The sequence below is a fragment of the Amphiprion ocellaris genome, chromosome 8, assembly GCF_022539595.1.
Source record: "Amphiprion ocellaris isolate individual 3 ecotype Okinawa chromosome 8, ASM2253959v1, whole genome shotgun sequence".
Lineage (NCBI taxonomy): Eukaryota > Metazoa > Chordata > Actinopteri > Pomacentridae > Amphiprion > Amphiprion ocellaris.
Genome location: NC_072773.1, coordinates 18,721,267 through 18,793,355, shown reverse-complemented (window position 1 = coordinate 18,793,355; position 72,089 = coordinate 18,721,267). Strand labels below are relative to the sequence as shown.

Sequence of the window (72,089 nt, the reverse complement as noted above, 5' to 3'; positions counted from 1 at the left end):
TTGCATAAACTGACCTGAATGAGTTAAATTTCTAATGAAGTTCAAAAAAACAAAAGTCAATAGTTATGAAAAACCTTCCTTCATTTGTAAATGTGTTTATTTTTTCTACTCTTACCATGACTAGAATTGATTTCCTTTTTTTAAAATCACATTTTATCAATAAAACAAACAAAAAACAAGTAGCACTTTGATTCATAAATGTGATCTAACAAAGGTAAAGAGCAAATATTTACCATTTATGTTGTTTATATTGCTCGTGATTGGAATGAGGAAAACATCTGTTGAGTATTTTAACATAAAATTATTTGATTGTGTTGAACTGAAAACCCCAAAATGCAACGGGACCACCAGACCCGTGAACACTGGCTGAGTAACAAAAATATGAACACCACATGATGGTTAAACAGTATGTACTTTGTGAGAGCAGCTGCAGCATATACTGAAACAAACATTTTTTGATCTGGAATGCAACCAAAGACTTCTGTGATGGTTAGGAGCTTCTGTATCCAAGATGGTAGAGAACTGTTTGTACAACGCTCCTTTAACTGAGTGGCTGATGTGTAGAAGCCACTCATGACAAACGCCGCACATTTGATGAATCACAATTACTTTGGTATGATTGTTTTGACCACAGCACAAGACTACCCTGGTACTGAGGTGTTCAAGTCACCACACAACGTTTACCTTTAAGTGGTATTAGGGCCCTAGAAAGTGTATATACAGTATATGGATTATACGCATTACCTGCTAAAAATTCAGTCTTTGGTTGGCATTTCAACAATTTTTGAGGATTCTAACATCAGTAGAATTTGATGTGTGGCAAGTACTGCAGGACAAGGCTCCCGTTTCTTGCTATTTTGATGTGAAAGTGGTGCTATGGAGTCATTAGTAGGACAATAAAAACTTTAAAAATTCCCAGGTCTGAAAACATATGAAATTCTCCAAATTCCGCCCAAATATTTCACAGAGAATAGATTGGGGTCCCAAAAAACAAATATGTAAACTACTCTGAACAAAATCTGAGATGAAGGAGCAACACTACCATCTGAAATGGCAGTAAGTAATGAGGCAAAAAAGAAAAAAAAAACCTCTCTGGTAAAAACATGCAAGCAGTGAAAGACTCAGCTTCAGTCTTGACATTTGAACCAAAGACCGACCATTACAAAAAGCACAAGTACCATGATAATTCACTCCTTACTGAGGTTATCTAAAGCTTCAGATGAGTGCAATCATCAGACTAACTGTGAGCGTATGACCTTGTGAAGTCCGCACTGTAAACCTGAATGAATATGATTAGATGTTACATGTGTGATCATTGTAATCATTCCCAGCCAACTTCACTGCTCCTCCTAAAATAAAACTATGCTTCATTTATACAACAGGAATGTCCAGTGACAATGTGTGCACCCAGTGCATACTTACAACCAAGTTTACACAGTTTTATAGAGAAAGCTCCAGATGGTCAGCGCTGTCAGTCATTAATGCTTCAGATCTTTCAAGAATCAACAAGAAGAGTCCAGCTACTTTTTTTTAGTGAAGCTCTTAGGGAGTGCAGTTATAGGTGTAATGAGGAGGAGATTATTATATGAAGAGAGACAGACATACACTACAAGTTAAAAGTTTGGACACACCTTCTCATTCAATGCTTTTTATTTATTTGTATTATTTTCTACATTGTAGATTAATCCTGAAGATTCACACTTTTTTGTTTACAACATGATTCCATATATATTCTTTTATAGTTTTGATGTCTTCAGTATTAATCTACAATGTAGAAAATAATGAGATGAAAACCATTAAATGAGAAGGTGTGTCCAAACTTTTGACTGGTAGTGTATATATTGTAAAACATTTTAAATGTATTTTTAACACCTTGTAATGTTACTTTACAGATTTCCTTGTGTTAAATTACAGATAATATCCAGTAAAATAACAGAATATTTATTTACATGTTGACTGGAAAGACAACAACAGGAAAAGGAAAAGTTGTATATAATATCCACATCAAATATCTGTAATTTACAAATAGTAATTCATTCTTTTATGATTACCATAAAATTGCATTGTTTAACTGTTTTTAAATCCACTCAATATATCATTATTTTACAAATATGTGTGGTTATTTTCACATTTTTAAAAAACTTTACAGTATTTTAACATTTTTAATGCATATTTATGGCATCTTTACTGCCAGATAGATTTACACCATGTTTTTTATGGGATGGTTTATTTTGTAAAACATTTAGGAGACTATCCAGTGTCACTGGCTGTGTAACCTCTAGGTATTTTTCATTGTATCCTTCACACATCAAAGGGGTATTCATCAATCTAATTTGAAGTTATTTATGATTCATTTGACACATAATTTTCACTTCACTATAGACCTGTTAATTTTATCCTGATTTGTAAACCTTTTTTTTAAAAATCTGTTTCAATGTGAGCTCTATCAATGAATAATTGATCATCCTTGTAATGTTTAATAATGACAGTTTCACAGCAGTGATGGCTTCCAGGTGGACGACCTGTCATGCATTAGTGTTATCAGTACTATAAATATAAATGCTATAAATGTGGAGGTTGCTGTTGAAGAACGCTGTTGATGAGACTGTGGGGCATCACAATTCTCCTTTACCGTACTCTGACAAGTCTATAAGCAAGCAAAGTATCCATATGGAAATGGCTGTTTAAAGGCTTTTCTGTCCATTTATGGAAAGTTGAAATGAGGCTGGCACTTATGTGCAGCTGTATTAATCTGACCAAAAGACTGCATATGCATATTTCTTTATGCATATAGACTTTTAATCAACTGGAGCATCGTTTATAAAACGCCGCGTAGGAATCACATTAAAAGTTAACTTGCTTTCTGCAAAGGACGGAATTGGTGTGAGCCAGAAAATAATCAGATTTATAAAAATGTGTACATGCACTTCTGCATACAATTCCCCCTTTATAAATCACAATTATTTAAACTTAAAAATGTGCACACATGGACGAGCCTTGTATTCCGCCCACTACACTCCCACAATTAACCAAAAAATGCAAAACCCTCATGAATACTGGTTAACGCACCGTTCTGTGGGGAGGATGACAGCAGTGTTAGAAACAATAGATAGTTTTCTCTGACTGATGGTTGCAGCAGCTGTTCATGTGGTCAGTGTAGATCAACGCACAGAGGCATCGCTGCAGCCTAATAAGTAAAAATAATTGCAAATGTAAATGCTTATTAATTGTATTGGTCTGAATATTTCAAAATTTAGATCTGCCTGTAGAAAAACTGGTGTCTTACTAAAGAATAATATATCACAGCAACCTGAACATTTATGAGTTTGGTATAAAGTGAAATTCTTGACAAAACAAAATCTGGATGGGTAAGAGTTTCTTTAAACATGTGCATACTGTCTCATCAAGAAGCACATACAGCTTGTTTCACTTGTCCCTGGTGTTATATTGTTCATCACAACTTAATCTGAATACCTAAAGATGCTTATTTAAGTCTACCTTCAAGAGTAATTATATTTAATTTTAATTATAAATAATTAAAAGACACTTCAAGTTAATTTAATATGAAAGTAAAATCAGGAAAGGCTTTCAGATAAAAATATGTTTTAAGAAGGACTTAGAGGAGATCACTGACTCAGCTGACCTTTTTTACTCAGGGAGATTGTTCCAGAGCCTTGTGGCCATGACTGCAAATGTTCTGTCCCCTTTAGTTTTCAGGCAGGCCTGAAACAAGCAAAACACTCTCCAAGTGCGTACCTGTGCACAGGTACTAAGGGGTTAACAATATAGCTTGGAGAGAGGCCACAAACGGCTGCAAAAGCAACCAGCAAAATTTTAAAATCTATTCTGAAATATTCTGGAAGCCAATATTAACTGGATGAATCAGGAATGATGTGATCACACCTCTTCTTTTTGAGTAGAAGTCCATCAGCTGAGTTCTGTACAATCTGCAGTCGATCATAGTGTGTTGGTCCGGGCAGGTAGACACACTGCTGCAGTAACCAACGATGTGTGTTATCTAACATCAAAAATATAAATCCCTGTTCAGCATCATTAATGCCTCGTCTCCAAAAATGCACCGAATCCTCTACAAGATCTGTAACATTCTCAGAAGTTTCAAATGTGTAGCTTTGGGTAGAATTAACCAGTGCATCAGTTATGCCGTTCCCTCGCTCATCCAATCTGCACACACAGTTCTACATAAGGTTCCTTATCCCTGCCTTACCTGTGGGTACATTATGTTGATAAATAAAGCTCACTATGCACAATAACATCCTCAAAGCATCATTAAAAGCAACCCGGGTGTCTCCTCTTTCTGCTCCAAAGATTTGCACATTAGGGCTTCGGTAGGGCCAGAGGAGACCTTCACATCAGTTCAGTTTATATAGGAGTGTTGCAATGTGAAAGACACACACACACACACGCATGCACGCACGCACGCACGCATGCATATTTTCCACTTGCAAGGCGACCCATTGAGAGAAATACATGATCTAACCTGTGTACTGTTTGTTCCAAGGATATCTTTTCCTATATCCAATGAATAACACTTGATGGCATTTCTATATAAAATACTGCACTTTACAGACCTGCAGTGAAACATTGTTGTTTATTCAGTATTTATGTTTTTTTTGTTTGTTTTCCGTCTTTTGTGGGCTCGAAAGAAACAAGACCTAGAGGATGTTGAGGGGTCACGGTTAGTTCACATATCTCTAAAAACAGTGGGGAAAAGGTGCCTGAACACTAGATGTTTTTAGACAGCAGAGATTATAACCAGAAGCACCTTTATAAGATAACTTTTTATGGGTGATGCACTTGAAGTTTGGGCTTTCAGTTCTTTCTTTTTTTTGAATTACTAAGGTTTCAGTTTCTTAAAGCAGCTCCTGTAATGGATACTGATTTGATTGGTTGAGGTGAAAGTAAAGGGGAGACCAATAAACACCTATTGTCATTATTACATTACCATGTTTCAGGTGTGATCTCATGTTTAAAGGAGGTGTGACAGCTGTTGAAGACCAACACTGCTGGGAGAAAATGGGAATAAGCCAGTGTACACAAAATTAATCTAAAACAAAGAAGAAGAAGCATTTACCTGTTTAGAAAAGATCTATCTGACGTATATCAATCTGTGCAATCCTGCCTAATCTCATACTGACTGAGCAGCATAGTCAGGTAGATTAGCATCAACTAGAAGGCAGTACAGTTGTTTCTAGTGTATTCCTGTCTGTTGTAGCTTATGGTTTTATGATAATGACGCCACAAATCTCCCCTCAGTAAAATCAGCACCATCAGTGCCATAAGTCAGACTTTTTTCCAAAGTTCTTTATGTTTTCTGCCCTCACTGTATTCTCGTTTCATTTACCGCAGTCAAGAGAATATTTAAATCTTGCACTGGCCTCATTTTTTAAGCCCACTAAAGAGCCCTTGCTTAACTTCTCCAGCCCCAACCCACACCATAAAGGCCTCTCATGTTGTTCATTCCAGCCAGGATTAATATTACATGGTTTTGTTTTTGCATTCATAAATGGGCTCAACTGCTGGATAATTCACAATGGTGTCAAAGATAAAGCCCTTGTAGCTCGTGCTACACATTTTTATGCATCTCCGGAGAGAGTAGAATCTGCCAGAAAGTCTATACGATTCAAAAGTAGTTCAGCTTTCCTGGCCCTCTGTAGATAATACAGCCGGGGCTCAACATTTACAATCACAGCAGCTGGTGTGGTTTGGAATTGCTATCTTGAAATGGATCTCCACCCAAGGAAGCATGTGAACCTGATCCATAGACAGTGATAAACAGCTCACAGTCAGACAGTAAAAATCATTTTTCTTTTGCACACGACAACTTTCATAAGACAAGGTAGCATTATTCCTACAAAAATAAAACAACTAAATATCAAACAGAAAGTTCCTGCACGGTTTATAGTGTTGAATGTACTCATGACAAAAACAAAGGCTGGATAATTATCCACAGCGAATGAGCCTTTAATCTATGTCTTTCCACTCTTACTCGAGATTATATTCTTTGTGAAATGTGCATGTATTCTGCCTTCTGATCGAAACAACTGCAACACAGCAAAATACAAATAGAGGACAGAAAATAAAACAAAGAAGCAACTGCAGTATCCTGATCTATTCCCCATCTGAGTCCTGTCAGAGACATACAGCACTGAAATCAGGAGTTGACAGACAGCCCACATAGCTATGTTTTAATACATACTGTAGTCAAGGCACTATTTATCTGACATCCTTGAGATCAATTAATCAGCATGATCTCTCAGGTTCCCTCCTTTTTAGTTACTCTGAAGTGCAAGGACAAAACTTTTAGTGGAGAAGCTTTTAGTTTTGGTGTTGTGGGATCTGAAAGCACCTGAAAGTGTTCATATCTTTAAACACAAATGTACAACCTTTCTTTATGTGTCTATGAACCGAGACAAATTCCTTCTATGTTTGATAAACTTGATGAAAAAAAAGTGATTCTGATTTTCAACCTGTTCCATGGCTATTATTGTTTTTATTCTGTTCTGTTTATGTTTTGAGATGTATGTCATTTTATATATATATATATATATGTATATATATATATATATATGTATATATATATATATATATATATATATATATATATATATATATATATATATATATATATATATATATATATATATATATATATATATATATATATATATATATATATATATGCTATGAAATCCTTCATTAATGCTGTCGGTGTCTTTAAATACTTTTATTGGTTTTAATATCACATACTATATAGTAAGACTTAGAATAGTCATGTGAGCCACCTGCAAAGACCTTTGAATAGCAGTAACTTGTATGAAAGGTGCTATACAAATAAAGCTTCATTGATTGATGACATCCCTGTTTTACCATTTATGGGGAAACAACAGGTGTTCCTGATTTCTGGCTGTTCTCTTTTCCAAGAAACCTCTACGGGCCAAGTGTCCTCTTACTTCTGAGTCTCTAAACTTGGGATACTGTGTGTTAATAGGACCACACAGTTCTTTCTACACAGATTTAAGCCAACTCAGATTCAAGCTGAAATTTAGTACTTTCAATTGAATGTGCTCAAGCACAGAAGCTTATGTACAACAAATGTGCAACTGTTCAAATACTCATAGGAACAGGACAGTACAGTGCCTGTACAAAGTATTAGCACCGCCTTTTATTGCTACTAAACATTGAATCGTGGTCATTACATAAGTATTCACCTCCTTCATGTTTAAGAGGTGCACCTCTGGCCACAGTGACAACTTTGGGCCTGTGTGGACAGATCCTCATCAGCCTTGCACATCTGGACATCATATTCTTCTTTGCAAAACTGCTCAAGCTCTGTAAGGCTGCACGAAGATCATAAGTGAACAATCCTTTTCAATTCTAGTCACAAATTCTCCATTGGATTGAAGTCTGGGCTCTGAACACTCCAGAACATTCTCCTTGTTGTCTTTAAAGTATTTATGTGTGGCATTGGTTGTTTGCTTCAGGTGATTGTCTTGCTGGAAAACAAATCTTCTCTTCAGTCACAGTTCTCTTGCAGACCGCATCAAGTTTTCCTTCTGGGTTTCTGAATACTTTGCTGCATTCATGTTATCCACTAGCTTTAAAAACCTTGTCGGCCTGTTGCCAAGAAGCATCCCCACATCATGATGTTGCCACCACCATGCTTCACGGTGGGGATGGTGTGTTTTTTGCCAAACATAGGGTCTAATCTGAAGCTTGTAACTGCAGAGGAGTGGTAAGTGTCTTGGTGGACTCAGTCAATTGTCTGTTTTTTGCATGATCACTCAGTTTTTGAGGACAGCATGTGACATATTCCTTCTATTTCTTAATGAAGGATGTAACTGCACCATATGGAACATTTAGTGACTCTTTTACTGCCTCTATCCTCTGAGTTATGCTTTTCAATAACCTTTTCACAAATTTGCTTTCAGCAGTCTTGTTTTCATGGGGTAGTTATAACCAGGAGTACTTATTTACCAGTAATGGGATCTTTCTAGATACAAGTGTCTCCATACTGCAATCACTTGAGACACATTCACTGCACTCAGATTATCTCCATTTCATTAACTGTGTGACTTCTAGCCCCATTTGGCTACAACTGTGTTGAACTAGGTGAATCACTTATAAAAAGGTGAATACTTACTTATTTTACATTTTGTGTTTTTAATTAATTGACATTACATGAAAGAGTCATTTTTGTAAATTTCTGTCAAAAAAGCTCAATTAAATTGATTAGTGATCAATGTTGAAATGTGGTTCCTATGGAATGAATACTTTTTGTAGGCACTTTATATACTGTGTATGCATTCTTGTGCAGGGGATTCACTCAGAGAAAAATAGCTCCACAGCACTACAAGAATTCCAAAATCCCACTTTAAACCTTCATGCAGTATTTCAGTCTTGTTTGTTTGAGTGCTAAACGGTTAAAATTAACAGCTAATGTTATGTTGTTCATCACAGTGGCAAACCACACTCAGTGTTCCAGGGTAACAAAACTCATTCAAGCACTTGACAAATGTTAAACTAAGATCAACTCCTTCCAGGCTTTTTTCAGTGGAATTAATTCAGTGTTACATGATTTTCCTTTACTAACTCTGTTTAATACAACAGACGTCGCAGGATACCACCCCGTCCCCAGAAACCTCTTCACCCAGAACTGCCCTACATGCAGGACATCTGTGCGGTGAAATGACACAATCCAGATTGTTTCTGTTTTTAGCCACTGAGCTCTTTCCAATTAAACCACTTACGGTTGGGCTAGACTTAATTGTGCCGCAATATTATGCATCCCTTTTTGATGGTATTCTCCTCTGAGCTGGTCGAGTGGCCTAATTGAAAGTATTCAATAGACAATTTATTGGCAGGATGACATTAGCTGACTGGCACACATCAAAGTTCTATTTGCCAGTTGGAGCTAACTGAAGCATTGAAACCAAAACTGAAGTGAAAATACAGTGCAGCACCTACTGAGGTGTTAATAGAAGAGTTTCGGCTGCAGGATCACAGAGAACAACACCCACAGACATCACAGTGTCAGGTTTTATAATGGATTTTATGAAACACATGAATGAGGATTTATAATGGAATTCACTAACACAGATAAATGCAAGGCTGTGCTTGGCCACAGTGCAGATGTTGATTTTGTTTGTGCAGAAATTTGGACCTCTGTTGATCATTTAGATTTGATTGGATGAATAACCGACAGGTTCTAATTCATCCTTGGTTTCCTCCCTCTGTTTTACCCCATTAATTAAGCTGTGTGTGTCTCAAAGAAGCGGAGAAAATATGAATACTGGAGCGATTACAGAAATCACAGAGAAATGTCACCCTAAAGGACGGCAATATGAAACTTCTTTTGTGCTGTTGTTGCACCATAAATTGAAACTAATTAGGTGACAGCAGAGCTGAGTCGGCGTAACACTAATATGACTGAAGGATCATTGGTTTAAATTTCTACTTGGGGAAAATCCTGCCAGAGTGAATGGGAAGCATTCATCCTTCTTCAGTAAATGCCATTAGAGTAACATGCAACACACCGAGCCTTGGATTGGTTTGCTGAAGCTGTTCAGTGGCCATCAGCTCGGCATACAGTGGGACCACCAAGACTGTGGTACCCTGCGGTGTGTGCACTTATAAATGACACTTTCTTGCTGCAGAATCAAAATATGACTAACACCTTATTAGCAAGACTTCTGTAGAAACACTGGCAGCTCTGGGAGGCTGCAATTAGGCACAGTAAGGTCACTCTTTAAAAAAATCAACCAAATCTGACAAAAGTTCCTACCTGACTCCCTTAGAATCAGATGGGGCTTTTTTAATGCACAATAAATTAAGTATATGGAATAAAGTCATGCAAAATTGTTCTGACAGAAGAAACTGTGGAAAAAAGTTTAGCTTGGTATCATAATGTTTGGTATAATGTTTTTCTCTTCATAGACATTTAATTGATGCAATATTGCTACTGGAACTGTGATATAATCTTTGATACTGATGCTCAAAGTTGGCAATAGAAAAAACTGTGCCAAACAGAAAAGAGATTCTGCCTTTAGACTGTGACACCTGGAGTGGTTGTAAAATTGATATGGCTGCAGTTTGTTAACAGAGCTGGAATGTGTTTTTTACTCCTGAAAATTTCATGTGACTATCTTTTGTGACTATCTGAAGTTATTAGGGTTCAAAAATACTGAAAAAGCAACATGAGTTGAAAAGCGTGAAATTTTGACCCATCTATGTGATTCAAGAGCCTGCAACTCGGAAAATATTCAAAGAATGAAGGTAAAATTGTGCATGGCTTCATTAAATACACCAAAGGTATTATACATAAAAAAAATCTGCTGATTCTGAGGGAGTGAGATTGGAGGCACCAACTGATTTTTCATAGAAATGATCCAGTAGTGCTTTGAGCTCCATTCTAAAATAACAGTAGCAGGAATAATGATTCCCTCGTTCATGGTACTTTAACATAGGCCTTAGCTCAGTGTTTGCATGATGCTGTTTGAAAACGATCACTTCACTTTAATTTATCGTTTTGACCCAGGAGCAGCTGATAAGTCCAGTGTGTAGGATTTAGTGGCATCCAGCAGTGAGACTGGAGACCCCAAGCAGCTGGATACCCCTATATCAGGGGTCACCAACCTTTCTGAACCTGAGAGCAACTTCAAGGGTACTGAGTAGTACGAAGGGCACCTTGTTTCATACAAACTTCCTCAATAGCAAACGTGCACCATCATCTTTAAACAATAATAATAATAATGAAAATCATATGTAAAAAGACTGTCTGATCACATTTCTTGCAATAATTATTAACAACAATTTCCACAACAATGACGGTAGGAAACAAACAAACACACACACACACACACACACACACACACACACACACACACACACACACACACACACACATATATGGAAATCTGTTCCAATATTTAAAAGTCAGAGGTATCCCATCTCTGAAACTTTTGTAAATATCTTTCTGGGCAGTTTTGTATGAATCAGCATATTTGCAGCATTTTGTTCAAAATCACACCAGTTACATTTCTGTGCAAATTGTCACTTCTAACATTTTAGGAAATCATTAACTGTCATCAAATCATGCTTCATTTGTGCAAACCACTGCCTTTGTAACATTTTTGAACAATTCATGAACTCTGTCCCATGTTTGTACAAATTAGCAGTTATGTAAAAAAAAAATCAACTCTTTCACATTTTGAAATGAATCCTATCACATTAGTACCAATCACCAGCATTTTTCACCAGCATTGCAACATTTTTAACAGATCATAACAACAAATCATTACATGTTTTCAACAAATTATTTTTCACGTTTTTATGTAATGGCACGGTGTTTTGAATGACAACATGTTACCTCTTTCTCTGTCTGTAAATGTGTGTTAGTGGGAAGCCTGGCATTGCAGAGCTTATCATGTCTTACCTTTACCTTGCAGCTCACGGTTCAGATGGTTCAGTTTCCCAGTGATGTCCTATAAAAATCCAAGAATCCACTCAGTGTCCTCAAGCAGCAAGGTGTCTTCCCCTTTGGATTGCATCAACTCTTTGATTTCGGCCAACAGTGACAAAAAACGCTGCAAAACTGGTCCCTGCTGATCCATGGGGTTTCTGTGTGTAGTAACAGGTCACCATGTTCAGCTGTAAGCTCCTCCAGCAGCACCTTCAATGTCCTGGTTGTTTGGTTTTGGAGCCATTTATGATCTTCATGACACGAGTCATCACATGATCATATCCGGCCACTTTTGTACATACATATGGCCTGCTGGTGAATGATGCAGTGGTAATGTAGGAATGTTGGGAAGTCTGGATCACCTCTGCATCGCCGGTGTTCCAGTTTGACTGGTGATCAGGTTAACTGGTGATAGTTTCTGTCTCCAGATGTTTTGTCCGCAGATTCGTCACGATCAGACCTGGATTTACGTGAAATAAAGATACCAGATAAAGAAGACCTCGCCGAAAAACGCCGGCTTTACTACTTAAGAAAGTCTGTATCCATGTAAATATCATCTACAGACAGTAAAAAGAAACGTGCGGGCCGAAATAAAAAAGAACACGTATTTTGGTGAGAGGATTCGAAACCACGTAATCCAGCGATAAAATTATGAGACCACCGTTTTACTCATCAGCTCGACAAACATTCTGCTTCATCCATATAGAGCACTGACATCCTGCCAGGTGTTTAACACCTGGTGATCGTTCAGGAATCACGTCCATGTCAACTGGGGATAGTCACAACTTAACACAGGCTTCCTGGTTAACAACGAGTCAGAAAACTATTTATTGTCTCACCAAGAAAACCCACAACATAGAAGCACGTCCACTGCTGTGTTGTGTGTTAGTTTGTGTGTTCAGTGGAACAGATCCAGAGCAGAACTTCAGGTTTAACTCGGGTTTGTTCTCAGAAACACTCAGACTCTCAGCAGCCTCCCATCAGAACAACACGCAGAACATTAGCTTGATTTGCTAAAATACATCGGAACAAACTGAGACCACGTTGTTTAAACTAGTCACTCAGAAAACAATAAAAACTCGTTCAGCCATCCACGTTCTAACCGTCATTTCAGAGCACTTTATCTGCTGACAATATTTTTTAAAAATTAAATTAAAAACACCTCGATATTCTTGAGATCATACTGGTAAATCTTTGCTATCACTGAGACCGAAATGGCTACAATAAAGTCAGCAGAGTTTTCAGAAGTAATGCTTACATAAAATCCCTGTAGGATCACAAATCACAGGCAAATATTTAGTAAGATTTAAGCAGTCCATCCCTTCTTAACAAAAGCTTTTTGTGTGCTTTAAAGTGTCTCCAAACAGCTTGGATGGTTCAATTTTGTCAAGGTCTTTGCAATGTACCTGACAAAAAAAGTCTTTGGTAATGATATTCATTGAAATATTTGGAGGCATTCCACTGTCTTTCATATGGTAAGTTATTTGGCATATTGTTCCATGGTGGATATGGAAATACTTTTCAGAAGTAATATTCTCTGCATATTAGAGGCCTCTGATTAAAGCAGATAACTGATAGAAACTTACGAGCTGAGACTCCCACACATTTTCAGCATTCTGGATGTTGACTTGATGATAAACGGGTGAAAGTTTTAATTTCCAATTCAGCAATTCATAAATGAAAGATAAACAAATCTTTAAATAAACCACTGGATGTTGGCTCTGGGACACCAATTTGTTTTTAAAGCACTTACAAGTCCTGATAGCTGCACTGATGCCACACACACACACACACACACACACACACACACAGATGCTCACACATCATGCTCACAGAGGGATCAGTCCACACACAGACTCATCATTCAGATGATTCATACGCTGCCGCAGTGGAATTGTGCCTTTATTGTCTTGGCTGATCAACTTGACAGACAGTAATGAAATGAATGACAGAATAGTGCTCAGCCTCCACACATCACAGCTATCCAGAGTCCCTGTCCACGGTAAGCGAAGGAAAGGAATTCATTATCTACAAATTAATTAGTCGTAAAAGTCTCATTCAGAACTTCTCAGGCGTCTGGTCCATCCACACTTTGAGCTGCGTGCTTTTTGCTGTTTCCTAAACGATCTGTGACATTTGTTCACGCAGGTGCATCTCTTTGTCGTTCCTCTGACACATGGTCTCTTCACTGCACTCAATCTTGCCTTGTGCTTTTTAGGCTTCTCTCCCCTAATCCCCATGATACAGCTGACTTGACATTCTCTCATAATGCGCTGCGCTACAGCTGTCAAGGCTAAGGACCCTCATCTCCTGTCCGATCACTCAGAAACTCAGTGGGGTTTTCACATCTAGTTGAGGGGAACAGGCTGGTGGCCCAGAGGTGGAACACTGACACTGCAACTAATTATTACTTTTCATTTTGATTCATTTGCTTTCTATATTTTTTTTAACAAAACAATTAACTGTTGTCTATAAAATGTCAATCATCATCGTCACAGGAATGTCTTCAAATGTTCCGTTTGGACCAACTAACAGTCCAGAATCCAAAGATACTTCATTAGGCATGCAATAATAGAAACACTCACATTTGACATCTTTGCTTGAAAATTCCTTCAATCATTAAGAATGAATTCATCTTTCTCAGATCCCTAAATTGAGAAACCATTTCAGCTCTAACTAAGACACAAACTACATACACCGATCAGCTGTAACATGAAAACAGCTGGCAGGTGAAGTGAAAAACACTGATCATCTCGTTAGAGTGCAATGTTCTGTCTGGCGGAAAACCTCGGCCTGTCATTCATGTGGATGTTACTTTGACATGCAGGGGAGAGAACCCATTTTTATTTTGACAAATCATAATAAAAATTAATCATGTTTTTCAGTAAACAACATACACATCTTTGTTACACAGGAACGTTAAGAGTTTGTTTCTAGGACATATGGTTTTTGTACAATTCCAGGCTAAGTGGAGGAAGTGAAATGTTACCCTGTGGGCAAGGTTAATTCTAACAGACAGAAGGTTAGTTGCTGCAGCTTGTAGAAAAGTCAAATAATTCACTACAATTCTACATAAATACTATAGGTGGATGCTATGTGTTGATCTATTTACATATCTACCTATTTGTTGTCTAAAAGATTGATACATAGATGGACAGTTCTACATGGATATTACCTATCCATGTCTTTCTATCCATGGTAGATGATGGATAAATAGGTGCTTGTGGAGATCTATTTGTCTTTTCATCCATATCATGGATAGATGGATCCATACAGTTTTATCTACCCATCATTTATTGGTCTATCATTAATGGACTTGAAAATTGATGGACTGATTGAGATAGACTGATGGAGTACATTTACAATACATTCTAGATCCAAACATCAAAATAAATGCTACATACAAATATTGACAAGAGACTTCTCAAACATCGACAAGGTAGACAGGAAACCTGACATCTGATGGACGGATGTATCATGTTGTATATAAAAAAAGAAAGTTACGAGAATCTGCTGTTTGTATTTTATTGTAAAGTTGTTACACCATGTTGCAATTAAACCTGCTGTGTGGAGTTTTTCTCAAGCCTAACTAACACTTTCTATAAGTTGCTAACATGTTTCAGAACAGTACTATGTTTTAGGTAACAAAACGGTTATTAGGAGAATAAGGCTTGATTTGGTACTGAGCAGCCATAGCTCATTAATCAAAAAAAACAAAACAAAAACATAAATTTAAGCCACCAAAAGACTCGCATAGAAACACAAAAAATATGCTTTTGAGATACAGAAAGCATGTCATAACTTTCTCCAAAAATTAGAGGCACTGTCTTATGGCAATACAGTGAACTAACCAGGGGAACACACTGTCCATGTTATATTTAATTACGTTAAGGCATCCCATACATCCCAATCACTTACCTGAACATTGTTCCACACTGACCAGTACTCTCACATGGATATGGCACTCCCCAGGCTGGACAATGCACCGTCACACTGCACAAAATGCTCAGGAACAGCCTGAGGAACATGACCAAGAGCTCAAGTGGTTGACTTGGCCTCCAAATGCCCCAGATACCAAACTGTTTGAGTATGGAACACGGAAGACCCGCCCTGCAACCCACAGGGCCCAAAAGGATCCATTGCCATCGTCCCAGTGCCAGATACAACAAGATGCTCCCAGAGGTCTGTGTTGACAGTCTGGCTGGTGCAGCTTTTATTCCATGCCATCTTCCTCTCTTTCCTCATGTTACCTCTCACTCTCTATCTCTTCAATAAAGAAACAAAATAACAAGAAAACGAAAAAACCCTACACCTTAATGCTGAAGGCAACAAAACAATCCACTATTTTGCCGGGTTTTGAATTTTGCAAATGCATTTATTACTGGCCATAAACTATGTGCCATCTGACAAGTAGCACGGTGCATTGTGCTTTTGAGCAGTGGTGGATTGTTAATCCACTGTCCTGAATAAAAGTTGGCTGAGACAGAGCAGCTGTAAGTGATGAAGGATGGCTGTAGCTGCTATGGATTTTTCAAACCGTCTGGGTTGACTCTCCTGACATTTAGGCTAACATGCAGAGACAGTGAGCAAACACAATTTTTCACTGTAGCACCAGTGCAGAAATGATAAAGTGTGCACAATCTCTGGGAAGAGCAGGAGACACCGACTGAACCTGCACAGTCTACTGGACTGTTTTTAATTTCAACAGTTAAGAGGGATGTAATTAAAGTCTAGTTGTTGCATATCACATTTTGAACCTCAAGCCCAAACAATTAGACTCTTTATTTGAAAAGCATCTTCCAGTCGTCTATTTCTGTAATTTGTCTTGCATCTCATTCATAATTCTTGTTTGCTGTATTTCTTCAATAGCAGAAATGTGCAGCCCTATCCAATGAACTCATCGTCATGCAGGTTAAAGGTATTTCATTTTTGAGTGAAATTATTGGGGAGACAGAGACACCCACTGGTCTGTTTGTGCTGTTACTGAAAGCTTAAATAAATCAGTGGATATCACATAATTGGACCTAATTTTCTGACACAACCTCAGATTGTGGTTCTTCAAAATACCTGGATATCTGAATAAGGAGAATTGTCCTAGTAGCTCTCTACAAATAACACATCACATTTTAGCCTAATAATTAACATGTCTACTGTTGTAATTGTAGGAGAACACTAATCAGATTCCAGCAGATTACTCTCTGCTTTAACTGACAATGAAGTGCTATGGGGGTGCTTCGGTGGAAACCATACTGATGTAAAAGCTGTCAAAGTGCAATGTGACCGTGCAGTCCAGTAGCACAGCTGATAAATATTAACATACATGTCATTATGGAGAAAGCAGGGGAGCGAACAGACAGAAATGAACAGATAAAGGGAGAGAGAGGGGACAGGAACGGAGAATAAACAAGGCCATCGGGGAAATAAGCCCAGTCATTTCCATGTGTGTTCCTCTGAGCCGGAGGTTTAACAAGCTGTGCATAACGACAAGCCTGTGTGGGTGGAGTTCCTCTTAATCATAGCTATGAATGTTCAGCAGCAAAGCTACTGGGAGGAGAAACTTGTTAATTGAGATCTTGATCCTCCAGAGGTGTCTGCTATAACTTCAAGCTCTCCATTTCTTTCTCTTTATTTTTTCCCAGATATTTTACTAGCCCATGCAGGCCACACTTGAGGGCACAATTTAATGAGGTTTGTGCATTGTTGATATTTGTGGGAGCCGCAGACCATCCAGTATGCTGCATACGGAGAATTAACATGGAGCAAAAAATATTACAGACAGCGAAATCTACACCTGAAATCATTGAGGGTTAGATTCCAAAAACTACTGTAATCACTGCTTTGATTCCGACACTAATTTGCTGAAAAAAATACTTCAATAATGATACAATTTTTTAAATACAAATGTGTTTTTCTGTGTGAACTGGCCACTAACCAAATATATTAGTAATTTGGCCAGATGTGGAAATGATTTGCATCTTACAAGGTCATGACTGTTCATCTTCTGTGAAGCGATGCACAGTGGATCTCATTTGACATGTTTTTCCCCCCCCCACCAAATGTAAATGAAGCCGTTTTACCCCAAGATTCATTCTCTTGACTTCTCACCTCATCTCACAACAGCAATATTCTTTATCCAAACCTGAAAATGTTATATATGTGTAAACAAGTAGTCATTTTCCTCTCTTTGTATCACAAGTTTAACCGTGCAGGTACCTTTGATCTCCCTTACTAATTGGTTTAAGCCATATCCGACTTATGAAGAGTCTGTGACAACAACAGAAAAAGCAACAGTGAGGGAATTCAGGCCAAAAGTACAGCATTTATTATCGCTAGCTAAATCGCATACATGAAGGCAGTAATCAATACTGAGCAAATTCAGAAAGTGTAATGTCTATATTGTGTCTATAAGCATTAAAACAAATGCTGAAAAATAAATTTAAACTAAATTCCTCATTTAATGACATGAGCTCTTTGTAGCACAGATATTAGTGCACTCACTGTTTTCTTCCTCAAAACACTGCACACCACACAGTCAAGGCTCTGCATCACCCACATTTGGTCAGGTAGTCTTGAAAAAGTCTATTTCTTTTACTTTTCTAATTATAATACCTCTTTCTGAATTCCAGTGAGTTATGTGGATTTCATGGCTGATTTCTACTTTTTCGTTTATCCGTTTCTCTAAACTGAAACTAATCAGAGAGTATGGACACAGATTAAGCAAAGATACCTCGATTTGCATGCATGTTAGCTCGGTCTGTGATTGCAATTCTGACAGATTTGTTGGCTGCAAACATTTCAGCTTTTTGTTGTTTTTTGTAAAAGATGAATCTAAAAAAAAGTTGAGCAGTTAGTTTTTGTCAGGTCTTTCATTTCAGTTGTCAATTCCAAAGTACACTGATGTGTCACAGGGGGATATGTTGTTAATATTTGTCCTGCTTTTAGTTTCGTGAATCAAAGTGAAATTTCAAATCAAACACATTCCTCTGCAGTGTTTCAGACGGTTAAATTTGCTAGAAGTTAAAATATTACAGTGTTTTTATTACTCTTTTTTACTTCAGTTTGATCAACAGAGTACAAAAAAAAGCACATGAACATTAAACAAGGGGCCACTTAGAATACATAAGAAACGAAGTGCATTTATTTAATCCAATAATCTTTACCTTTGTTGTTCTTGTGAATTTGCTTCCCAGAACTACACTGAAGACATCGACCAGAAGGTACAAACCTACGCCATACATGTTGCTCTTCTGTTTGGCAAACATCCTGTGGATCTGATACAAGAGCTGCATGTAAAAGTCCATGGTGGAGCAGCTGTCAAAGTCCATTTCACTGCTCAGCTTTCATCTGCCTCCAAGTTAATATTGTTACCAAACTTGGCATAGAGCTGGATCTTCAGATCGCCCAGCACTTGCTGTATCGCTGACACTCGTTCCTCAAGGCCTTTGACCTCCTGCTCCAGTGTTTCCTGATTACAAAACACAAAAACTCCAATTACAAGACAACCGCCACGATCTCCCCACAGAAGAAGGCAAACAGCATATAAGCATTTCTTACTATTTGTGTTGTCAAAGGCACATTCTGAAGGCTGGAAGAGAGCATTTTATACAGAAAAATGACGACGGATTGAAATGTGTACTAAATTATAATCAGCGAACATAACGAGCAAGCTGTTTTCGACACATTTGTCATTCAAGATGTGAAGCAGACTACTCACAATCAATCAGTTCAGGTTTGTGCGGTATGTATTATTGTGTTATGAAGAGGCAGCAGCAACTCAAGGGCAAACAGAGAGATCATCGAAGTGGCAGAAAGGAGGACAAGGTCTGATGTGAATCCCTTCTGGTCAATGCTTCTATGGTATGAATCATAAGTGCTGCTCAGCTTTTCTCCCAAAGGTGCATCGAGGAGGATCTCAAGTACCTTTATGTGGAAACTGCCATTTGGCTAAACAAATCCTTCTGAGAGAGAGGCCTCGGCTGTGGCTGCCCCCATTGCCCTGTCCTGATGAACTGCTTTGGACTGTCCCTCTGCTCTGGTCAGATTATCAATCTCACAAATACACATTAAGGAAGAGCTTGATATTTCAGGGAACGCTTATCAGTTTACTTGCTGAGGGTTAGATAAAAAGATCGATACCACTTCCGTATCTAGCGTCTGATTGTCGTCAGTGAGAGGTTGCCAGGCAACAAGCATAGACTCGAGAACGTCAGCAGCCAGGGAATAGCCTGGCACAGTACCACCTGCAAAACCACACTTTTTGTTTTTTTTAATAAAACCAACGAGGTATAACACATTAAATAATGAGCTGGTATGTAGACTTTGCCACCTGTGAGCAGAACCAGGCTGCCGTTTCCCCCTATTTCCAGTCCTGACACTAGGCTAAGCTAACTGGCTGCAGCTTCATATTTATCATACAGACATGAAAGTGGTATTGATCTCTCAGCATGGCACGAACAAGTCTACTTCCCAAGATATCAAAGTATATTTTTAACCATATTTTTGTGTTAAAATGGGTTCAAGGGCACAGCGACACCTTTCTCTAAGGGGTTATTTTTCTCCATTAATTTAAAAATGTCTCTCCACATGACCATCATTTTCTAAAATATCTACACTTGGATTTTAAAGTGCAGATACTGTAGACTGAGTAATATCGGGCCCAGCAGACACAGAGTATTTTGGATCTGGTCAGTAAAGGATAACCCGTTTACCTATCAAATACCAAAAACAAACAAACAAAAAAAGAGAGAGAAGCAGGCCAATTTTTGTTTTTGGTTTATAATAGAAAAAATAAATACTGGATTACATCAAACCGAAATAAGGAGCTGCTGTCCACTTTATTTCATTTGATTTCAATTTAAATAGACATTGGCAAAACTGAACCATTTTCTTTTTTTTTTTGGTGTTTAAAATGGAAAAAAATATACATGTTATTACCATACTTTACTACGGCGAACCATTTGCATACCAGTGCAGTGGTACAGCAATGCCAAGTTAAATTGTAAACTTGTAATTACCAGGGCTAACCAAAAAATAAAAAACCTGGCATATATCTGCCATTGTTGTTGCTGTTGTTTCAGGTCCATGCTCATCACACTAAGCAACAAATTGATGTGTGACACTGAATCCAAAATTTCCATTTCCACACAGATACACATAAACCAGACCTTTTTAAAAAAAATCTGCACTTTCAAATGTGTTTGAAAAAATCTTTATTTGTGTGACCCAAAATTATATTTGCGTGTGGATGACACATGAACCAAATGTAGAGAAAAATGTTTGTTCAGCAAAATATCCATATTAATTAGGACAAAGCCTTATGTTACAGTCACATTACGAGTGTGTGATCATTTTACACAGTTACAAAACGGCCAAGCATGGCCAGCGACACTGCTGCTAAGTCCACCTGGAAGTGCTGCCCCAGGGCTTGTTGATGTTACTGTTCAGGCAGGGTAAAACAGCCATGGGAACTAGATAATGAAAAGGAAAAGGTTTTCTTCTCTTTTTCAGACAGAACAGAAAAGGAGATTGTGGAGAGAAAGAAATAAAAAGGGCCTGGTAGAACAAATGTGCTGATAAAACTTTTGCAACTGGTAGTCTGAACACACTATTTTAGTATAGACGGTTTGCTTTTATCTGCAAAATGTACGACTACCAAAGACTTGCAAAGTTGTTGATTGCTCCCTTTTAAATTTACTTCTATAGCCTGTGAAGGAATTTTCCACCTTTGGGTAGCATTTCCGAAAGCTCACACACAGGCCACTTAAGAGACAGGCATTAATTCATCAGCTGCTTCAGTCAAGGTTGTACAGATATGAGGGGCCTCTGTTCTTGTGCTATACCTAAATAATGTCCTTGTTGGACATGTGGTGGGCTCTGAGAAAGGTGGTGATATAAGGTCCTGTTAAACAGGATAAAGTCAGAATTAGGGAGATTCCACACTGTCTCTGTTCTCTTGGGTATCGTGTTTCAGTAAACACCATTTGCTGCATGTCATTTCCCTACACTCTCTACTGCCACTCGATAATAAAGACATCAAAATGTTTGATAAATTATTTATTTATTTTTTTAAATATCTGCGACTCATCATATACCAAATGGAGAGCCAATTTGGACTCAAAATGTTGTAATTTTTCTAATGCAACAAATGAGAAGTTATAAGGAAGTGTGTTGTAAACCCTCTGAAAGCTGGCATGATAATGTTTTGTACTGAACACTAGGATGAAAAACATTGCTCACATAATTTGTCTGCTATAATAAAAAAAACTAATAAAATAGGTTTCATTTCACATAGAAGCATATATATTAGTCTCAGGATTTTTTTTTTACAGAAATACAAAAATAAAGATGAAAAACTGTGTGCAGAAGTATTTTCTGATTAGTGTGTTTTCATATAAACAGGAATTTTGAAATGTGAGAGCATTTTTAGTGGTAATATATACGGCTTAAGTGACACAATTTTTAATTTCCTTTTTTACTTTGGTAACAAATTACTAACAAATACAAAATATGCAACAAATTTTTAAGTTTCTTTTCAAACTGCATCACTCATGAACACACTGTCAGATTTACTGACTTTTCTTTCCATTCGGGATTTACAACGTGCCAGCAGTAGACATTAAGTGACTGGGAAATTTAGTAGTAAGTGTCAAAGCACTAATCAAAGTTATCATCAACTATGAAACAACATCTGTCAAAGTGTGTGCTCAGTGTAAGTTCTGAATATTGTGAATATGATACTTGTACTTCTTTGAACCACTGTGACAGCTCCAAAATACAGGACACTGTAGTACAATGACTGAACAGAAGTACAAAGCATGTGAAATATGTTTTTCCAGAACCTTTTATGGCTGTGTTGTCCATCACTTCCAGCGTGATTTGTCTGAGCAAACTTATTTTCAAAGGAATCCGGTTCTTAAGCGTAAAACCTGCATGTGACAAGAGACTTTTTTTTGCATTTAAAAAGATTCTATTGCAAGAACATGAATACTTATCAGTAACACTTCAGGCAGTTCAATGGGGTAATCATGAGGGCTTTCGAAAACATTGGTAAATTCCATTTTTGAGAAGAGAATGTTCACAGGATCAGAGATATCTCTCTGTTTAACAGATAAATCAGAGCCAGGAACCAGGTTTTCTATCAGGTTTTACTGGCTTTATGCTGCTAAGCAATCCTCTGCCAGAAGGTTTTTGTGCCAAAATACGACTGCATAGAAACAATGTATTTTAAGTCTTCTTCGCAATTCAACTAGGTTAAGAAAAGAGCCTCTAATATTTGTATTCAGGACAACTTGATGTGAGAAATCGATGAGCTTAAATCAAACACTTCTAAAACAATTGCCACAAAGAAATGCCTCACTGTCTTTTGCTTCAAAGGATCATGATGGAATTTTGCTTTAAGGCTAGAGTGCTGAACTTTTACAAATAAATGAAAGTCCCGTTATTTTCAAGCTCTTATCAAACAACGCTGATTGAGCCTATGAGCGCCAGGTGAATCTCTCTGCATTTCACAGCAAACCTGAGTTTTTATAGCTGGTGTTTCTGGCAACATTCTCACGCTGGCACACCAGTAGTGGTGCATTTTACATCAGCCAGCAATGACTAGTGTGCCACAGCTGAACAGAGGAGCATATTTAGTAACAGGAACAGACTAGGTTCCAGTAGCTCACTGCATGGTGGAGCCTCTGGTAGAAAAACTTAGAGAGCGTCCAACAAAAGTTTCTGAGACTCCAGTAACTTGGTGTTCAGAGAAAGGATCACAGTCTTTGAAAAGGGAAAACATCACAAACATGTCAACAGTATCTGTGAAATGTCACTGCCAGACCACAGAGACAAAAGTTCTGTATTGCAGCTTTAAAGTAAAGAAATAAAATAAATCATGATCAAGAAAATGTTGTGAGAGATATCCAAACGGCTCAGACTTTCCTTGCTGGGATGGGACAGAATCCAGGTTTGACCTGACATGGTGTACAAAACACGTGGGTGTACTCTTCGTGGTTATAAAAAAAAAAACAAACAAACAAAAAAACCCCAAATGTGATTGTCTTTTTGCTGTATTTGCTGTTATAAACATGTAAACATCACTAAATAGCAAGTCTGAAGATTGTGAAAAGGTACTGAGATATCCTGTGTGATACACTTACCTTGGCAGCCTCTAACATCTCTTGTGTTTCCTCCTGGGTGTGACTGATAAAGACATCGCCGATTTGATAAGGGATCAATAGAGAGTCGTCGTCTGACATCATTAGGTCATCACTGGCATCCTGGAGGTTCTGCAGCAATTTCTGTGTAGAGACATTAACGGACCTTTACAGAGCCTCAGTAAAAGCTGTCAACAAATTAGTATTAGCAGCTCAGCAGCTGCGTGGCCCTCAGGCAACATTTAACCGTGACACATCTGAACAAACTGTGTTCGGTGGAATCAGTATGTGTGGATTCGACTTTATGGTAATTTTAGAGGCTGTGCTTTGTGGCTCTGATGAATTGTGCCATGTTAAACAAAAAATGTTACGGGTACACTAAATATTCAAAACACCTCACAGTGTACTGCAGAGCACAGGATATTCAGATAGCATTATTTCATTAGACAATCACCACAAGCTTTAGTTTCCAAAATGACATTTAAGTTTTCTAAACTACTCATTAAAGCAGTTTGAACAATACAAACCTTGTGAAAGTGACAGTGGTGTGATAGACTCCCTTTACATTAGCTAATAAAAACTGCAAATCAAACCTAGAAAGGTATCACATATACTCTGCCATTAAAAATGGTACTATACTCCATTTTGCTAATGCTAATGCTTTCAGAATGACAGTTCTAATAAAACACTTCATCATAAGCTCTCCACTTTGTTTGGCTTTATCTTTTAAGCCAACATAGCAATTCAGCAGACACATCTATATAACAACTAAATTTGCTCATATGGTGTCCAGGGAATCCTTGGTTTTGTTGGATTTTTACTTTGTCAGGGAATGCGGCAGAGTTATGAGATGACTGACGTTTGTTTGTCTGTCTGTCTGTTCACAACATTACTCAAAAATGAACTAACGGATTTGAATGAAATTTTCAGGAAAGGTCAGAAATGACAAAAGAACCAAATGATTAGATTTTGGCAGTGATGCAGTTTATATTCTGGATCCACGGATTTGTTAAAGATTTCTGTATCATTGCGAGATAGCAGCACAGCATCACTGTAACTATGACAACAAGAGAACACTACATCAGCTGCCTGCTGATGATCACATAATTAAAATCGCCCGCTGCTGACTTATCTGTCGGAAAAGATATGAGTAACAACTGATTAAATTGTGGGGGTGTTTTCAAGTCCTATCAATTCCTGCCGTCCGCTACATATTTAGGTGACGTGATTCCGTATCCGTACATAACACACACATGCATAACACACGCCTGTGTTCAACCCAAGGTCATTTTGTTTGTGGGTACATCTATATGAAATGGCCACTTTCAATACTGCCATGATTTATCATCATTGATAACTAATAAACAAATGCTGCATTTCTGACAATGCCATATGGGGAAACGAACAGCCTTGGTGGAGTACTGTGCTCTCTGAGTGCTTTTCTTGTTCATCTATATTTTCTCAATCTCAATAATTAACAGTGCTGTAGGGTCTTGGTCACAATATTTATATCAGTTAGGTAAATATCTGAAATTTATCATACATTAGGGTCTTAACTTTATTATTACATTACTTAGGTTATAGTGAATAACATTGCATGGCTTCAGTCTTAATATGTATTGTAGCGAGGTAAAGTAGTATTTCATGCAAATTTTGTAGACTTTAATCCCTAATTTGTAAATTACTTGGGTAAAAATCACACCATCAAAGACAATGCAGTACTTAAACTCAACAGGCTTCTTTCATAATGTCAATCATAATTCTTGTACCAGAGGGCACAACTATTTTTGAGCATATTTTATTAAAAAAAAAAAAAAAAAACCTGTCTTAATTATTTTATCTTGTTATATTGTGTTTCATTGCTTGAATTTACTTTTATTATATGTTTACATTATTTGTCTAATTTGACAAGTATTTTATAGTAAAGCAGTTTGGAACCGTTTTGTGAAAGGTGCTTTACAAATCATACATACATGTTTTACTGAATTCCTGCAGAAAGCGAAAGTGGGTGAGTAAAATGTGCAGTGAAGTACTGCTCCCACTTATCTCTGCAAGGATTTATCTTTTCATAAGCAGCAGTGTGACATGTGAAGGTAAACAGATGTGATCTTACTGTAGAGGTTCTGCAGTTCCAACTAGATACAAAAATGTATGAACACGCTGTGGTACAATAACTCACTCATGTTATTTGATAGCTTCTTTTCACATCTTCCATTGCTTTGCATTGACATTTTCTTTTTTTTTTCTTTTGCTTAAAATAATTAAAAGGGGAAATTGATTGTAAAATACTGTGCTCATTCATTTGTCCTCATGACCGGCCAGAATTGGACGAACTTACATGGTCATGTCTTCCCACCTTCAAATGTCACAATGCAGCGTAAAACTTTGCAGAGATGAGAGCAGTAGGACTTCAGTTCTCTTTACTTCTCTTTCTGCAGGAATGCTGTTGATCACGTGTAACTGATGTTGTTGGTCTGCAGACTTGTGAATGCCTGATTTTAAGCAGCTTGTTAATGTTTACAGTCTGATCAATGCATTTGCATACAGAGAAATCACATTAGTCTGTTAGCTAAAGAGATATAACCCAAATAAATGGTTGCGATCACCCTTGACTGCCCCGTGAAACACCAATGGTGAAAAACAACACACCCTTGTTTAACTTTTGCTGACCTATTTGAGGGCATAAAGTAATTTTGTTATCTCTCACATTAGCTAACCTGTTGCTCTGCGAAGATGGCGTGTCTGAGATGTACTGCCAAGTCGAACATTTTGGGACCCTCGCTCTAGGTTTAAAACATCCTTTACAGACAAGCGTTGCAATGTTTGCAAAAAAAAAACAGTTGATACACCTACTATGAATGCAATGAACTGCCCACACATACTGCACAAATCAAAACAAATCACAGACAAAAAAAAATTCTATCACAACACTGTCATTATTTAAGTACTGATAATAAATAAAATAAAATGCAGAAAGTATCATTTTTAGCAGGAGAGCACTGCAGTAATTTTATTTTGAAAGCTCTAGTTTGTATCCATCGCACTCATATGGATTAGGTTAGCTCACTAACTTCAGCATCGCTCTGTATCACACAGAGGGACGCATCCTCCAAATCGATAATACCTTTGAATCAACCCTCCTAACAAACAGTTGCAATAAAACGGAACCTTATAACCTTCAGAATGGTTGGGGTTATTGCAGATCTGCCGTATTAGACTGCATGATTTTAGCTAGATGTAACAATGAATTTCAACCGATAACACAGTAAACCCAAACTAAACATGTTCACCACCCATTTATACTCACTTTCTTTGCTTCTATCTCATTTTTGAGCTCCGTCATCCGACTCGTGTTCCTGGCGAACTTATTGATCTTCTGCTGGTCTTCAAAAGTCACATTCACATCCTCAACAGCCTGCAAACAAAGGGAAAAAAATTATGGAAATGTATGGTTGACGTTTGGACAGTGACACCTGCCTTAGCAAACCTAGCAGGTTGGCTAGCGCTAACGATGAATGGAATGAGTTGATTAATGTTTGCTAGCAAGCTATAGGTTATACAGCAGCTTGTGTGATGTCCTGTCACCTGTCAACAAACACAACCCTCCTTATTATTGTTACCAATTCACCTGGAGAAGCCTCGGGAAAATAAAAAAAAAGAGAGCAAACTTAGCAGGCTAAATGTAGCTGGTAGTCGCTAGCTAGCTAGCTCCATGAACAGCACGAGGGCGTGACCACGGTTTGAACTCTCACTGGTACGACTAGTTATGGCTTCTTTTCCACACAAACCTCTACTGTTTTTGTTTGTACCTCCAGACAAAACAGCAGGATAACGCACATGTAACAAAACTGAACATTTCTTTAAATTTCCACTTACTACAGGTCCCTTCATGGTGGCTGCCATTTTGTCTTCTTCGACTGTTTACAGACAGCGGTGTTCCGCTGAAAAACCCATCTACACCGCCACCTAGCGGGACCCGGAGCCTGACGGTACAAGCTGACATTAAAATTGCTTATTTGTCGAACTAACAGCATTTCTTGACTGTTCTTCGATTGCACAGCTGATTTTAGGTAAACATAATGTAATGTGGCAACGAACGTGGCCTTTAACAGTCAGTTAAACACTAAGTTTCATCAATTTCACCCTAAGTGATAATGCAGACAGTTTAGTGTACTAGTATATTTAATTATCTTAAGAAACATGCTTACAATATGTCAAACTAGTTTTTATATTAACCGGAACTGCTGTTGTGCACATATTTGTACAGCAAACAGAGCAAGCTACACCCAAGTTCAAATATTTACTGAATACATCTGGAAGGCAGGAGCTCTATTAATTTAATTCACCACATCAAACTGCTGCTCAGTGTCTGCATCCAGGCAGCAATCATGAGAAAACATATGAATTTGATCTGAAATTCTAAAGTGTAGGCTGCTATGCGTTGGTTCATCATGAAGAGGTTGCTTGAGGTCCTTCAGCTGCATGAAGTCGTAAATGTACAGTCCAAACAGGAGAATCCAACTCCCACCTCAGTGTGCAGGCTATAGGCCACAATTGGCACATTGTGTTCATGGATTACCAGTCTTGTCATAGTAAATTCAATAAATACTGTGCATTTTAAAGTTAAAAAAAATAACTTTCATTGCCCTCTTGTTTATAGTAAAACCCAGTCAGATGATTTGTGTCATTTGCATAAAGAGAACTAGATTTTTGAAAGGAATCAAACACACTGAGGAGCATTTATCAGTATGATAATGGAACATTTACTCACAATGCAACAATGAAACACAATAAAGAGAGGAAGAAATCAGTTTCCTTTGTTCAGTGTGTCTTTGATCCCCAAACAGCCCTGCACTGACAGGTACTCAGGGGTATCTAAACATGACCATGTGAAAGTCTTTAAAGACATGATTTCAATACAGAGCTCTTTGTTTGTCTTGATTAACAGCAATATTAAAGCAGACACTTGGTCTTTGCAACTTAAAAAGCATGTTTTAATGAAATAATATCTACATAATACAAAAGATATTTTAGGATACGTGATATTTTGATTCCTTTTTAGTTGCCTTAGCGTCAACTATCTCTGAATCTTTAAAAACCTGAATATAATGACCTAAAGTTAAAATGAGCACTAGGGTTGTAAGTGCAAACACACTTATTATTGTTTTGGCAGCGTGGAAGTGTGCCAGCATGATATCCTTACTTTATATCCTGCTACTTACCGGCTACATTTGTCAACAACGCTGTGCTCCACTGCTTTATCACAGTATGCTGATTGGAAGTATAACGTCAATTTGATCTTGTCAGGGTATTTTCAGACAATTAACAGATTATCTTGAATTAATCAAGGGCTTTTTGACTAAAGAGCACCGATACCATGTTGGGTGGACTGTGGGCTTTTCACCGGAGGAGATGTGATTGCTTCAAAACAGATCCGCCCATTTTAAGGCACACATAAAAGAGTCCGCTAACCACAGACTATATACACAGTTGGGCAGGAGGAGCAAGTTCAGCTTTCTTACTGATTTTTTCCTCAAGGATCAGTTGCTTGATTGCAGAGTTGTAACAAGGTAAGATGTTAAAATGAAGAGAAGAACAAGAACCAAGAGCTTTGCAAAAACCATAATTACTTAAAGGATCAATTCCAGTATATCTTTTCTTGTCAGTGCAACATAACAAAACTGTTTTTCTCTGTTTAATTAGTTTCAGAGCTGAATGCTGTGAGTCTCGACTGAGAAAAATATGGGAAATGAGCAATCCATGAACACAGAGCCAGTTGAGGTAAAATCATTTAAACTACACAACAGACCTGTGCGACTTTACCTGCAGTACTTAAATGTTTGCTAACCATCTCAATGTTTGTTGCTTTCCAAAATGCTGCAACATTTAGATGCCTTTTTTTAGTGAAAATAAGATTTATAGTCAATGAACTCCCGAATCGACATAGATCAATATTTATTTATTTATTTATTTATTATTATTTTGTTCATAGAATGGGAAAATATCTGAGAAGCATGAAAATGGATCAGTAAATGGCCTTTCTGCAAAAATCACATCTAATGGATTGGAGACTGATGGTGAGTAATATATATTTAAAAATGTATTTGTTCTTGTTAAAATAAGGCAAGTTATACTTAATAAAGCATTAAGTACAACATTGGCAAAATGTAATTTATACATGCAGACACAAATTAAGGTGTCACAATGAAGTAAGCAACATAATGCTCAAAACAAATGAATTACAGTAATAAGGATGATGGATTAGGTTTATCTTGTGTTATTATCCTCTGCTGTGTTTCGCCACTTCATGGGAAAACACTGTACATCAGGGTTGACAAGTGACATCAGCTGATCTGTCCGTGTTCACATTAGACTGCTCCTTTGGATACCCATAATACTCTGTAAACACAGTGACTCCCAGATGGACTGTGACTTCAGTCTTCCAAAGTAAACTATAGGCGTAGTCTCAGACATTGACAAGAAGCAACTGTTTGACCTGTCATGGTGTGGTTTATGTCCCTGCAGTAATAACAATGCTGTGGGATTCCCACTGGCACTTGAGTTTGTGTAAGAGTTAATGTTGACGCTGGAGACAGCCACGATGTCACTTCATGTTTACTTCATGGAGAGTTGCACAAGTGGATATACGTTCAATGTTGCATGCAAGGGGCTTAACATTCAACTCTATATTAATGTGTAAACGTAGTGACAGCTGTGTGATTATTAAATGACTTATTGCAGCAAAGACTTTAACACCTTTTATCCTGGAGATCCCTGAACCAGGACCAGCTATATCCGTTATAAAAACACACCTGACACTGTTTTTTTAAAAGGTTTATGAGTGTAACACATTCAAGGACGCCACCCAAGTTCTACGGAAATGGGTGTAGCGTTTGTTGTGCTTCATTTATGTCCAATCACATTTGGTAGATTTGCAGCTGATAGTTTTAGAACTGGTTCATTAACATATTTTCTGAATATTTTGTGCCCTCGTGTATGCTAATGATGTGGACAAGTATAAGGAGCAGTTTTAAATAATGAAATAATTCAGAGCAGAACAACACCACCACCCACTGTGATCTCAGTGACAAACATAAAATAGAGTCATCACCTTTTAGACAACATCAACCAAATATTAAAATGCTGAAGTTTTGTAAAAGGAGAATTTCAAGCAGCGCTGTTTTAGATTGGTTGGTGAGTTTATGTTTTTGTTTTTTTTATTCTCACAAGTGTTTCTTTCCTATTTGTTTGGTCGTATAGTTTTGTTGCTGACTAAATTTGGGGATTTTTTTTTCCAAGAGGAATTTCTAACAGAAAGGGAATAACTTTGACAAATCAGAACCTCCATAAAGTCCTTATCGGTCACATTTTAACTGCAGAAAGAACATTTTTATGTATATAATATGAATTAAAGACAATTAGATGCAATTAAAATGTTTTATGTGTTGTTTTGTGTATTAAAAGTTTAGGAGTGATAATAGCATCAGTCCTATATTTTCAAACTACATGGACTCCACCATTTATTTACATTTTAATCACGTGTTTTCTGCTTTGCAGATAAGAGTGAGACTATACTCCACCAAAATGGCGAGCCCCACTCCTTGACCTTTGCCACAGAATCATCTGAATATGTGATAATTGAATCAGAATGCCAAGCTGCCAGTGCCCAGGTTATTTCTGACATCCCTGACACCACCACCCAGAAGGAAGAGGTCAAGAAAAGCAAAGAAGAAAAAATTAATCTTTTTAACAGAATGTTCCGAAAGAAGGCAGAACCTCCTCGTGGTGTTGAGAGTGCTGAAGAAAAGAGAACCTCTGGTGAAGATCAGACAGATGTAAGTCTTCCTTCCACTGATCCACAGCAGGTGGGTGCACAGGTGGCTTTTATTTTGATGAGTAAGGTAGATCTAAACTAATGATGAATTGATGCTATTAAGTTTTCTCTGCTGCTAAAGCCTGATATATCTTGCACTGTATAGCTCCATTGTGTCTAAAAACAGCAACTAAACATAATGAGATATAATCCTTTATTAAAATGAGCATAGACACTGTAGCGTTTTTGGAGTTAAAGCACCAAACCTACAACTGAAAATCATCCTCAGCAAATGCACTATTTAATTTCACTAGAGTAACTTTTTATAAAAATAAATACAGTGTACAATACTACTTAAAAATATTATTTTTATAATATTTACTGTGTCTTAGACATAAAATCACTTAGATTTTGACCGATTGATTTGATTTCCTTGATGTCACTTTAAGCAATGCATTAACCATTTAAAAATATATAACATATGTTTCAATATATCTCTGCAAATGCAGTCAGTTGTGGAGGAAATATTCACATCCTTTTCTTAAATTAAAGTATTATGTTACAAGTAAAATCCCTGCAACAAAACTAGGACTTCAGTAAAAGTATGCAAGTATTTTCACAAAAATGCACTTAATATTAACAGTTAAAGGAATCAATGCAGCAATATGTTCCCTGTGACTGCTCTCCTATTATATCACTGGATAATTACTACTCCTAAATTTGCATAAAAGCAGAACTTTACTAATGTAGCTAGTTGACGTGGCGCTTATTTTGAACTTTCTTGTATTCAGCTGCAGCTAATAACTATCATAATTACGGATAATTCTATTGATTACTTTCCTTGTTATTCAATTGATTGTTTAGTTTGTAAAAATCCAGAAAAAAGTGAGAAATACCATCATAAGTGGTCTAAACGTTTAACAAAATACTCAGTTGACTAACTGATTACTCACAAATCATTTCAGCTGTAGTTATATAAACTGCTGAGTAGTTTAATTTACAATGAAATGTCATAATTTAAAAGTTCTTCATATGTTTTATGTGCAAAAGTATGAATTTTCTGGGTCATTAAAGTTTTCAGGTAGTGAAGTAAAAAAAATACATTGGGTATATATTGGGTAATGTGTAAAGAAACAACAATAACAAAAACAACTCAATCAAGACACCTTACATTATATTACAACTCAAAACAAGAACATCACAAGCGAGACCCTCCACAGAGTTTAACTAACATCAGCTGAAACTTTTATTCTTAAGTATTTACTATAAGACTGTTTCCGGTGACTCAGTGTGATGGTGTGATGGCAAACACAAACTGTATTTTACCTTAACATTCATGTTTATTCTTACAATGAAGGATTTGAGCAGAGACGAAGCTGACACCATGGTTATCATTGAGTATCCACGTGAAACCGCCGAAGTATCAACACAGACTGACAGAAAACTGGAAGCAGATATTTCAACGCAAACTGGTGATGATGAGGATGTTGAAGAACCCTTAAATGATGAACCCTCAGAGAACCGGACAGCTCGGATCTTCAGTGAAAAATACGACGTCATGGAGAATAACACGTCTGAGAATACAGTGTCCGGACTGGGGCAGGTGGAGTTTTCACACAGTTCTGGGTCTGAGGAATCCAAGCCAGGAATGGCTGCAGAACCAGAATCTGACCCAAATGAATCCTTCACAGAAGACGACAAAAACACGACTGAGGAAGCCCTGCCATCGGAACTCACTAAAGGTCTTCCAAAAGTGGTGGCAGATTGCCTTAAAGCAGTTTTCTCTGCTGATGCCGAAACCACTGCCTACCTCACTGTAAACACGTCAGAGCCAGGAGTAGATGAGGTAATTACTGAAGACATCAGTGCAGAAGCTGTAGACAAGTCAGCAAATGTAATGCTGATTGAAAGCACTGAACCCAAGCCCAATGCTGTCACTCCTGAAATAAAGGAACCAAGCAGCCGAGGCATTCCCTCCCAAGACAATGAACCAGTGGCTAAAGTGACAGAAACAATCTCTGAGGTAGTTCATGAGGAGCCAGATCTTACACCTGCATACAAAAATACGCCTCTAGAAGAGTCTGCTCTCCCCTTTGAGACTGAAATTCTAGATACGATGGAATCTGCCCATGAGGAGGTCGCTGCTGATGATGCTGAAAAACTCAACCCTCTAATTCCTGACAACCCTTCAGAGAACTGTAATAGTTGCAGAGAGGCAGAATGTGTTAGTTTGCCTTCAGAAATGCTGGAAGATGCTTTAAATAGCCCTGATTTTAACATTAAGCCCAAGTCCATTCCAAGATTTGAAACTACAGATGACACCCCTCAGGTTTTAGAAGCTATGATAGCTGAGGCAGAACCAGAAAAAGTTCAAGGATCACAACCCGGTTCTGCCATTGCTAAAAACAATACAGAGGAAATACCAGAGGCAGCAATTGACTTCCTCTCTCAGCGACTGGAACCTCAAGCCACCACTCCCCTGGAGCCTGCAACAGATAATGGCAGAGCTCAAGTAGAAGAAGTTATCACTGCAACAACTTTTGTGCCTCTCTCTAGAGAACAAGAAGCAAGTCTTTCTTTCCCAGAGGAGCCAGCTGAGACAGTCACTGAGGAAATAAACCAAGAAGCTACAGAGGCTCTACCAAATGAAACTGAAACAGTGCCAGACAGAGTTGAGAAAGATATCGCTGTTCAACAACCATCTATCGAAGGTAACATCGCAAAAGGAGCCACAGAGGAAACCAGTTTTGATGAACCTGTGGAAGAAAATGAAGCATCAGAAGACACTTTGGTGAATGCTGAAAGCCCTCAAAAACAAGAGCAAACCCCTATAATCTTACCAGAAGAGAATTCAAGCTCCTGTGAGGAGTATGCAACCACTGAGCTAGTGGAGAACATGGCTAAAGTTATTCTAGAGAACCTTGAAGTAGCTGAAAACATAGATAAAAAACAAGACAATGAACAAGCAGATATGCCACCTATGGATGCCACAGAACAGTCTGAGCCCCCGTGTTTCAGTCCAAGATGAAGCTCCATTGGAAGATGCTGATAAAGAGACAGATGCTGCATCTATGACTGATAAAGTCTTGGAATCTCTCGAAGCTACTGATATCAGCCATGTCGTTTCTGAAGAGGAGAGGCAGCTTACAAGCAGTTGCAATCCTCAAGACAGCTGATGATGTTACAGACACATGAAACTTAAAATTCTGGTGATGTTTTGAAGTGAACACTGAAGATCTGCAAATTTACACTTCAGCAGAGTGTGTTGAAGTCGTTCTTAATGCCATTGTAGAAAAAATCATTAGCGAAGAATTGGAACGTAATCTTGTGTCTTCAGAGGAAGTAGCAGCAGAGAGTGACTCTGAAGAGAAAGCTGAGAATGACTCAATTGTGAAATAAACAGAATTTGCTGAAGAAAACTCTGTCACAAGTTCATATGTGGAAGCTTTAGTTTAGGCTGCACTCAGCTCGTATATCAGCTGCTGAAGAATGCGTACATATTTGCTTGATGGTTTAAAGGTATCTTCACTGGGCCACTGTGTTACTGTTTGCATTGATGTGTCCCCAAAGGAAGAACAGCACTACTTACATTATCCCTTTTCACCTACCTCATCATGTGTTAAATGTACCAGTCAAACGTTTGGACACTCCTTCTCAATCAGTGGTTTTTATTTAATTATTTTCTACTCTGTAGATTAATGCTGAAGACATCAAAACTATAAAGAAATACATATGGAATTATTTTGTAAACAAAAAAGTGTTAATCTTCAGTATTAATCTACAATCTTGAAAATAATACAAATAAATAAAATGCACTGAATGAGAAGGTGTGTCCAAACTTTTGACTGGTAGTGTATGTGTATTTATAGTGTGTGATAGTAAATGCAACTGGACTGTAAAATGATTAGCATCAAAACAAAGGTCACACTGTAACATACTCAAATATTGTCCAATAAAATGAAAACATTGAAATTCTTCATCTTCATTCATAATTTTGATCATAAGTTACGCGCATTATATGGTGTTTAGTGAAAAATAATACTTGCTTAAAGTTGCCTCAGAATATAAGATCAAGTCAAAACAATGAATGAATTGAATTGAGCAAACAGATTCACTTAAAAAGGTCTGAAAATCAGGATTGGTCAGCTCCGATATTTTAAAGACCCTCACCCTAAGGACACAGCAAGGTATTTGACTTTTCTGACATTTCTCAGGGCATAACTCTCACACATTGTTGAATATCAATGAGTGAGGGGTGGGACACACACATTAATAAAAGGGTGATTGTTGACAATGCCCTGAGTAGGCAGAGGCATGGTTGGAATTGTGCTCCCATCTCAATGCTGCGATTAAGACACTCACTGCTTGCATATCAGCTCCGCTGCTCTAACATAACTCTCAAAGGCTAATTCTTTCTGATGGTGTATAGGAGACGACTAACCAAAAGCAAGAATCTGAACCATTAACGTTACCAGAGAGTGTGACTCCAGACTGTGGTCCAGAGGAAGAGAACGTTCCTGAAACTGACAACGGAAACAGTGAGCCTGTGGAAAGCCAAGAGGAGAGCAACCCAGAAGAGAATCCAGTTATGAACTTCTTCAAAACCCTGGTAAGTGGCACAACTTCAGAAGTTAAGTGGAGCTTTTGTACTTTTAATATTTTAATTACCTGTCTAGTGAAATTAGGCTGATTGAAAAAAAGATTTAAAAAATTCAGGAATTTCGGTAATCAGATGTGAAAAACAAATCCACCCTTGTGTCTGTAAGCATTTCTGAAGGCTGCACAGCCAACAAAAATCAAGTTAATGTGTGTTCTGATTACTGCAGACTGCCTCACTGAAGCTGAAATGTTGAGTAATTTGCTTGATAAGGTAGCAATCAGTGATAATAAATTCATCAGTGAAGAGATGTTATGTTATTTGTAAATCATCTTTTTCTATGTAGATTTATGTAAAAGAATGTTACTCTATAAGGCGGTAAAGGTATCCATGACAAAATCTGCCTGGATGGCAGCGCCTGACGGAAAACCTACAACAAGCAGCTATTGTATTTCCTCTTCATCATGCTGTCTTTGGGATTCATGCCGTTTTAAAGAGTTACCATTGCCCTAGCCCCATGCTAATCAAGTCTTTGAACATGCGGGAATGTGGTGGCCTATTGTTCATCCCATAGTGTGAGCTCACAAGGGAGGCCTGTGCTGTTGGAAGTTGAGATTTGTGAAGATAGAGCGAGGGCAGGCCTACGCCATCTCCGGAGCACAATGGCTGTCACAATGACAGCGCATGTACTGTATGTGCCCTGTCAGGGACCTCAGTGTGCACTCTGTGGGCCTCAGTTAGCTTACCATAAAGGCCTATGTCTGCATTTATGAATGGCTTCTGTTTCATCCAAATAATTATTTTTCTGTTCCTGTTGCATCAACTATATCCTCTGACTGAGTTTTTTACACTGCGGCTTTGCTGGCACAACCATAAAATAACACAGTGCTCCATGATGCTTACACTTTCAGCATTTGAGGGATTAGGATTTGGTTTTTCTTAGTATTTCTGCGCAAAAAATAATTGAAGACAGTTCATTTTCATTTCCCTGCTGCACAGGTGACTACCACTAAAACATCCAAAAAGGAAACCGCTACTCCTGATGCCACAAAAGAGCAGGTGACCAGATGTTCATAAAGTATTACACATCTAAGGTTGCTCTTCATTTTATTTTGTTACATTGTTTATACCTTAATTCTACTTTCAAAGCTGTGAATTCAATAATTACTAAATGCAGGCTGCTAGTAGTTAACGAAATGTAGTTACAAGTTGCTGTTATATCCATTGCTGTTTCTAAGTTTTCCAGACTTTAAAAAAGTACATTTTGCTTTTAAAGGACCATTAGATTTTTTTCTAATGTGTTCACAGGACATGTATACAAGCTTTTTGCTGATCTTTGTTTGCTTCGGTTTAACTCTAACTCTTTTAACTGCTTCCTTTTTCTGTTGCAAAATAGTCCCAGAAGGAGACCCAACCAGCAGCAACCACTACTGTGAGCATGCAGCCCATGAAGTGTTTTGATTTGCATTTTTGCCGGTCACATGAAATGCATATAATTTCTGCACATTGCTTATTTTACACAATGATTCACTTTTAATAGTTGAAGTTGGAACAAAATGTAACTGCTAACCACATCTGATGTTATACCCTGTATACTGATATTAAATTAAATATTCTTGCTGTTAAAAGTTAAAGAGTAGAGGTTTCATATGTTTTTTCCATTATCAGTCTTCTAATAGTCCGTCTCTATCTCTCAAATAGGTTGCACAAATATCTGAACCGCCTGCAGCACCCAAAGGAATGTCAATCCCACCACCACCTCCTCCAGAGCCACCAAAAATGGAAATCAAAGGAGAACCAAGTGCCAAACCTGTAAAGCCAGTGCCAAAGGAAGAACCCAAAGCTGCTGCGAAGCAACCTGAGTCCTCAAAAGGAAAATCAGCCAAAGATACTCTGAGCAAATTCTTCCGCCCCAAGGTAACCAAACAGCTGTGACTGCAGATTGCAGATTCAATCACTATTTTCAGGGAGTCCTGTTAACTGGATGTTCTACAGCGTGCCAGATTGTAACATAGTGTGAAACATACTGTATGTGAATTTGAGGTACTGCTAGGAGTCCAGATATCCAGAGGCAAGGGTGCTTCAGCAAGTGGAGCCAAGACTGCAGCAGTGGTACAGTAGATTATCATACTCTCAAACTGACCAAGGCTCATCCTCTTACTAACTGACCAAGAGCTGATTTGTCTGGAGGTGGCAGAAACCTGTGATTTTCCTTATAGGAGCAGCAGTTCTGTTCTTTAAAAATAGGACTCTTTAGTTAAACATACAAAAATAATGTGACTGGTAAATATTTTTCACTGGAAAAACATCTCAAATCAGCATTAGTTTTTCTACTACAGTCCATAATTAGTTGGATTTTTTTAGTGAGTGATAAAGTATTTAGTGAATAGTGTAATCAAAATTGCAAATGACATTTTGTGAAACATGGTTATTGGCTTACTTGCTAAGAATTAGATGAGAGGATTGACGTCACTCTCAAGTCTGTGCACAACGTATGAAGTCAAAACAAAAGGCAGTTAGCTTAGATTTAACATTAAGAGTGAAGGCAGTTAATGGGTCTCACAAATTCACAAATACGAGCACCTCCACAGCTCCCTGATAAACACATTACATCTTGTTCCTTTCAACTGCCTGCTAATTCATCATGTCATGTGGGCTTGCCAAAAGTGCACCCGGTGGCTCATCACCAAGAAAAGTTACAGCACATTATCACAATTTGTCATTTTTTTCATTTCAACTTTTAAATGAGTCAAACAATCACGATAAAGTGTTTTAATTACTGAGCTTCAGGCCCCAAACATGGTCCAAGTATGTGAACACAGATGATTTGGGTTATGCAAGATCAATTTCATGTGTTAGCCAGAAAATCTTAAAGGACCCCTCTGGTGAAAATGAAGTTTTCTTTTTTAACCTGGTAACATGTCCTATGTTGTGTTTATATGGTAGGAATAGATTTTGAGCTAAATAAGCAGCCATGACTGAGCATTTCTGTCTTGAAACTACAGTGTCTGGACAACAGTCTTCAGACCTCCAGGGTTTCATACATAACATTTAAGGAACCAATCGTGTCAGCTTGCAGGGTGGGACTTTCTGTATCATTATTCTTTTTTAGAATCGATTTCTGGTTCAAACACATATGGCTGAACTACTCCAATACTGCAACTTGTCCATGTGTAGCATAGAGTAGTTTCACAGTGTTTGAGCAGAGTCATAGGTGAGCTGGTGTGCTCAAGCTGCAGCAACCAGCAGAAAGGTAGGTGGAGAGAGATGTGGGGACTTCATAGATTTGCAGATTCTAGAGAAAGGAATGGTGCAGAATTAGATTTAAGTCATTTTAAGGCAGAAATGGATTATTTTCACAGAAAAAAACAATAGCTTTGATAAACAGAGATGACATTAAAGGTTGAATCGATTACTTTTTTGAGGGACATTACAGCAGGTCTGCAGGTATGGGTCTTTACGGCAAAAAGGTGTAACTGAACTTTATGAAATCTACATTCAGACAGCAAACTCTGTATGTCCCCCAAGAGTGATCCAAGGGCTACACATCACATCTGCTGTATTTTGTTTGTTCCTTTCTTCCTTGCACAGCAGTTCACACACTGTAGTCGTGGCAATGCTGTTAGTGTTACAATTTGTGTCTACATACTTGTGTGGACCATGTTTGGAGCCTCACAGATGCTGACGGTTGTAATAGTGAACTTTAATGCTGCACTAATTGCTGCCTGGGTTTAGTTTCATTCTTACACACAGACGTGACAGTGTAGTGATCTTTTCCTCTGATTCATCTAATGCATTTGAGCTATTCCTTAACCAGTTCATAATTGTCAGCATCTATTGCCATGCTAACATATTAAGCCTTTCATAATTACAGTTGTGTTTTAGAGGTTTGGAACACATTTCATGCTTTTTGGTTTTAACTAAAAGTTAGAATCCCTTCACGAATCCAATCCCTTCATGCAGACAATCAAGGAGGTTCCACAGCCAGTTGTAAAAGCACAGGTAAACCAGAGAGTCTGCTTGATCTTCTCAGTTTCACTCAGGGAATGTTAAATCAATGCATTCAGGTGTGAGTGTGAATCTACCATACCTGCACAGGGTTTCAAACATCACATGAGACCTTGTCAGAGTCAAATTATTGCTTCAGTGATCACCAACCATATTGCCTGTGTTATGTAACAGACATGCTGTATATTTAGTTACAGTTCTTTCATGTTCTTCTTAATTTGCAATCGGTTCAGAATAAAAAGCAGTTTTGCTCTGCAGGGGAAACCAGTGGAGGTGCCAGAGCCTGCAGTAAAAGTGCAGGTAAATGAAAAGAAAGTTCTCAATGTTGGGGTTTTGTTCCTTTTTTTTAAAGGAGTGGAACAGTCTTCCGATTCTCAACTCACCAGCATTTACAAAACAGTTTTTTATTACATGTTCTAATTCATTTGCGTTTGCTCAGATTGAAAATAAGGTTGAGCCTCAGGAGCCGGAAGCCGAGGTGGCACAGCCAGTTTTAGAAGTGCAGGTAAATGAGCAAGAAGTCCTCAGAAATAAGAATTCTTCATTTTTTGGCATTCTACAGGCACCTCTGAAACTATGTTTCTACAGATGTGCCAAATGTTATGTTGTACCACATAATATTTCATTCATTTCAGCTGACACACATAAAATTAGCCAAATTTGAATTTTTTGATTTGTGAATTTGTTAAAGCAGTTTTAGCGAATTGCATTCTTCTGGAGTATATTGGACAATTTGAACCATGCCAAAAATAAGTGTAAGATTTATTGCATATTATACAGCATCTGAACTAACAGCAAAAAAAATAACTTTTCCATTCCTGCAGATGGTGGATGGTTTGCCACAGCCAGAGGTAGAAGCTGAGGTAAATTAGTGGAGCTCTGCATTTTGGGAATATGCTTTTTTTAGTTGTTTTCTAAGAATAAGATCAGAAGATTGATACCACTGTCATATCTGTTAATGAAGTGTGAGGCCACAGGCAGAAGATGGCTAAAGTAGGGGGAAACAGCTAGCCTTGCTCTTTCCAAGAGGGACCCCTACCAGCACTTCTAAAACTTACTATTTTCAAATTATATCTTCCACAAGTTTTAGTTTTTACACTTTGATTTTGGCTTTACACAAATGGCTTATAGCAAAAGCTAGGTTGGCTAGTTTCATCTACTACCAGTCATTATGCTAAGCTAAGCTAATTGTCTCTAAGCTGTAGCGTCATGATGGACAGATAGAAAAGTGACATCAATCTTCTTATCTGATTTTCTACAACACAGCGAATATCATGGGATTATTTCCCAAAATGTCTCTATTTCTTTAAAGGAGGATAATAATAATGATATTCTTGATTTTGTGCATGATGGTGTGGGTTTCTTTCTTCTTACAGGGACCAGTTCTTACCCTAAACTGATTCTCCTTTTGACCCTGATCCTGGATATTTCCCCCCCCCCCATTTACCTCCTCTTCCATGTCACAGGTGGCAGGTCCTGCTCTCAATCTGTTAGCTTCACTGATGACCATGCTTTTGGTTTGTGAATATCTCATGGAATTTGTTTTCTCCTTTTGCTGTTTTGATAAAAGAAGGTGGATCCCTCAAAATCTGGCACTTTGGAGGCAGCTGCAAAGCCCGAACCGCCGCCACCTGTTCAGGAAGAAAAGAAAAAAGCTTCAAAATCACCTTTCTTTTCCCTCTTCAAGCCCAAAGTAAGGATCTATTTGCTTCAGCTTTTATAAGCTCGTACAGCCTCTGAAAATCTGTGGCTATGAATTGTGATGAAGTTATTTAACAGCGAGTAACAGATTAATGTGAATTTGAGGTACTGTTAGATCACATGACCACAAAAGTCCAGGCAGCCTCCACAAGTGGAGTTCGGCTCCTGAGGAAAACTACTGGACTGGTAAATACACCAAAATGAACTCGTGAATAGATGCACTATTAACCAGAGTAATTTCATCAATTACATCTGGGGTTAACATGCTCTAATCTCCGTTTCTTTGGCAGAACAGTTTCTCTCCATTTGCTGTTATATCTGAAAAGTGTAACAACACATCAGAGTGTATGAGATCATCCCTCATAATGTTGCACTAAGACAAACCGTATCCTAACAGCAGATGTACATTTTAATGTCACTTCAGTTGCTGCAAAGTCAATCTGCACTTAATGGGTGAAATACCTAAATTGTTGGTGTGTGCACCAGACAATAGAAGATCTCGGACTGAAATAATTGAATTTTTTCACATTTTTAGGCTGCTGAGTCTAAGAAGGCGACCCCGACTCCACCTGCAGCAGCAGAGGCGACTCAGGCGGTCAAAACCAAGGAGGAACCCAAAGCAGCAGCCAAGTCATCAGAGGCTGTTGTAGATAACAAACCAGCTTCAGTGGCCTCTCAAGCTGGAGATGATGCAGCCAATGTGCCCAAAAGACTGGAGAAGAGGAACTCCATCCAGCTGTTCTTCAAAAATCTGGTAAGGTTTCTCCACGCATTGTTGACTGCAACTTTGAGACAGGAATGTGACACTTTTAGAAAACGTACAACATACTTCTAATTAAGTTACACCCATTAAAAAGTCTTTTAAATGGCCTGATGTATTGCACTATTGTTTGTGCTACCTCCACTAGATGGCAGCAGCTACTTGTTAAGTTTCTAAAGGTCCTATAAAACCAAGCACATCAAAAGTTAACACTACATGTCTCAAATTTGAATGCATAGTTTGGTATTAGCACATTTACGGTGCATCTATCAAACTTCTCTTTGTCCTCAATGTCACCTATCAGAAGCCACATTCCAAGCAGTTTAAGAAAATGATACAAGTGAAAAAACTGAAGCAGTACTTTCCCCAACTTAGATGTTGTTCACCACAACTAGGAAAGTAATTAAAATTGTAGAAGACTCAGATAAAATACCAAAAAAAATATCTAAAGACAATCATTTACCAGTTTTTCCCTTTACACTGCAGGGTCAGAAACGTCATTCCACAGACGCTGGTGTCCAGACAGAGCCAGTGACTGTTGCTCCAGCAGCTGAGAAAGCCAAATGAAACCACAACCAACCTTTCCCTGTACAGACTCCCTCACTTCCACTCAATCTTTATCTCTCTCTCATCACCCCTTCAACCCCACTGAATTACTTTAACTGCATTTTTGTTTTGTTTTGTTTTTGTTACTGTTTAGAAATTAAAATATGAAAGGAAGAGTTATTGGAAGGACAAAAGAAAGTGAACAGCTGTGAGAAGGAGGAGCAAGTAGGTATTTGAACTAGTGGAGATGCTAAATGGTCACATGTGATGGTGAGGTTGTTGAGATATATATATTTTTGGTCATATAAATGTCTTGGTAAGTACAACGATGTTTGTGTGAAACATTTTCTACAAGCATTTAATGTGACTTCTCTCTGTTTTGCAATCTAACATGCTACGCTTATGCAGTATACTGTATAGTGCATGCTGTGCTTTAGGCAATTAAGTTGTCTGGAAAACTTAAAAACACAGTTGCATATAGGTTCTATTTTTACAGTTCATACAAGGAAATTCATGCAGTTGTGGCAATGCACAGGTTAATATGAAATGATACTGAAAAGGGGACCTAAATATAAACATACAACTCTTAACAGAGCTGATATAAGGAACCCTATAGCAGATTGGACTTACAGATCTAACTCTGTGTCAGATATATGTAGACTAAAGCACAGACATAACAGTTATGTACTGGACTGAACGGGAAATCACAATCTTTACTGTTCTGTGGGGAACTGATTGTAAATACTCACAAAAGCATCTGAGGTGGCAAAATGGTGGCACTGCGCAAATGTGTCCTTGTGGTGCGTTTTGCAGTTGTCATAAATCACAGTAGCTTTTAATTTGAGTTCAGCACTTTGTCTCATGTCGTTTAACCGACGTCTTACGGTGTTAGTCATTTGTGTTTGGCATATGTGCAATTAATATGATGCTTTTGTTTGCCTCTATGTATACGAAGATGTGTAACTTTGGCATATCCTGATGACAATAAATATGTTTACCAACTGTTCTGTTTCTTCATCAATGGGAACTTTAATGGGAGGGGTCTGGAGGAATGACCCAGTAAAGACAATGTGTTTGTGTTGCATTTTTCTGTTATTTGTGACCATTTGATAAGTACAAACATATATTGTGCTATGAGTAAATGAAACATCAGTTAACAACATTATGAGGGGCACTAAAAAAAATCCTCTATGCAAGAAAAACCCTGAATAGTACTGAGAAACTTTATCAACAATAACAGGGTGCTGCAAAAAAAAAAAAAAAAAACTCAGCAAGCTTGGCAACATATTAAACATGACATTGTTTTACCACTGACATCCCAATCATTTTCATGCACGCAAGTTAATGCACAAAAGTAGTGAGCTAGTAAGGCGTGGTACATGAGTCACGCTTTGTAATGTTGGGTGTAGTGGGAGGCACACATTGTTGAGCTTTACTCATCCATAGTGTGTATCTGTGTTGCTGACAGACAAGTGACAGTTTTCTAGCAGATGTCAGAAGAAACCGGACCCCAGTGCAGGCCATCATTTGTAGCTCTGATAGACAGACAGACAGACGAGGATCACTACTGAATATTTATTCACATTTTTAGAGTCTGTGAGACACACCTTAGAGATAAAAGATGTAAAACAAGATCTGAGGAATTGGATATTTCGGGTAAAGGAAGACCTCAAATCTTCTCCTACGTTTATGATGTAATTTCCGTGATTGATAGCATAGTGTGCAGTCTTTGGAAGGATGTGTTTTAGATAGAAATGTCTTAGACCTACCATTCACCCACCATTAAGTGATGAGTCGCAGCCCCTCAAGGCATAACTCACACTGCTCCTTTGTTATCAATGAGACACACTCTTCTTGTATTACTGTCTATAATAGGTGTGATGATTTTAAATTGTGCATCAAAGTAATTGCCATGGCACTGAAGGAGAAAAAGTGAGGAAGTGCTTGCGCAGTTAAAGACATGTGTTCCATTGTCTCTCCTTTCCCCTGAGGATGGTTTCAATTAAGATGCAGTGTGACGTTTTTGCCAACAGTAACGCTTATGTGTGAAGACCTTGTTTCATTACCAAACAAAGTATAGTGCTGATGAAAGGAGCAGATAGAAGTTCTGACTGAGTTTTAATGAGACAGAAGAAGAGAAAGCAAAACTTTTGACATGTCTGTCCTCTACTAAAAAAATTAATTGGGATATTGTATGAACAAAATGCACTTACACAAATGATTTTAAAATAAAAAAAAAACATTACAGAGGCCAAACCGAAACTCGCCACCAGTTTCCCAGTGTTTGTTTAATGCACTCATCCTTTTATGCATTTAGGCGTCTTGGCAAAAAACTGTGCTGATGACAGTAACAGCTACATGTCCCTACATGCAGTGTGTCAGATTGAGAGCTTTTTAAAGGGGAGGGCTTTCCTGTGCAGTTACAGAGGTAATCACATTTCAGGAGGACGGCCCGTTTGCAAGAGATTTATAGAAAGACTACTTAAAGAAATAGTTATAAGTATGGATGTAACAATGCAAAGACTGTACACACTGCACCAGATCTGCTCTGCCACCGTGTTGCTGCAGTTCATCCTAGGACAATGCATGTGACTGTGTGGAAGCCCTCAGCTCAGAGGGGGTGAAACAAGGGAACAGTGGGCAGGGAGGCCTGACAGGAGGCCTGCTGTCAGCACTAATGTGCATCACGGCAGTGCTCGCTAGTAACAGGTCCGTTCTGTGGGGAAACATGAGGATGAAATAATTCCAGCATCCGAGGAGAAGATAGAAATCACAGATTCTGATCTGATAACCCACTAATATTGGTGACCTACACCTTAAGAGACGGTCTCATTCATTGTAACCAAGGCTGAAACTGCAGAGCCTGCAGGCACCGCCGCTGTGTTTGTTTGCTGTGGAGTCATTCTAATGCAGATGCTCACTAGTGATTTTTAGGGGTCTTTTTTACACTCTTCGGGGGAATGTTGCATCCTGCTGGAGGGACAAAAGCTGTGTGTAGTTTGATAAAATCTTTTAAATGACTACAGCTGTTTTGATGCTATTCAAAAAAATTGAAATTGTGTTCTAATCAGTGATATGACTAAACTGCACCTATAATGAGGTCAACTATGAATTAAAAAATAAAATCTTAAAGCTTAACAACAACCATAGTAAATTTAAATATTTTGGTCATATGTTGAGCTTAAATGTTTCTGTTTTCATTTTTGTCAAACGTGGACACAAGTGAATAGAAAAACAAAACAATTATGGCTGAACAACTAATCAAAATGTTATTGAAACTGCAATATGGCCAAGTGCATCCAAATCACAGGAGCAGCGCTTTTTTTGATCAAGGTAAAATGTGTCACAACATAACATTATAAATGAAGCATTATGGTGCTACCGAGAAGCTCTGTCCTGCAAATTATATCCTCCAGATGAAATTGAACATGCTTATTAAGTATAAATATATTTCTAAAATATTTTTTCCACTTGAAAAGAAATGACAAAATGACCACTCCCTCTAATGGACATTTTGGCCAATCATATCACAAACACATCTGTCACAATATTCAAGATATGACTTTTTTCCTTATTGTGAAAAACTGAACAGTTGAGGGATAATTCTAAGAGCATTGCCAATAAAAAGTAATATTGTATGTGTATCGTGTTTAACTTGCTGCAGAAAATGAGTGACTCTGGAAAATATCAGACAAACCTATGTTTAAAAAAAAAAACTCAAAGACTCTTGAATTTCAAATGAATCTCAGACTCAGTTAAAGATCTTCAGGACTTCAGGACTGGACCTGAGGCCTAAACTGTAGGCTGCATTCAGCATAGTAAGTATAGATTGTGTTCAGACTTAATCTGTCTAAATTTAGGTGTGGCAGTCATAAAAAAACAATTTCAAAGAAAAGGTATTTATATCTCTGGACCCGTACTTTATGTCTGACAGGAGATAAAGGTGACAGTCATCCTTATTCATTTGTTTATCCCAGTTTTTATGATGAGAAAAACAGATCAGACAAATAATATTACAGGATTGATCCAAGATCTGGCAAATTTTTAAAAAAATTATTTAGCACCAGGAATATTATATCTTAACAGTTGGATTGTTTGCTCTTTTATTTATGTGTCTGTTGCCTCGATATCATTTTGTATTTGCCAGTTAATGAGCAACAAATGAGTTTCTGCTTACTTTGTCTCCTTTGTATCTCCTGTTTTCTATGTGTGACTTTCCATGTATCATTGAGAGGTCACAGTGACACAAAGAAAAGTCTGAGTGTCAAAAGAGGTCATACAGACAGCAGGACACTGGCTGTGGAACAAAGAGACTCCTTTACCTAATTTTGCCCCAGGAAAGAGGGGAAATATTTCTAACACCAACTTAGATTGTTTGCATTACGGGATGCTTTCAGTGACGATAAAATGTGTGTGCTGATCAACAACACAACGGCGGGTAGCGCTGGATAAACATTGCTGGGCTCGGGGTGAGAAAGGAGATTATATATTATCAGTGTCTTTCAGAAGCGACACCAGGATTATGAAAGAAACCAGGCTGTGAATCTGGAGGTGAACAATGCAGTCAGCTGCTCCTGACACGTCAAGACAAAAACAAGCCACCACAGCCTTTCCTCATTCGTTGATGCAGTTCCTATCAGGCTGTCTGTCTACTCAACACAGAATAATTCATTCAAGCAGTCAGTTCTTCAAAGATACTGCTTTATCTTGAATTGGAATTAACTGCTTTCAGCACAATGCCCAGTGCAACAAAGTATTTTTGTAAAGAAACAATCTGAGACGACGACTTTGCTGGATTTTAGGAGAGAAACTACATTTGCATAAAGTCAAACAATAGCACAAAGTTAATTAAATCAGCTGAAAGTAAACAATGTTTGCCCACTTGTTGCTGTCATTACCACCACAGAGGATGAATGCTAATTAAATAGCCGCAATAAATCAACAATAATATTTCCATGCAGCTAGAGATGCATTTGTAAGGTTAAGCACAAACGACCATCACCTCCAGATAAAAGCGTTTTTTTTTTCTATGATTGCCTACAGCATCTCTTGGCAATTTCATCATCCTGAGGGATCATACTACTGCTCCAGACTGATAGCCTTTCACAGGGCCTTTGTGGTCACAGAACAATAGGAAATGAGCGGGAGGCCTCAATGTGTCACATGTGGTGCCTTTGATTAACATACTAGACTTGTTTGTGTAACAGGATCTCGGGGTGAAGCAAAAAATACTCATAACTGAATCATGAGTGCTGCAGGGGGGAGAAAAACATGAACTTAGGGCAACACGTAGTTATTGGATAATGATGTTTTCTGTTTTAAACTCTGGCCCAAGAGCTGATGACAAGATTTCATTATATAAAATGATTAAATTGCTTTGGGAATATGAAACCATCTATGTCTAATCAGTTCATATGACACTGGTATCTTGTCCTGTGTTAAATAATCACAATAGTTATAAGCCTGCTTGCTGAACCAGCAGATCTGCTTGCGTTTTCACGATTGGTCCAACCTGTTTGGTAACAGCAAAGAATAGAAAGCAACTTTTAATATATAGGTGAAACAGTAGAGCATTTAAGGCCACAACCCTGTCCTGATGTGAGATTTGGCAAATGGAATCTCCCAGTCTTTGTTCACTGCTCCTTAACTGGGAGTGGTTACTGATAAAGTTTTTTTTTTCTTCTTGCAGACATTGGGGGAGGGAGTGTGTGTCTCACAGTGAATGTACTCTGGGGAGAGAATGAATATCTTCATTGATTGTATAATGCATAGCTTTAAGTTACCATCAGTGTCTCTTTGGATGGTTTGGAGGGTGGAGGAGGGGCTGTTTCGCAATCCTGTGGCTGCAACTGTAGGTGAATTATCTCAAACGCTCATCTTATAGGCTATTATACTACCCAATAGTGACATAAATTTAATCATTTTTATTTTAATGTGATTTCACAGATTTGATTATATTTCCTTTAATGATAGGCTTTAAGAAGAATCCCATGTTTCTTTAACATCAAACATTTACAGACACCTCCATATACGCACTATGATAATGTGTATATTTAGATGGCTGCACGTTGAATTGGCTATTTTTTGCCATGGTTGGCGTGGTGAAATAGGAAGAACCTGAAATTTCTCATGACTCAACAACCTGCTTCTGCAAAAAACCTCATGTAACTGTGAAAAGTTTGAGGCTCCCCTCCCCCATCTCCACATGGTAGCTGATGCATGACGTGAGAACGTGGAAGTAGAAGGGCAACACTTTTTTTTAGGTGAGTTCAATGCAGCACATTGCTCATCCAGCGGTTTTGTTCTGCTGCCCCTGTAGTCTCACTCTCTGTGTCAGCTTTATAAACCGGCCAGTGAAGTAAACACAGCAGAGAAAAAAACTTAACACACTGATCCACTGTATATAAATAGAACTGTAACCTGGTGTTTTTTTAAAAAAATACAAATCGATCCCGCATGATAGTGATGAAGCTGCCAGGCCTGTCTGATCTAAGTACGCAGACAGCTCTTTGGGAGACTCAAAAGCCTATCGATCACTGACAATAATCCACTTTACGTTTCACTGCTGTTGATTAGTTGAGGATGTGTGACCACGTGACCGCCCTTCGGGTTTTTTGGGGGGGCGTCGTGAACGCGCACCATCTTCCCCTCGGGAGAGTCGTGGTGGTGGGAGCGCGCCTGAGGACTCAACAGCTGCACAGTGAGACTGAAGTTGAACAAATATGATTCAAACAATTGAATAAGGTGAGCCGCTGTACGCCGCAGACGCGTTAGTGTGGAGCCGAGAAGCAGCTCACACACACACCGAGCTCAGCCAGCTCAGTCCTGACACTATCAGGACGGAAACTCTTGACTTGGTAGGTATTGTTTGGTGAGTTTCTACAGTTTGGTCGAGACAACAGAGGGGCAGTTTGCTAACATTAATGTCGTTAAAAGTGACTTCGCTCGGAGCAGTCCGGGGCCGACACTCACTCGGAGACGTTAGCGTATTGTTGTGCTACTTTACTTTTAAACAGAACTGCCGTTAAACAATACAAAGCTGCGGCGTAAAGGTATTTAGCCATTCGTGGTCGTGAGAAATAACGTTATCGTCGAGTTTGCAATTGATTTGACTCCGGTTTTGTGTTGTTTTTAACGTAAAAACAGCGTTCACGTGAGTGATATTGATCTGATCGACTTGAAAACGAGAAGGGAATTCCTCGTGTTCGGCTTATGATGCACATATAGAGATGTAATAGCCATCGTGTTGGATAATTAGGAGTTAGGTGGTTATTCAGAGCATCCCCTCACGTTAATGGAGAGCTTGAATAACAAGGTGGCTAACGTTAACGCTGCCTCACAAAGCATGCGTGGACTTTAAGGTCATTAACGGTATGAACAGCTGCCTGTGCTCACCTGGATTCACTGCTACCAGGTTAAATAATCACACAGAATGATATAAAGTGAAATAGAGAGCCAGTAGTTATGTTACAGATGCAAATATACAGTGAATCATTGAGAAGAACAGGCCTCATCTGCTCATCAGCTCCATTGTCCAGTTGTCACACTACAAACATAACGTGGTAGAATCATGATTTAGGATGCATTTAAAATAGGTTTATGCTCATCGTCAAATGTTAATTGACGTTGTTTGTATGGCACAAAAACAACCTTTAAAAAAAGTATCTTCCTGTGATATACATGTGCTTTAAAAATACAGGAATTTTCACTAAATGACTTTAACAGTTCTACTTGGAAAGAATCATGTTCGAATAATTGGGATGCATCTAGTCAGAAAAAAGAAAAAAATATTGAACACAAAAATTTCAAAATTCGTTTTTACTTTTGAAAACTTTTTGGAGTTTGGCGAAGGCATCCAAAATAGCTGTACTCCCTTGAACACCAAGGTGGCTAATGCCATCAATGGCATAAAGAGCTGCCTGTGCTTACCTGGATTAAATGCTATCTGTGAAACTAATCATAGCTAACACTGAATAGTAAAATGGAGAGTCAATAGGTTATGGCACAAACAAATATTTTGTAGTTTGTTGAAGAGAGCAAGCCTCATCTGCTCCTCAGCTCCATTGTCCAGTTGTCACGCTACATACAGATGACATGTGATTGATTCATGTTTTAGATGCATTTAAATAGGTTATGTTTATTGCCAAATGTTAATATAAGTTGTTTGAAGGCCACCCCCCCAGTTTTTTACTTATACATACTTATTCATTTTCCTGTGCTATACATGTGATAAAAAAAATTACTGGAATTTTCAGAGTGACTTTTGCAACACAACAGTTTCACCTTAACAACTTCTAAATGAGTTTTTACTTTTGAAAACTTTTTTGAGTTTGGCACAGGCATCCAAAGTGATTTCTTAAATAACAAGGTGGAGAGCTGCCTGTGGTCATCTGGATTTACTGCTACCAGGGTAAATAATCATACATAATCATAAATAGTGAAGTAGAGAGCCAGTAGTTATGTTACAAATGCAAATATATTGCATATAATTGAAGAGAACAGACCTCATCGTCTCATCAGCTCCATTATCACACTATATATTGATGACATGAGGTAGATTAATGTTTTAGGATGCATTTAAAGTAGGTTATGTTCATTGTCAAATATCATTAAAAGTCGTGTTTTACGCTTTATTCTTTTAAAATTAATCTTCCTGTGATATACATTAAATTTAATAATACAGAAATTTTCACTAGATGACGTTAACAACTCTGTTTGGAAAGAATCATATTAGAATAATTGGAGTGCATCTGCACAGAAAAAAGAGAAAAGAACGTGATGAACAAAAAACTTAGAAGTGATTTTTTTTACTTTCCAAAACTTTTTTTTGAGTTGGGACGCTTTCTCAAATGGTGTAACACTGATAAAGGCATCCAGAATAGCTGTGTTCCCTTGAATAACAAGCTGGCTAATGGTACAAGTATACATATATAGGTAATTGTTGAGAAGAATAGGTTTCATTTCCTGGAAACTAGAACTAGGACTTCCTCTCTCATTATCTCCATTGGTCCAGTTTTAACACTTATACATTGTTGACTTAATTCTTATTTTAAGATGTATTTAAAATAGGATTATGTTCTTCATTTTCCAGAATCACCTTGATTAAAGTTGTTTGTACGCCCTCACAATATGGAAAAAAATACATTGCAGTATTTTATTTTTCTGCGATATACATTGCATTGTAAAAAAGAACACCCACACAACTCTATTTGGTAAGAATTACTCATTCTAGAATAAATAAGGAGGCATTGTATTGAAGTGCATCTGCACAGAAAGAAAAAAAAAACTTTAAAATTAGTTTTTACCTAGAAAACTTTTAGAAATTTTGAACCTTTCTCATATGGTGTAACAGTGACTAAGGCATCTAACTGAAATAGCCTTTGTCTCCATATCTAGCTTTGCACTCATCATACAGAGCTTTGTAGTGCTGATTTAAATGGTCAAACAAATTAGTCATGTGGCCTCAGGTTGTGGCGGCACATTTTTTTTGGTCATCATCCTTTCTGTAGCCAGTGTATATTAAATATATTATATATTGATCTTTTAATGTACATTAAAGTTTTAGGCTACACTTAAACAACACTACACTTACTTTTTTTTGCTGATTTATTTGTTTGTTGTATTGTTGAAATATTGATTAGTTATTTGCTCTATAAAATTATGGCATTACAATATATCGTCTCAGTATTGACATTGAAATGTGCGCAATAATTAGTTCAAACGCATCGTGCCACAACAGTTTTTACTGTTTGAAACAAAGAAAAACTCGTGGTTGACATTTCCTGGATGTAATCTAGAAGAGAAGTCTGTCTGATAGAACAGTTGTTCCAATTTAGGGGTTTGTTTTTCTCTTAACTTTACAAGAGACTGAGCTTGTAGACACACAGGTAGGCTGACCACTTAAATCAAAACCACAAAGCTCTGTATGAGGAGTGTCAAAGCAGAGCTGAATGTCAACCAAAACCAAAAACCCCCATATTTGGATGCCTTTGTGAGTGCTACACCAAATGAGAAAGGCTCCAAAACGCCTTTTTTAAAAAAAAAAAAAAATGGAGACGCACTCCCCTATAAATAACCTATCGCAATGTCAGTTTTGTCCAGTGTCCAACACTCAAGATGTTGATTTATATTTCCAAAAGCCCAAGATGATGTAATCCAATGGCTTCTTTTGTCCGCAGCCAAAAAATACTCAGTGTACTTTCAGAGAGGAGGAAAGAAACCAGAAAATAGTGAAATTTAAGAAGCTGGAATTTGAATATCTCAACTTTATTTGCTTAAGGTACACAAACCAGTTAATCGATTATGAAAGTGTCTCATGATTAATTTAATAGTTGTCAAATGATTGTAGCTCTAATTTTTAAAAAAAGCATTGATACTGTGATGTTACAATGAATAGTCGTATGTTTTTGTCACTCTCTTCTTTTCCATTTGCATAAGCCTGAGGCCTTTAAACTTGCAGATCCAGTCACTCCACTCTGGAGCCATTCAAACTATAAGCATGATTTAAACATTATATGAGTTCATGATACGCGGTGAAAGTATTGCTATGACAAAACCACAGGGAGGTTGCCTCAGTGCTAGTCAAACAAGAGATTACATACCGGGGGCGTAGTGTATAAATGTGCAATCTGTAAGCCAACAAGGATTATTGGATAGTCTAACTACTTAGATGAAGCATTTTCGATTTTTAAGGTGTGTGAATGTTGGTTTTTAAAAAAAAAAAAAAAAAAAAAATAGCCGATAGATGGCATTTCAAGACTAATTTATAGATATGATTAGGATATAAACAGTCACAAAAAACATGCTATTAAAGGCTACATGTTGGTATTTGAATATTGCTTCTAACTGCAGTCTGTAGTGGCAAATGTCAGTTACTTATTGTCCAAAGCAAAGTAGTTTACAAAAGACGCTATCAAATCTGTAGAATGTCCCAACATTTATGCACTACCCCCTTTGCTGCTGTAACTCTGCACATTACCCTGCTTTCATTTGGATTATTAAATTATTTTCTTGTCTTTTGACAGTTTGAGCCTACACTGTGTATTAATACCGATCGTATTAAGTCTGATTTCAGCACACCAGAATCTGTACTTGAGTCATTTCAAATGTAGGTTATACATACTGTATACTACGCTATACATACCAAGAAATACAAAAAAAATAAAAAATACCTGAGCAGAAAAAAAGCACTGTTTAAGGTTTTGTCAGTGGGCCGCACAGAGGAAATGAGTTGTCTGTGTAGTTGATTGCTTAAAAAGATACATTTCCTGTTTCGCTATAAAGAGAACACAATTTTCTCTGTGGTGTATTTTAAACTGATTTTATCTTTTGTCAGGTGTATTAGCTGCTTGATCTTGTTTTGATATTGATCAAAGCCTAAAACACTCTCCACGTTCATTCCAGGTTCCTAATAATCTGGACAGCAACATCAGAGGAAAATGCCGACTCACTCGTTGCTGCCGTTTGTGGACAGCCCAGATGGACTTGCCCAAGATATTCTTATTAGTAACAATGCAAGCATCCCAGGGCCCGGCTCTAGCATGACACCACACACCGCCTACTCAGAAAAGGCTGTTTCGCAATCTGGAGGAAGTGTACCACTGTCTTGTATGTTCTGCGATCACACTTTCACTCATCAGGATGAGCTAGGCCCCCACGTGTTAACACAGCACCCCGCCACGTTCTTTGAACCGACTGTGCTGCGGGTTGAAGCAGAGTTCAGGATCCCAGGAGAGAGGCCCCGATCCAAACCGAGCAGCCTCCCCACTGAAAAAGAGGAGGTTCATAGCTGTATTGTGTGTGGACAGATATCACAAGATGCCAGTGAGTTGGAGGCCCACATGAGGAAGCACAAGGACTACTTTACTTACTGTTGCAACGTTTGCGGACGGCGCTTTAGAGAACCGTGGTTCCTCAAGAACCACATGAAGATGCACGTAAAACCAGGAGCAAAGAGCAAGGCCCAGCAGGACCAGGATACCCCAGTCACAGTCAATGGCATCATCCAGGAACCTGCTTCAGAGCCTGTGGTCACTGTTTACAACATGTGCATGGTTTGTGGGTTTTTCTTTCCAGACCATGACAGTTTGGTTGAACATAGTAAAGTTCATAATCGAGAGGTGGAGCCTGACAAAGACAAGGAGAAGTTGGGTGGCACTACTGAATCCCTATCTAAACAGGATGCATTTCTTCATGGTCTTAACCTTTTGCCTTGCTCTCCTGGAAATAGTCTGCAAGATGTGAGATCATCAAAATGGATTCCACAGCTAGATCCCTTTACCACATATCAGGCCTGGCAACTTGCTACAAAGGGCAAGGTAGCTGTTGGGCCAAACAATACTAAAGATCTCAGCCAGGATGTCAACACAGACAATGAAGACTGTGGCTCTGTCAAGGAGGAAATTAATATTTGGTCTGAGGGTGACAGAACTGTGAAAGAGGGCCTTGGCAGAGAGCTCCGGTCTCAGCAGCAGTCTGCTGCAGAAAGTCCAAACCCACAGCGAAGGTCTCTAATTCAAAAAGATAAGTACAAAGAGAGGCCAACCAGCTGTGAGGAATGTCAGAGAACCTTCAGGACATACCACCAGTTAGTTCTCCACTCCAGGGTCCACAAGCGTGAGAGAGGTGGTGAGGAAAGTCCAACTTCTAGTGCTGATGGAAAACTGTCAAGAACAGGCTCTCTGGAGCATGCAGAGGAGGGCTGTGAGGAGGGCTTTGAGGAAAACTTGGGATCAGGTAAGTGGGTATCTGTACATACACATACTTTCTCAGTTGTGATGTAGGAATTTCACAAAGAACCCCAAGTGCTCCCTCTGCTGATGAGAGGAATAATGGCACTTGTCTTTTGTGAGTTTTGTCTGTTTTATTTCTTTCTATCTTCTATGTATTTATGTATCTGTATCTGTTTTCAAAGGTGAAGATGGTTTTGATCGATCAAAAGTCAGATCAAAAGAATGCAGCTACTGTGGCAAATCATTCAGATCAAGCTATTACCTCACAGTTCATTTGAGGACTCACACAGGTATATTCCACATATTTGTTTTGAATGATTACTGTACATGAAACTGTATATATTGTTTCACAGTACAGTAGATCTATAACCCTTACTTATATGTTTTAATTCATTCGTAACGGTTTCTTTCAGGTGAGAAACCATTCAAGTGTGCTTACTGCGACTATGCTGCTGCCCAGAAGACTTCACTGAAGTATCACCTGGATCGACGTCACAAGGACAAACCTTGTGTGGATATCTCCAGTCGATCTGTGCCTTTAGTGCCCTCCCCTAATGATAGAAAACATGAAAATAACATGGAAAATCCTACTGCAAGCAGAGCCAAACTCTGGATTCCTAAAGCCAAATTGTATACCAATGGAACACCAGAGGACAGATTTGATAATGTAGATGGTAAGCTTGGCAAACCAGTCGTCCAAGGTAATGCTGACAGTGAGAAATTAATTGCTAAGTCTGCTTACTCCCCGACTGATGATGTGCTCATAAAGTGCCCTGTACCTGTTAACCTGAAGAAGGAAAGGGATGAGATAAAGGAAGAGAACTCTGAGGCCCCATTAAATCTGTCCTTAAAAGTGTCTCTCTCCATTCCTGCCAGTGCAGAACCCAGAAATGCATTGATTCCAATTGCCTGTTCATTTTGTGCATATAAAACCATGTACCCAGAGGTTCTAATAATGCACAAAAAGCTGATTCATAAAGACAAGTCAGACAGTACCAACAAGAGTGGATTTGGAGGCAATATAAAACAGAAACGTTACACAGGCTGCCCGCCTGCGCTCGATGGGAAGGATGTCACCCCGCTTATGATGACTGATAGGCGCCACCCTCGTCGTACCAAGTCACCACCACCACCTCCACCCACAAAACCACAAGAAAATACACCTGTTAACCCTCCTCATGGCCCCAAGCAGACTCCTAGCCACGTAACCCCACGTGACATAGTCCAGGAGACCCTGCATTACAGACACAACACCGATTCACAATCCCCCAGGTATACAGAGCTCATGAGAAAAACCAACGCAGGCAACAAGTACATCATTGACAGAACCGGCCTTCCGGACAGAGTAGGGATTGGTGAGAGGAGTTACCCAGCAAGAAGCGGTGCCATTTGGCACTCAGATGCTGCCAGGCTTTGCCTGTCCAGCCGATTTGGGAGCCTCCCCCAGATGGATTTTGGTGAACCATCCGGCAAGAGAATAAAGTACTCTGTTCCTGCAAGGAGGGAGGCTGAGGCTGGTGAGAAGGCTGATTTTCGCGGAGTATCAGGGGATGGACCGAACAAACTGCTTCATACAGGGAGAAGTGTGAAAACCACATCACAGGGGCCGGGTCCATCCACAGCTTCAGAGGCTTTGGGTCCTGTAAAGAATACACCTACATCTATTGGAAGTTTGGACACTGAGTGGAGCATGATGAACCTTCTGCACTCCTACACGCCTAGTGACTTGGCATCTTTCTATCACAGCACACGAGCAAGCCCCAGTCATGGAGGACTGGCCAACCCAAGAGCAGGTATGTATTAGGGCAGCTGCTTCAGCTTACTATTTGGTCATTTTTTCACATCAGAGTATTCTATATTTGCATATTCTAGCAATTTGTAGAGTTAATGGTAAAGATTTTTTCTCAGGGGGCAGAATTGTGCTGTACCAACACTTACCCAGTCTACCCACCCTGCAGAGGAGAGACCCCTCACGCTCATTCCCTAATCAGCGCTATGGCACCACTGACAAAAGTACCTAACGTAAAAAGCACCAAGGTAAAAGGATCAAATATTTTGAAATACCCACAGCAAGGTTTCCTTTTTTGATTTTCAAACTCTCAGTAGAATTTTTGAAAACTAATTTTACCTTGCTCTTCATATGTATTGATCAAGTCGTATATGAAAATGTAAGAAGCCTTTCCCTGTGTTTCTAGATTTAAACTGTGCTGCTACCTTATTTTGGAGAACTTCTTGGGAAAATATGTTTAACGTACAGAATTAACAGGAGAGATGGTTTGTGCTCAAAAGTGTGTCAGCGCTCCCCTAATTTAATATTGTTTCAGTAGAGGAAGATTTGTGTTGTAGAGACATTTCAGGGCTCAGGATTTCCATGTACATTGATATTCTTTTTTGTGAAAGGAAAAGGGCAGATCGTCTCTCTTTGAAATCTAATTCCACTGGTGTGCACTGTGATGTTTCTTTCCACTCGTTGCTTAGTCTGTGTTTAACCCACACTAATGTTCAGATATCTATGCCAGTAACAGTACAATTTGTATGTGGGATAACACCAATATATCTGTCAGTTTTCAGTACATAAAAATGTGTTACGCTAAAACCTAAGAAAAATATGTGTGAAAGTGCTGCTCTGTCCATTCACCGGTGATGTCCAGGCAGTAATTACGTACTACTCTGTATCTTTATGTTTTTTTTTTCTTTTCCAAAACACTGGCGGGTGGGGAGTTTCTGTCAAATAACTTGATGGCTTCGGCCCAGTACTTTACAAACAGGCCACAGTAACAATTCCTTCTGGGTGTGTTGAAGTGTTCTACCTCATGTTGTGCTCTCGACACTTCTTTTTGTAAAGCTGCTGCAGCTATCACGTCAGCTGAGCCTGTACACCTAGTTGTCTATCAACTAGACACAGATGTTTTGAGTCGTACTCGTGTAGGTGCATTGACATGTGCTGGAATGTCGCCGCATTTGTCAAACAACACATAAAACACAAGCTCATCCGACGACAGAACAGCTACTACTGATTAACTGTAACACAATTTGGGTTGTGGATTTATTTCATATGCTTGTTATTTACAGTCCCAGTTTTAAGCACAGTTTTATTATTTGTCCTTTTCAACAGGCAAATGGCTATCATCTGCTTTAGTGAGGCCTCATATCTATCAGCTGTAAAATGTACCAGATTTCATGCAGCTGTGTCGGTGTGTGAAACGGTCATGCTGCGTTATTTTATTGCTGCACATTTAGTCACTGTTCAGGAGTTTGCTTTAACTATGCAGAGTCTTGTAAGTGTTATTTTGTTTAAAGTGGCAGCAGTCGGTGTCAGCTGGTCATCAAGTGGCATTTCTAGGTGTCATGACTGTGCAGTTTTTGGTTAAAAAGATAAAAAAGCAGCTATGCTGATTAATGGTTCGGTTAACTGTACACTGTGAACAAGAGAGTCTCAGGTTAACTCATTTACATGTGATGTAGTCTGTTGTGTAACTTAGTGTTTTGCCAATTTGAAAGGGCTAGATTAAGTTATTTGTTTTTGTGGGGGGTTCACATTACATGTGTCCTTAAGTAAAAATTAAAATATTATTTTGAGATTTGTATGACACATTTCAACAATAAAAACAGACGAGAAACCCTCCTGTCTCTTCATTCTTTTTTTTACCATCAACAGTCTTTTACTCATAGAAAACACAAAAAACAGATTAAGCTGCATTTTGGGAAGCACTAATTAGTACTGTTTGGCCTGATAAACCTGCTTTTAAGTTGGAAAGACAGTGTGGCAGGCAGTGGTCATACATACTTGTAGTCTGTGGTGTAAAACAATTAGCCTTATAACAAAGCTAATTTATGTGTTTGATCATACCTGTTGCAAATCTAATACACACTGAGACTTGCTGAGAGGACCCTGCTGATAGCCATCTGCACATCTCAAAAAACAAAATATATGTATTAAGATATGTGGATTAAAACAGGACAGAAACTGATGCATATACTTGTCCAATATTATTTGACTGATTCACTACCATTGCCAGTATTTCTTCCCACTTGTCTATTCTGGCTTTATTTTAGCTCACTTGCTTTCATTTATATTCTTAGTAATTTATCATACTTGTCTGTTAATGCAATTCTATGAGTCACTGTGTTCATGGTCATGTAATTGCAGTTTTCCTGAGCAATATCTGGCTTAGGATTAATAAGTGAGGGGATCTGGTGGATCTGTTATGCAGTGAAGGTAGTTGGCATTGTTTTGGTCCACTTGCCCTTTTTTTTTAAGAAGGGTCACTGCAAATCAATACAAAGTTGTTCTGAGTGATCACCTTTTATCCCATAATGAGACATTTCTATCTTGATGGGAGTGGTCTCCAAGGTGATAATGCCCTCGTTCATAGGGCACGAGGGGTCACTGAATGATAGGAATGAGATGCTGCAGCCTGCGCCGTCGCCAGATCTCACCCTAATTAAACACCCACAGCAGAGTTTGGAGTCACGTGCAAGACAGCACTCTCCACTACCTTCATCAAAACAGCAGATGAGGGAGTTTAGTTTGGAGGAATGGTGTTCATCTCTCCAGCTGAGTTCAGAGATTTGGAGAATTAATGGGTCTGGAGTCTATCCCAGCTGACTCAGGGTAAAGGCAGGGGACACCCTGGACAGATCACCAGTCTATCACAGGGCTACACATAGAGACAAGCAAACCCACCTCATATTCGCTCTGTCTTCCAGTTAATTAAAATGTTTTCAGTCTTGGAAGACATGATTGACTTGCTTGGTTGGATAATTGTACCCCTCTGTAGCTGGGTATCATCCTCACTGTCTCGTCTGCAGCTGCTGCAAGATTCCTAACTGGCACCAAACAAAGTGGAAAGCACCTGTGTGAGCATCCCGGTGCTGGCTACTTGTTAAATACAGAACTGATTTTAAGGTCCTTTTTATTCATTTATAGTTACGCACGGCTTGACACCTGGGTATGTGTCAGAACTTCTGTGCCTCTCACATCCTCAGAGCAGCTGCTGTTAACTGTTCACCACTGAGGCTGGTGGGTAAGAGAGATCGGGCCTTTGCAGTAGCTGCTCCAAAGCTTTACAACAGCTTTCCTCTCTCAATCAATACTTCCTCCTCCACTGATGTTTTTTAAACAAATCTCAAGACACACATGATTTCAATGGCTTATTGTTACTCTTGATGCTCTTAATATTTTATATTTTATATCTTTTTTTTATTTTAGAAATTCATCTTATACACTATGGTCCTGTTTTGCCTGTTTTAGTATTTTATACTATTTCTTTAGTTCTTATAAACTGATTTTAAAAGTCTACTTATCCTCCCGGTTTTTGTACACCACTTTGGTCAATTCAGGTAGTTGTAAACATTCTGTATAAATAAACTTTATTTGATTTGACCATTCCTATACAGCAAGAAAAATGACCATGGATTTGTGCTTTCAGGTCACCTGTTTCCTCTAATAAACAAAATAATACTAGATGAAGTTTTTTGGATATATTGTGTCAATGTTGGTGAGACATGAGAACTGCAGGGCTTTCGTTGTATTTTTTTGGCTGAGGACCAAACTGCAGAGTAGTATTCAAGGTGACTTAGAACCAGCGATGATACAACTACATTCATAACATCTGGAGGACACAGGGAGAACTCTCTGCTGATTCTTATGCCTCACCATCTTTTTAAACAATGTTGGTGTGCTGAAACCAAGAGAGATAGTGGTTCAGAGTCATAGCCAGTAGCCTGCTTTCTTTAACTTGCTCCAAGTGGTCCTGCTTCCCGCGATGACAGCTTTAGTAGAAGATTCTCTGGATCTGAGAAGCCCAGGCTTCGATAAGAATGAATGCAGCCCTGAGTTGTTTTTACATGCTCACCAACCCTCCCTTCCAAGCTCCTCACCAGCTCCAGTATCAGAGGACTGTAAAATTTCAGTAGCACGATTATCATTTCAGAGTAAGACTCCCCCAGGAACGATAAAGACTAAAGCCTCATACCTCCATTACAACCAAACTGAACAAAAGAAAAACTCCTCAGACAACATGTTTAGGTATGCAGACTGTGCAGGGTGTTCCTCTTTATCATCAATGACTCAGATTGACCACTAGAGAGCAGTATTTACAAAGTCAAGATTAAAGCCTTGGCAGATTCGAGTTTCTTACAGGTTCAGTCTGAGCAGGAGACCTTTGTATTTCTGTTAGCTTTGATAAAATTGTACATTGTTGCCAGGCTTAGAATGGAATTACAACTATACAAGACATGCAAAATACAGGATTGTATCAGTGTCATACCAAATAGACCTTAAAATGAATTGGTTTACATTCATTTTCCCAAGTGCACCTTTCTACATATGACCAAAAACTAATCAAACAACAAATAAACTACACGTACGGGTCTAGTTTGAAACTCACAGTAATTATTTAATGCCAGGATTGTGGCTGTATTCTAACTGGTGATGTCACACAGGTGTTGTCTATCAGATGTCTGTGGCATCATTGATTGCGATCGATTGTTTCAAACACGTGCAGCAGGACTTTATTCCCTTTGTGAATTACTGAGCATGTACTCATTGAAAAAACAAGAAAGTCTCCAGAGGGAAGTTTGGTAACAGAGTCTACATCTGCAGACACATCTGCACATTGCTGTTGACTTTCTCCATATCTAAAAAAAGGAGAAGACTGACAAAACCTATCATGACTGCGCATTCTGTAAACAACAAATTGCAAGGGACAATCTTCAGCACATTGAACACTTTAAACTTTGATTTTTCTCCCCCCTCATCCTCCTCCCTTTTTGAGTAGATCACATCTGTTTGCTGTCTGTTCCCCTGGGCCAGCACTGTGTAATCTATTGCATTAGCTCACATTAGTGCATATCGCCCATGGGCCTTGGTAATCACAAACGCAAAATGAGCATTTCACTTAGCATCACCCTCATATTCCCTCACACTGTGGCAAACTTAGTGCAAACGCGTGGCAGAGAACGCAAGTCGACAACAGCTTATGACATCCGTCCCGTTACACTCAATCCCCGTGTCCAGAATGCTGCGAGGGTTTTTGTGTCAAAAGCCCCTTTAATAGGCAAACATACATTTTGAGTTTTCTGTTTACTTCCTGTTGTGTGTGTTTTTTTTCCCTGTGTTTGGAATTTGTGCCCCTCAAAAAACATGAATATTTCTGCATTTCTGCCAGAATTTTGGCCTCACCATCACCTATGTTTTTATTCTTTGCAGACACGATCGACCCCAGATTTTGCTTCGCTCAAGTCAGTTACAGAAAACAGATTTTAGCATTCTGATTATTTGACCACATCTTTTTTATTCCCCTCAATGCCATGCCAATTATGCACAGACATCTAGACAAGGGTGACCCAAGAAATTACACGTTTCATGCAAATTCACTCGGGACTTTTTTCTTTTTTTAATACTTAGGCAATAAACACCTGAGGTCTTTACGGCTCCTTATCAAGTTTCTTTCATCACATTAGGTCTTGTGTGATAAGGATTCCCACAGCAGCCATTTTAATACACAATTCAAGACACAAATGACATTTTATGCTTGCATTGCCGTCCATTCAGCTGCTCGGTGTGCTTGGTTTTTACAAGGGGTTGTGCTCGAGACTTCTGGATACATTCATCTGCAGCTGAGGATGTGTTTAGCAATTTCACTATCAAATCTCCTGCCTCCCTCCCTCCCTCCCTCCTCGTAAAGTAAACTTCATGTTTTTCCTCCCTCCCTTTAAGTGCTCTCTCCTCTTATTTTCAGTCCTTTCATCAGTCATAATTGTTGCCTCCAGATTGTCAACTTGCATGAATTAGCAATTGGGCCAACAAAGCGGATACGGTCAATTGTTGAATATCCTGTCAGAATTCGAGGCTGAAAGTCTGCTCTGGCTGTGATTGCTCATCATCGTCACCCCATTCCTCTGAGGAAGAGGAGCAATGTAATGGTTCCCGCAAAAACAGCCCCTGGCCTAAGGAAAGGGATTTGGGTGTCTAGAGACAACAGAGGGCCATATGGAGCGGGCTGAGATAGCAAGGCACATGTACAGAATAATGGATGACGTGTCATGTTTCATGTTGCAGAGAAGCCATCAAGAGACTTGGGTTGGGGAAATCAAAAGGCTCACATACAGCAAAAGCGACTGTTGGACCATTTAGCATTTTTTGTTTATTTTTATGTTGGGAGGGAGCTGAACATATCGCCTTGAAGAGCATGCTGCTCTATTTTCAGTACCTGTGTTGTGTTGAGGTTATTTATAAGGAAACACAAATTTGATTGGCTACTAAATATAAGCCTTTATGAGATGGCTTTACCAGCATAATGAACCAACCACCTGTTTAATGAGAATAACAAATGCTATATTTAAAGGAACAATAAGGTGAAGAGTAAATAAGAGAGAATTTGCTAAACAGGTGCAAAAATACAGCTGATGTTCTACTAATAGTCTTAAGCAGACTGGCAGTGTCGGTTGGGTGGCCACTCTGTCTGACTTTGGCTTTGGTGATGTCACCCATAGATCTCCTGACCAGCAGTTTAGAAGCTCATTATGGTGGTTTTGGGTTTCCCCATCCTGGTAGAGCCTGACTCCTCCTAACTCCAAGTTTATCCATGAACAAGTAAAGAGGTGGAGTATGAGCAGAATTAAGGCAGGCCATGCAAACATACGTGTTACGAATAGTTTTAATACAATTTAAACGGGTGAAGTATATAAAAGTTCACCCCACAGAGTTGTCACGAACAGGGAAATTTGTGATAGAGGCCAAAACCGCCTTTTGTACAAGGCTGTTAATGCATTTATTTTTGCTATAGAGTTAGACATTTTATCATGGGGGTCAAAGGGACTTGATTTGTTTATGGAGTCAACCTCAAGTGGCCATTTGAGGAACTGCAGTTTTTTGCACTCCATGCTGGCTCCATTTTTCAGATCAAAAATTGCTGCTTGGTTATGACAGAAATAGCTGAACAACTGTTGGAGTAATTTCCGTGAAATTTGGTGTAGACATTCATGGGCCCCAGAGGCTGAATCCAGCCGAGTTCACTGGACCTCTGACTTTTCATCTAGTAGCACCAGCTGGTCGACATTTGTCAAAGTTAGGTTATGATCAAATACCTGCAAAATTGATAATATTAGCATCAGATTTACTTTGTCTTTCGTATTAATGAACAAAGGTAACCACTTCTTAGAGCTGTCTTTGTGAGGATGTAAGTATTTAGCTGAAAGCACCACTGGATCTAAATACTCTGAAGAGCGGCTACTCTTTCAGCTTTAGCATCTGCAAACTCACATAGTCAGACCATCCACTGTACAGAATGGTCTGACTGCACCTTATTATTATTCTGCTATGGGGCCATGACACGCTCGGGCTTTTTTCTGTTTCCTTAAACCAATTCCACTTATTGGGTGGAGCTAATTGAAGGACGCAGCGGCAGCGTTCCTGCAAAATAGTGTTGAGAGGAATTGTTTGGGTGGAACTTTTGCACTCAGCGAAGTGAGCACTGTCATTAAAATAACCTTTATTGCCTTTATTATATAAATCGTTGAAAACTTTAAATTTGCAGTGTCGTGTGTTACTTGCCCAGAGGTTGTTGTTGCTTTCCATAGTGAAGGGGGTTTTGAAAATGGCAGCATATTGTTAGTGGTAGGGGAGGAGTCAGTCTACATCTGTTAAGTCAGACTACAATCAGTGAAGTACTTGCACAATAACACAAATAATTATACAGGGTTTTTATTGCATATAGGAATTTTTGGTGACCCTTCAAAGAGGTTTTAGATAGCAAATAAGGAAAATCCCAGCGGCCAAAATGCTAAGAACCGTGAATAAAAAAAGCAAATCCATTTTTTTAAGGAGTTTTGTTATTCTGAGTTTCATTAACTCAATTATAATTTACATTTTTGTTCATCAAATGGCCTGAAATAACAGGAAAGTGCACAAGTAAGGTAACACAGACTAATTGCCTGTACTATACATCGACCAATCACACCTACTGTTGTGCATGGTCAACCCCCCAAAGGCCCACTTGGTGCCAGGAAAAATCCTGTCATACTTTAAATCCAAAACAACTCCAACTAATAATAAGGACAAAGTGGATGCGGAAAAGATAAGAAGAAATCCAGCACTGCTATGGAGATAAAAACTCCTCTGTCCGAGCTCCACTGCCACAGGGGCAATGTATACTTAGTCCCTCCCTCCCCCCTCTTATCTGCTCTACCTGCATGTGGAATAAGCCGAGCACCTCATCTCTGTTTTTCTCCCAGTGTCAGAACTACACTTAAGTGCTGTTTCCGATACCCATGAGTAAGCCCCATAAAAGCTGCCCCATCGCCACAGCGTTATTGTTTCTTGCGGATGATTGATTGATGGATGAGGGCTGACACTTCAATGAAGCCATTTCCACTGGCATCTCTATCCGATGATGTGCAGCGTATATTTTCCATCCACGCCTCATTGCTCGCCTGTGTCATTCCTGGAACTTCATTTACACCATGTTCCCTGAAGGACCTTTTTTAGCCCCATCTCCCTTTTTCTCTCCCTGGCTCCTCTTTTTATCTCTCTCTTTTTCTATGCCATAAAATAATGCTATTTCTTGTTGACTCTGGAGGGGCCTGAAATCATTTGCAGGGAATGATAAAACCAAAGGCATGGAGGGGTTATTTACAGGAAGTGTAACACTGACAGGGTCCCACTGTTCTGCTTTTTTCACTGTCAGATGCCAAGTCCATGCTGAGACAGGGCAGGGATATGATATACATTTCAAGCGCGCCCGACCTACACCGCGTGCACACACAATCATTTACTGTCATGGCCACAAGCCAAATAGGGACTTTCAGCATTACAGATTCGACTGAGATGTTGTCCAAAGCTACCCGAAAAACATGTTAAAGTATATTAGTTCAATGGCAGTGTGATTGAGGTGCCTTCTCTGAGACAATTGCCTGTGTTTGCTCATATGGGGAGCAGATGGTAAGCAGGCATCAGTGCGGCAGGCTTTCTGGGATGACAGCCATGAGATTCCCCCTCAGGTGCCATTGGAGCCCCTTTAGAAGGGTAGAGTGATTGGTGGTAGGACATGGCACCCCTAAGCAAGTGTTTTTTTCCTCGAGTTTCCCAGTTTTACAGTTCTCATCAACAAGCGGCAGTGCAGGAAATATATGTAGAACGTACAATGTCACCTAAGACATTATGTCCTCACCTCTTGCAGCTTATATTGTATGTAGAAAATGTGATATCTGATCCCAACACTAATATGTTTGCAAGACATTATCGTTATTCATTAGATTATTTAATTTTCTACAAATTAAATAACCTAGATCTATTTTACCTGCCCCCAAAATTTGCATTTATCTACCGCAGGCCACACAAACATCATTTTTGTATTATTATACTATTTCATTTTTGCTTTAAATACTGAATTCGCCAGTATTATCCTGTCTTGATGTTTGCATGTAATTTTGTCATTGCCGGTTTGATAACATGTACAGCACTTTGGTTAGCTCATGTTTGATTAGATATATGTTTGACTTAATGTAGTCGTAAGCTGATATACTGTGCTTATTAGATATATACAATAATATATATTTACACTACCATTCAAAAGTTTGGGGTCACCCAGACAATTTCATGTTTTCCATGAAATCTCATACTTTTATTCATGTGCTAATATAACTGCACAAGGGTTTTCTAATCATCAATTAGCCTTTCAACACCATTAGCTAACACAATGTAGCATTAGAACACAGGAGTGATGGTTGCTGGAAATGTTCCTCTGTACCTCTATGTGGATATTCCATTAAAAATCAGCTGTTTCCAGCTAGAATAGTCATTTACTACATTAACAATGTCTAGACTGTATTTCTGATCAATTTAATGATATCTTCATTGAAAAAAAATGCTTTTCTTTCAAAAAATAAGGCCATTTCGAAGTGACCCTAAACTTTTGAACAGTAGTGTATATATACATTGATAAACAGCATTAAACCTACTATGCACTTTTACAAACAATTAATAAATGGTTACTAATACAAAAGGAATCTGTATATTACAGACAAAACAACAGAAACAACTTTTTGTATTTTTAAAAATTCTTTTATGAATATCCAATTTTCAGGTTGTTTAAGCCTAACTTTACTGTGTGTTATAGCATATTAACTCTTTTATTAAGTACAAATAACTCACAGGCAACTGTTTATAAAAGTATTTAGAACTACTGAATGTACTATATTTTATATGACTACAACAATGTTATTATGTGTTACCAAACATTCTTCTCCCATGTTAAGTAAAACAGAGCCGGGTGTATGGCAGCAAGCCCTAAACACAATAAGCTGCATGAGCCACACATTGTTATGTATGCAGGCTTTTTTCCAGCTATTGAAATGGTTATTTATTGATGAACTGATTGACTTACTTATTTATTTTTGCCTCTTCTGACACAGTTCTGCCCCCAAAACTACACAGTTTCATGTTCTCTATGCAGTTAATACATAGGTCTTCTGTTGACCTCAGCTAGATTGAAGTAAAGTTGTGTAATAAGCTGTTGTTTTGCTATTTGCTGCACTACTTCATACTGTTGTGTGTTGCTGTGGTGTCTGTGGGCCACTTGCACCATTAAAAATCTGTTTGGAACCCAACTGTGCATGGCTCATCGGATGAACAACAGTCATAGTAATAAATACTTGATATTTGTTTGCGTTACAGTCATGAAACATAATATGAATTGTTTATATGCTGAGCAGGCAGGTCTATAGATATGATTATGTGACAAACAGTTAAGAAGTGCCTTTAGGCTATATTAAGATGTTAATGTGTTACTTCTTGCTGCCACTTTTGTGTGAAAGAGCTTTTAAAGCATCTGCCTTTCAGCACCTTGAGATCAAAACGTGCTCTGCAGTAGACTACAGGGAGAAGAAGAGGACACAATGCACAGTTGAACACATGATGCATTTACTGTCGCTGTGTGTCTCTACGTGTGTGTGTGTGTGTGTGTGTGTGTGTGTGTGTGTGTGTGTGTGTGTACTCGGCGTTCTTGACCTTGGCCGCTATAGGACATTTTGGTTCATCAGGAAAGATGATTGTTTCCTTTAAAAGATATTAGGAGGACTGTGTCTAAAGGAAACTGACATGGCTCCCTGCATCCCTGATGGTTTCCACTCCGTTTCTTTTATAGTCACTCAATAGGTGAGGGAATTGTGTCCCGACACAGTATTTATACATTAAGCAAGGTCTCCCTCTCCAGAAACAAGGGAAGAGCAGTGATTGGCCCCCGAGTATAATTCCTCCTGTGTCTACATCCGCATGTCACCCTTTATCAATAAGCACTGTGGAGGCAGATTGACCTCTGGGGTGATGAGGATACATGGAGAGCGGTCATCCGTTACCACCGCCCGCACTGGAACCGGTACAATATCTGCAAATGGGAAGGGTGGGAGTCATGGGAGCAGATTTCTTATTGTCCATGCTGGGATCCGAGGGGGACCACATACAGCAGGTGCCCTCCTGTCACCATTCCACTAAACCTCTCTCAGATCTATCACTTCCACCACATGCCTGGCAAGAAGGAAGAAGAAAAATGGTACTGCTTTTAATGAGAAAAAATGAAAAAAGTAGATGAAGTTGGAATGATCGGGGCAGTTTTTTCTCCCCCTTTTTAATGCATCTCCTAAAGCCATTATCTGATTGCAGTACATTTACATTGAAAAACAAAACATGCAAACGAATGAGCAGCCAGATCTGGGAAAGGAGGAACGAGGAAGTTACGCATCCATTCCACAAAGCAATAGCCCTCCTCCTCTAATGCAATGTGACACTGAATACTACACACAGAGAAACAAGTAACCTCAAATTGGGTTATTCTTCCTACCTGCCAGTAATCCAGTTGATAAGCACTATACATGTAGATTTCTGGGGAGCAGAGAAATCAGATTACCCTGAGCTGAACTGGGATTTTCAGTCTAAATTGGCTGTTCTTTCTTGGGTCTCTCATTGTAACAGGATGAATGAGGGGAAATAAATGATTTGACTTTGCACCAGATAAATTGTCTGCTCGGGAGCACACAGCACAGTAAAGAAAACAATACTGGATTTATTGGGCATAAAGAAATGCACCAAGCACATACATATAAAACAAAAATATAAGTATAGACATATACAGAATAGTTAGAGGATTTGTGTAAAATTAATATTTAGGGGGACAAAGTTAATTTGAAACAACTATTCTGTACACAGGGGAGAATTCTCAGCGTGTAATGTCTTAGTTTTCCAAAGTCCAGGCAGTTGCACATCAGCTGGAATAAGCTATAAAGAAAAAAGCTTCTGAGACCGTTATTGAACAACGAAGACTGATCTGGTGTCATGGATGACCAGAGGGGCGTCTCACTGGTTCATAAAGGGGTCTCAGAAAAGCAGTGCTTATTGTGAGAACCTTGTCTTGAATGAGCCTAACAAACCAAACCAGGATTAATCTGTCTCATAAAACCAACCACATCATACTAATTCGAGGCTGGTTTTACAAAGGCTGTAGTCTGCAGCCACACTTTGGGCTTTGTGAGGCCTTGCAGAGGAGCTTTGAGCTAAATGTTAATGTAAGCATTGCTACATGCTACTGATTTTATTCTGGTGTTATGTTTATAGTTGTAGTTGTGCATGTTGTAGCATTTAACCATTGACATTTTGACCTGATGATAGATGGACAGTTTATGGATCACCAAGGTTATTAAAATGTGTTTCTGCAATTCCTCCTGAGAGGACGAGAATGTCTGCGCAAATTCTAAAGACAAAACAGCAATATTCATAATCCTACAGCAGTGTATATTAAACATATAATATGGAACAAAGATAAAAGTTTGACCTAAATCTATTTAATTCAACTTTCCAGCTGGTATGTTGCGTAACACTGTGCTGTAATCTTGCCATTCAGTAATGCGAGTTCTGTTTGGATTAAGTGTATATTAAGAGTAGGCAATTTATTAAGAAGTTGTAGATGATATACAGTAAACATCTTTGACAAATCAAATATTCAAGACCTAATTAAGAGTTTCAACTTGCAGTTCTGTTTTAACAATAGATTTTAGGCTCTCATTTAAAGATATCCTGGATAATTTTCCTGTATATATATTTTTTTGCATATCTAGATTTCTTTTCCATAAAAATAATCAGTTTCTGCCTTAAAATTGTTTAAATGTAACAGTTTATCTTTGCTTCTTTGAGAATGTCTATTAAGTTCCCTCCTCTTTCTTTAAACCCTTCCACCAGTTTCTCTTCTTTTCTTAATGCGTCTGCATGAGGACGCATGTTCACACGGGCGACACAATACATGGACACAACGATGGTTTCGCAGCTGATCAATGATCGGTGTCATTAATACACAAAAAATGTAGCAATGTAAATGATGCGTATTATGTGATGAAGGAAATGCAGATTAGTCTTTGAGGATGTCTTTGGGCAAACCACTGAATGGACTGTGGACAAAAAGGGAGGCAATATAGCTTTAAGTGACATTTAAAGAGAGAACAAATGGTTAAAAAGCTTTGACCCGATAGCGGAGTGGTTAGGGCACATACCATATGGGCACATATGTCCTGAATGTCAGATCCTCAGTTCCATTCCCAGTCAGCCGGACCACTTGCTGCGCGTCATTCCCCATTTCCTCCTCTGTCTGCCTTGAAAAATTAAAGAGGCCCCGGAAAATGTTCAAAAATGCTTTTTACTATGAAGCTACAGCTGTGATATCAGTCTAAAAGCACATGTAGCTTGGAATATTGTGGACATTATTCAGGCAGGAATTCTTCAGGTCAAACAATAAGAAAGGAGTACAGTGCAACAATAAAGAGGAAATTTTGGGAATATTCTGATCTCATTTTAGCATTAGTGAAGCCTCAGACAAAATGGAGCCTGAAAACGACAGTGTAACAAATTTTCCTGTAAAATTACAGTTAAATTCTGGCAGCTATGGTTGTTGCAGTTTTTAAATTGCAGTTTTACAGTTTTGCAGTTGGTATTTACTTAAACAATGAATTACTTTATAGGGTTAGGGTTAATATGTGGTTACTTACCAATAATAACTGTATTTATATAGTGTTGCCTCTGTAATAAACATGAGCTATAACAGCAACTGTAACTCTAGCAGTATTTTCTATTTGTTAAAGGTATAAACACAACTGAATTGTAGGGGTATGCTGTTAATAACAATGTGTCTTCAAGCTTTTTTTAAAATCAAGTATTGAGATCTATCAACTGTGTTTACTATTTTCAAATGCACATACCACAAAAAAACGTGAAACAATGAAGGATAAAGGAAAGGGCATACTACACTGAACTTTATTCAAAGGCAGCAATGT

General features: G+C 38.6%; 3 protein-coding genes and 1 long non-coding RNA gene across 23 annotated transcripts in view; 2 read left to right on the top strand and 2 right to left on the bottom strand.

Moving 5' to 3' along the window:
* Positions 1–17,778: 17,778 nt before the first annotated feature.
* On the bottom strand, positions 17,779–27,579 carry pfdn4 (prefoldin subunit 4). Its single transcript, XM_023266716.3, has 4 exons — positions 27,493–27,579; positions 26,924–27,031; positions 23,620–23,760; positions 17,779–18,944 (listed from the first exon to the last, which is right to left on the bottom strand). The coding sequence occupies exons 1-4, from the start codon at positions 27,517–27,519 to the stop codon at positions 18,813–18,815; spliced, it is 408 nt and encodes a 135-aa protein (XP_023122484.1). The 5' UTR covers positions 27,520–27,579; the 3' UTR covers positions 17,779–18,812.
* A 1,501-nt stretch (positions 27,580–29,080) lies between these two features.
* bcas1 (brain enriched myelin associated protein 1) lies at positions 29,081–44,043 on the top strand. 19 transcript variants are annotated; one of them, XM_023266728.3, is made up of 16 exons: positions 29,084–29,186; positions 29,320–29,397; positions 29,609–29,693; positions 31,174–31,481; positions 35,859–36,038; positions 37,026–37,085; positions 37,423–37,458; positions 37,728–37,943; positions 38,070–38,138; positions 40,293–40,334; positions 40,474–40,539; positions 40,859–40,897; positions 41,608–41,727; positions 41,841–41,921; positions 42,271–42,489; positions 42,982–44,043. In XM_023266728.3, exons 2-16 carry the CDS (start codon positions 29,359–29,361, stop codon positions 43,060–43,062), a joined length of 1,641 nt encoding a protein of 546 aa, XP_023122496.1. In that variant the 5' UTR covers positions 29,084–29,186; positions 29,320–29,358; the 3' UTR covers positions 43,063–44,043. The 19 variants fall into 19 exon arrangements, with proteins under 19 accessions (XP_054868964.1, XP_023122498.1, XP_023122496.1 ...); XM_023266727.3 differs by having other exon boundaries at positions 41,605–41,727; XM_023266729.3 differs by having other exon boundaries at positions 29,085–29,186; positions 31,174–31,451; positions 41,605–41,727.
* A 5,644-nt stretch (positions 44,044–49,687) lies between these two features.
* Positions 49,688–59,395, top strand: znf217 (zinc finger protein 217). 2 transcript variants are annotated; one of them, XM_023266725.3, is made up of 5 exons: positions 49,688–49,898; positions 54,445–55,776; positions 55,955–56,062; positions 56,186–57,565; positions 57,681–59,395. In XM_023266725.3, exons 2-5 carry the CDS (start codon positions 54,480–54,482, stop codon positions 57,791–57,793), a joined length of 2,898 nt encoding a protein of 965 aa, XP_023122493.2. In that variant the 5' UTR covers positions 49,688–49,898; positions 54,445–54,479; the 3' UTR covers positions 57,794–59,395. The 2 variants fall into 2 exon arrangements, with proteins under 2 accessions (XP_023122493.2, XP_054869237.1); XM_055013262.1 differs by having other exon boundaries at positions 49,702–49,785.
* An 11,844-nt stretch (positions 59,396–71,239) lies between these two features.
* Positions 71,240–72,089, bottom strand: part of LOC111566234 (uncharacterized) — a 143,272-nt gene continuing 142,422 nt past the window's right edge. Inside the window, exon 6 of the long non-coding RNA XR_004847072.2 lies at positions 71,240–71,411. This is a non-coding gene — a long non-coding RNA (uncharacterized LOC111566234). The remainder of the gene's footprint in view (positions 71,412–72,089) is intronic.

What these genes read in the sequence shown, in the direction of transcription:
- pfdn4 (XM_023266716.3), bottom strand. Translation starts at nt 27,519, where the DNA reads ATGGCAGCCACCATGAAGGGACCTGTA. An exon ending in CCACCATGAAGGGACCTGTA is followed by an intron (nt 27,032 to 27,492) that starts GTAAGTGGAAAT and finishes CTTTGTTTGCAG; the next exon opens with GCTGTTGAGGATGTGAATGT. An exon ending in AGATGTTAGAGGCTGCCAAG is followed by an intron (nt 18,945 to 23,619) that starts GTAAGTGTATCA and finishes TTTTGTAATCAG; the next exon opens with GAAACACTGGAGCAGGAGGT.
- bcas1 (XM_023266727.3), top strand. Translation starts at nt 29,359, where the DNA reads ATGGGAAATGAGCAATCCATGAACACAGAGCCAGTTGAG. An exon ending in AACCAGCAGCAACCACTACT is followed by an intron (nt 37,459 to 37,727) that starts GTGAGCATGCAG and finishes TCTCTCAAATAG; the next exon opens with GTTGCACAAATATCTGAACC. An exon ending in TGAGGAAAACTACTGGACTG is followed by an intron (nt 41,922 to 42,270) that starts GTAAATACACCA and finishes TCACATTTTTAG; the next exon opens with GCTGCTGAGTCTAAGAAGGC.
- znf217 (XM_023266725.3), top strand. Translation starts at nt 54,480, where the DNA reads ATGCCGACTCACTCGTTGCTGCCGTTTGTGGACAGCCCAGATGGACTT. An exon ending in TCATTTGAGGACTCACACAG is followed by an intron (nt 56,063 to 56,185) that starts GTATATTCCACA and finishes GGTTTCTTTCAG; the next exon opens with GTGAGAAACCATTCAAGTGT. An exon ending in ACTGGCCAACCCAAGAGCAG is followed by an intron (nt 57,566 to 57,680) that starts GTATGTATTAGG and finishes ATTTTTTCTCAG; the next exon opens with GGGGCAGAATTGTGCTGTAC.